The sequence below is a fragment of the Carex rostrata genome, chromosome 26, assembly GCF_964058835.1.
Source record: "Carex rostrata chromosome 26, lpCarRost1.2, whole genome shotgun sequence".
Lineage (NCBI taxonomy): Eukaryota > Viridiplantae > Streptophyta > Magnoliopsida > Poales > Cyperaceae > Carex > Carex rostrata.
In genome coordinates, this window is record NC_135943.1 from 2,704,750 (window position 1) to 2,775,564 (window position 70,815).

The window sequence follows — 70,815 nt, forward strand, 5'->3', positions numbered from 1 at the left end:
TATAGGTCGGTGAATAGATTGTATAACAATTAATGATCAAATTTTATTTTACGTTAAACTTCCTCACTTTGGAATTATGGTGGGTATTCCTCCAATAGTAAGTTTCAAAGATTTTTTATATGATTTGTGATAAAGAATTATGAAGGTTGCAATGTGTTTTATGTGAATTAGCCATGGAAATTCTCTGAATGTTTCAAATCTAGGAAACTTTCCTTTTAGTAATCTAAGGAAAAATCTCCTTGGTTTGAATGAAATGAATCATTAATTTTACATAATTTCATGGGTTTTCTGACCAAATTTTGTGTACAGTCTATCACAAATCAAAACTAAGAACAACTTAACTTTTCAGAAGTTGTAATTTACATGACACTTTCATGCAAATCATCTGTTTCCTAGAAAATTGGTCTCAGAAAATTTCCTAGCAAATCATCTGTTGCATCATTGCCTGATAAATTTTATTGGAGATCAGCTTGTATTTTTTTTTTTTATTGTATCGTAACTTGTACTTTTGTTTTTTTTTTTCATAAAATATTAAACTCAATTTTTATTTTCTATTAAAAGGATAATTTCAACAAGGTAGATATATAGGTGTTGTCAAATTTATAAATAATACGAGCCCTAATCCCAATGAAGAATAATTATCGTGCATACAAGCTCATTCTGTTTTGGTAATATGGGTGAGAGCAAAGCATGGTGTATACTAGTGTTGTAAAAAAACATCCGTTTAGGCTGATTAATCGGCCGATTAGTCGTTGGCGGTGACAAAACCGTTATAGATTTTTCTGACTAATCGGCTGATGACCACATACCGTTATTTACAACACTGGTGTATACTACTATATCATATTAGTTTTTTGTGCAAAGAGTTAACTTGGACGTTTTTTTTTTCGGCATCTTTAATTAAATCAGTAAAATTCACTGGTCTCTATGTGTGCTAGATTTTTTTTGTTCAACAACTTTTTTTTTTATATATGTTGTCTGATAAAAGTATCACTAGGTAAATCAATTAATCAAAAGTACGGATTTGGAATATATAGCCAAACATTACAGGGAATTTCCTTACAGACGGTATACTTCATATAATGAAATTGAAAATTCACAGGCAATGAAGCCAGAATTGTTTTCCATGAAGAGAGTGATACTAAAACAAGAGTATGGCTCAATTGCTACCGGTGGCACTTCGATCTAAGTGCTTACGGGATCATATCTTCACATTTGATGTTCAAACAACAAATCCAAACTGTTAGATGTTCAATCTATATTAAAATGTGCTTGGAGACCAAATTTTACATTTTTTGGAATTTGTTTACTATTAATTAAGATGGTTTGAAAATCGTTGTTTTTATTAAAATTATGCGCCATTAAAAAACAGTGATTTCAAACCATCTTAATAAATAGTAAAAAAAATCCAAAAAATATAAATTTTGGTCTCCAAGCACATTTAATATAGATTGTTTAACGGTTTGGATTTATTGTTTGAACATCACTTCTTAATGGATCATGAAGTTTGATTAATGCATAGTGAAGTTGAACTATTCAAATAAAAATAAAAAAACCTTGGAATATGGTATCATAAAATATATATATATATATATATATATATATATATATATATTTCACTCTATCTAATTAATGACATCTATGAGAGTTTCTCTGGTCAAACATACAGAAATCAAACTTCTTGTTACTTTATCTTTTGTATCTTCTTTGATTAAAAATATTTACTAAACCTGGACTTAAATTCTATTAAACATGAAATCAAGTGGATGTCCGGACTATCAATCATAACAAAACTAACTTGAAATTGAGATATTAATTGCTGAGGGACTCCATTTGGATAATAAACTCTGTTGGTTTAACCTTTCCGTTTTCATCTATCACTTATTTTTGAATATCTCTTCGTAATTATTTCTATACTTGGATCAAATTATAATGAGATATAGTATGATGTTTTTTACCCTTAATTTCAAGTTACCATGTTGACAGCCTGTTATTTTGTGCAAAAATATATAACAATACCTTTTTACCTTCCTTTTTTTTTTTTGAATTTTTTTGTGATGTATAACCTGCATGCTATGCATCACAAATAAACTTCAAAATCAAAAGTTGAACAATTTCTCATTTTATATAGCTTAAAATATGTATAGAGAGTTAGAGACTAATGATACCTCATTTCACAAAAAAACAGAGTAATTTAAAACATTCTTATAAGTTCCAATTAAATGGAATTTTACAATGGAAGTTCATAAATAGAAGAAACATATTTACAGAGATAAAATCAAATATACAGATTCCATCAATCAATATAATACAGACTTTGCACAGACTAGACATAGAAACCAATACAAATGATGGAATATACAATGGACGGCCAAACCCTTAATTGTACAACAACGACATATATAAATGCAAACATTGTGAATGAAATAAGCAATAAAATCAGCGATATATTTGTATCTTGCGTTAATTTTGAATCTAATTATGTAGCAGTTTCAAACTTTTGGGATGGGGGTGGCTATTGTTGTTGTTTCTGACATGTTGGACACTTCTTCGAAGCAGGACAATACTTACGAGGATATTTACACGACGGGGGCCTCTGCAGGAAATAAAAAAAAAAACAACAAATTATGGTTTAATATAAGATCACACTTATTTCGATGAATGAAATGTATTAGAGGAGAATGCATAAAATAATATAGATAGGAACTACTAATGATATTAAGAAAGAAATATTTGTTAAGTTCTTCTAATGTAAGGAGAAAATGAAACCGAACAAACCTCTTTAGGAGGAGGCGGCGGCTTAGTAGGGGAACTCATATCTTCTATATTTTTTTCTTCTTGAGGTTGAGCAATGTGGTTAATTTGAGTATATGATGAGATATTAGGGGTTGTCTACTGATTTATAGGAATCAATTATAGAGGAAATTTACTAAGAAAATGGGCGGCTTTTACATGCGATATTCCTCAAATTTAACCAGGAAAATCAAACCAAGGGACTGTTTCAAACGCCCTTCATTACCTCGTTAAATTGCATGCAAATATACAATTAATTAATTAATTGATCTGAACCATTTAACACAGTTTTTATATGAATATGTACTTATAATAAATTATTTTTTTTATAATTTTTTTACTATTTTTTGAATGAGTAGAAAATCAATGTTTTTGGATGGTCTAGAATTTTGAGATAAAGCAATTTTCTACTTATTTAAAAATATAGTAAAAAATTCTAAACATTTTAAAATTTAGTTTACAATATAATATGTAAGTACATATGCACATGAAAATCATATTGAATAGTTCGGACCGATCGTTAGAACTTTTAAACCGAAAATTTAAGTTCATTGCGCGGGCCAATATGCACTATACATATTACCGTAGCCTCACTCATAAATATCTGAACTTTGGTTATCTTTAGATTATTTGAACATTATATCAAGAGTTGACACGTAAAGTTATGAATAACATAAAAAGTAAAATAAAAATATTAACTTCGTTATGAATAAGACTGAGAAGTATGGTCAAAATTAAATTTGAATGCTTGATAAAAAAAAAAAAAAGTATGGTCATATACATATTAAATACTTTCCACTTAATAATGGTACATTTTGTGTGACAAACAATCACAACTCATAATATTCTGAGATATAATCATTATTTATATTTTAACCATTGCTTTGTATATTTAATGCACATAAAATAAAGACTATTATTTAATAATTTCAACAAATAAAAACATGTTTAAACAACATATTGGAGAAAACTAATATGAAAATATTAATAAATAATATTATTTACGTGCATTAATTCTGGAAAAACTATCGATATAAATTTGAATACTTAGCTGTAGTGCAATAGGAAACTTGAATTCGATCTATTTGTGAATTTTGATCTAATCAGGTTCCATTAAGTTTCGATTTTTTTTTTCTAAATTAGGACCAATTTAAATGAGGAGCTTAATCTATGTTTTTTTTTTTCGTCTTAACTTTGTTTTAGTTTTTGTTTACAGGGAATTTCCTAGGAGACTGTGTACTTCAGCAAATGAAAATGAAAATTCACATGCAATAGATACAGAAGTTTACCGTTAAGAGAGTGTTATTAAAACAATATAAAAAGAGTGAGTCTATGGTACTATGCATATTACGATTTGTTACCGTGCTACGGCTCTATATTCGAGTTTTCAAATTTTACAATCCGAACCGTTCATCTTGTTCTCCATATTAATATGTGTTTGGAGACCAAATTTTACATTTTTTTTCAAATTTTTTTACTATTTTTTTAGATTTATTGAAAATCACTGTTTTTGAATGGTCCAGAATTTCACTGTTTTTTGTAATGGCTGCTTTGTGGGCTAAAACAGGGAGAGGTAGAAGGTAGGCAACTGGCCACCCCTGGAATGAACTAGCTCCACCTCTGTCTGGTGCCAGCGAAATAAAGTCATCTTTGCAAATAAAAGTTGTACACCACCAAAGATTCTTGCTGACAGGATTTGTGCACAATATGGCTGGTGGATGAAATGCTGCTGATGAAGGGAAGATAGAACTGAGTACACAGTGACTGGCAATTTGATAATTAGAGAAGAAAGAGGAAGAAAAGTAGAGAAAAGTACTACGTACTACTTTATTAGACTTGTTTTTTGGTAACTCTGTTTAGTAATTTGATAATTGTGTAATGTTTTGTTAGACATCATAATATTTGATAATTTGATGAACTATGTACTATTTCTTTTGTTTTGTTAATTAATTAGACTCTATTCTCTATATTGTTTTGTTAGACTTTATCGGTTTGGTAATTTTTAATTATGTACTATTTTGGTATTTTTGTAATTTTTAATTATGTGTTGGTCATTATTTCATTATGTATTGCCTTTAATTGTGTATTATTTTGATAAATTATGCAATATTTTTTTGTTAGAATTAAATTAGACTGTCTCACTATGTACTACATTATGAGTCACGAGTCGACTTGCTTCAACTCGAGTTGCTCGCGAGTTGATTCCAATTCGGAGTTTTTTAATACACAGTGGCTGGCATGATGCTGTGTGCTGAGTCTAAGTGTAATAGCTTACATGAAATGTAGAAAAAACTGGGGCTCTTGCCGCCTGGAGAAAGGCTTGAGGCCTTGATGTAAAAACATTTAATTTTCTGTACCAGTTGGTAGCTTCTACCAACCTTTCAAAAAAAAAAGGAACTTGTAATAAGAACCATGACTGTAACTAAGTAATCTTATTTGTGTTGATCTACAATTAATCTCATATTGTTTCCGATAATACTGTGTTCTCATATTGACCAACGAATGAAGTTCATCAAAGACAACTTCAAGCCTAGCTAATATTAACACAAGTTGTGCTATTTTCAGCAAAATAATTATTTTTATTGATCAACAGAAAGAATATTACATGATATTTTTACACGAGCTAATTATTAAAGTTCACTATTTAATCCACCAAAACACCAAGAAAAAATAATAAAAATTAACATATATCCTACACATGAATGGACAAGTTTACAACCTACCCTGGCATTTCAGAATTCTAGCAAGACCTGATCCTGTCTGTTATAATGCCAAACACCTTCCTAACCTTTGTTTGCATTTAGTTCATCATCAAACTCCATCCCTAACATTGGTTTCTAATTCAGAAAAAGCACCGAGTTGCTGAGAAGCATCAAGCATGCCATTAACTTCGTATAAATTGCCGGAAGTTTCATCATGAACAGTCGAGAACCTTGAATTTTGTGCATTGTGACTACAGCCGCAGCCTTTAAATTGGCATTGGTGCTTTCGATGAGCTTGAACAATGTGGTTAATTTGATTATATGATGAGATATTGGGGGTTGTCTACTGATTTATAGGAAAATTATAATCCATTATAGAGGAAATTTACTAAGAAAATGGGCGGATTTTACATGTGATATTCCTCAAATTTAACCAGGAAAATGGGAGGAATACCCACCATAATGATATATAGGTCGGTGAATAGATTGTACTATAATTAATGATCAAATTTTATTTTACGTTACACTTCCACACTTTGGAATTATGGTGGGTATTCCTCCAATAGTAAGTTTCAAAGATTTTTCAGATGATTTGTAATAAAGAATTATGAAGGATGCAATGTGTTTTATGTGAATTAGCCATGGAAATTCTCTGAATGTTTCAAATCTAGGAAACTTTCCTTTTAGTAATCTAAGGAAAAATCTTCTTGTTTGAATGAAATGAATCATTAATTTCACATAATTTCATGGATTTCCTGACCAAATTTTGTGTAGAGCCTTTCACAAATCAAAACTAAGAACAACTTAACCTTTCGGAAGTTCTAATTTACATGACACTTTCATACCAATTATTTGTTTCATAGAAAATTGGTCTCAGAAAATTTCATTGGCGATCATCTGTTGCATCATTGCCTGATAAATTTCATTGGAGATCAACTAGTATTAATTTTTTTTTATTATATCCTAACTTGTACTTTTTTGTTTCTAAAATATTAAACTTAATTTTTAATTTATAATAACAGGATAATTTCAATAAGGTAGATATATAGGTGTTGTCAAATTTATAAATAATACGACCCCTAATCCCTATGAAGAATAATTATCGTGCATATAAGCTCATTTTGTTTTGGTAATATGGGTAAAAGCAAAGCATGGTGTATACTAGTGTTGTAAAAAATGTCCGTTTAGGTCGATTAATCGGCCAATTAGTCGTTGGCGGTGACCAAACTGTTACAGATTTTTTCGACTAATCGGCCGATTATTCCCGACTATTCCCGATTAATCGTTTGGCGATATTATGTCCGTCCGACGACCGCATACCGTTATTTACAACACTAGTGTATACTACTATATAATATTAGTTTTTTGTGCAGAGTTAACTTGGACTTTTTTTTTTCGGCATCGTTAATAAATCAGTAAAATTCACCGGTCTCTGTGTGTGCTAGGTGTTTTTTGTCCAACAACTTTTCTGTTATATATGTTGTCTGATAAAAGTATCACTAGGTAAATCAATTAATCAAAAGTAGAGATTTGGAATATATATATTGCCAAATTGTAATTTGTAAAACAGAGGAGCTATTCCAACATCTGGCTCAAATATTGGGGCTCCCCTAACATAGTGAATATATAACCAAACTGTAATTTGTAAAATAGAGGAGCTACCCAACGATTGGCTCAGATCGTTTGGCATTAATTAAAAGTTTTCGAACTTATCTTTTTGTTAATTTTGAATTATTTCAACTACAAAAATCGTTTGGCATTAATTGAGAATTTTAAAATAAAAAGTAAGGTGCTAACTTTTATAATTTTTCGTTATGTTTAATAAAGTAGGCCAGTTAAAACCACATTTCCTATCCAGAATTCAAACTATTGAGTTGCTGTTGAAGGTGCAGGTAATTTAATTACTATATATTTTGTTGGAAATTTACATAAATATATGTGATTAATTAGAATCGTTCATTTCTATTCAAAGTAACAAATAATGTTCAACATTACAGGGAATTTCCTTACAGACAATATACTTCATATAATGAAATTGAAAATTCACTGGCAATGAATCCAGAATTGTTTTCCATGAAGAGAGTGATACTAAAACAAGAGTATGGCTCAATTGCTACCGGTGGCACTTTGATCTAAGTGCTTACGGGATCATATCTTCATATTTGATGTTCAAACAACAAATCCAAACCGTTAGATGTTCAGTCTATATTAAAATGTGTTTGGAGACCAAATTTTACATTTTATGGAATTTGTTTACTATTCATTAAGATGGTTTCAAAATCATTGTTTTTATTAAAATTATGCGCCATTAAAAAATAGTGATTTCAAACCATCTTAATAAATAGTAACAAAATTCCAAAAAATGTAAAATTTGGTCTCCAAGCACATTTAATATAGATTGTTTAACGGTTTGAATTTGTTGTTTGAACATCACTTCTTAATGGATCATGAAGTTTGATTAATGCATAGCGAAGTTGAACTATTCAAATAAAAATAAAAAACCTTGGAATATGGTATCATAAAATATATATATATTTCACTCTATCTAATTAATGACATCTCTGAGAATTTCTCTGGTCAAACATACAGAAATCAAACTTCTTGTTACTTTATCTTTTTTATCTTCTTTGATTAAAAATATTTACTAAACCTGGACTTAAATTCTATTAAACACGAAATCAAGTGGATGTCTAGACTATCAATCATAACAAAACTAACTTGAAATTGAGATATTAATTGCTGAGGGACTCCATTTGGATAATAAACTCTGTTGGTTTGACCTTTCCGTTTTCATCTATCGCTTATTTTCGAATATCTCTTCGTAATTATTTCTATACTTGGATCAAATTATAATGAGATATAGTATGATGTTTTTTACCCTTAATTTCAAGTTACCAGGTTGACAGCCTGTTATTTTGTGCAAAAATATATAACAATACCTTTTTACCTTCCTTTTTTTTTGTTTTTGAAGTTTTTTTTGTGATGTATAACATGCATGCTATGCATCACAAATAAACTTCAAAATCAAAAGTTGAACAATTTCTCATTTTATATAGCCTAAAATATGTATAGAGAGTTAGAGACTAATGATACCTCATTTCACAAAAAACAGAGTAATTTAAAACATTCTTATAAGTTCCAATTAAATGGAATTTTACAATGGAAGTTCATAAATAGAAGAAACATATTTACAGAGATAAAATCAAATATACAGATTCCATCAATCAATCTAATACAGACTTTGCACAAACTAGACATAGAAACCAATACAAATGATGGAATTAACAATGGACGGCCAAACCCTTAATTGTACAACAACGACATATATAAATGCAAACATTGTGAATGAAATAAGCAATAAAATCAGCGATATATTTGTATCTTGCGTTAATTTTGAATCTAATTATGTAGCAGTTTCAAACTTTTGGGATGGGCGTGGCTGTTGTTGTTGTTGTTTCTGACATGTTGGACACTTCTTCGAAGCAGGACAATACTTACGAGGATATTTACACGACGGGGGCCTCTGCAGGAAATAAAAAATAAATAAAACAAACAACAAATTAGGGTTTAATATAAGATCACACTTATTTCAATGAATGAAATGTATCAGAGGAGAATGCATAAAAATAATATAAATTGGAACTATTGATAATATTAAGATAGAAATTTTTGTTAAGTTCTTCTAATGTAAGGAGAAAATGAAACCGAACAAACCTCTGTAGGTAGCGGCGGCGGCTTAGTAGAGGAACTCATATCTTGTATTTTTTTTTTCTTCTTGAGCTTGAGCAATGTGGTTAATTTGAGTATATGATGAGATATTAGGCGTTGTATGCTTATTTATAGGAAAATTATAATCGATTATAGAGGAAGTTTACTAAGAAAATGGGCAGATTTTACATGCAATATTCCTCAAATTTAATCAGGAAAATCCTACCAAGGGACTGTTTCAAACCCCCTTCGTTACCTCCTTAAATTGCATGCAAATATACAATTAATTAATTAATTAATTGAGCGGTTTCCGCGTGGCATTCGCTGTGTAACTATATGATGTGTATCAATTTCAAAAGTTTAATTCTAATTCTGAAGAATTACAATAACCTCAAGTATTTTCTAATGTTAGATTAAGATTTCTTTTGTTTATAAAACTAAACATGCAAGTCCTTAAATTCTAGTCAAATTAACTGGTATTAAGAGTTCTTTTACGGATGTGTTTGGTCCTGCATAATTATTAACAATAAAATCAAATCATTCTGAATTTTTCCTGTAAAATTGTTGTTTTATCTAAGTTGTCAAACTAAATTATTTATATTCAGATTAATTGGTTACAGTATTGTTTAATTTATTTTAACAGTTTCATATAATTAATGTTATTAAAATTATATTCCGTTATGAATATCTTTATTTTAATTATGCACATGCTTTGAAATGATTCACACAAAACAATATATTTTGGGTATGCTTTGTGATTAGTTGGTTAATTTCTAAAAATATTATGTGATTTATTTAAAACATTAGTAAAAAAATTCAAATTGTTATCATAGTAATAAGTTCAAAATTCAATAATTTTGTAAAAATGTCTAAGGTTCATGACTTCGATATAATTTGACAATATTTCGTTGCTCATAATACAAATAATACATCAAGATACTAATATTCTTCCAACAACAAAAAAAATCGTAATATTCATTAATAAAATGGGATAATTAAATAGCTTGTTCTTTGTATAACTCGTCAAAATTAAGAAAACAAAAATTTGTGATCCTTCAAAAAGAAATAGTACATATGTAATAGTACTGGAACTATGGTGTTCTTAAGTTCATCAAATTTTTTTGTGAACTCAATTTTAAAATCTATCGGATTGACTTTAAATGACCAATTCGAATTATTGAAACTCATCTATCTTATGAGTGATGCAATTACATACAAAAAATTAAAATTATTGAATTAATTTTGTATAGAGTCAAGTGGTAAAAAATGGTTCAAACAATGAATGCATTAAAATTAATTTATAAACCTTCTAATTTTGACCGCTTGACTCTATACAAAATTAATTTAAAATTTTAAAACTTTTGTATGTGGACACATCACTCATAAGGTAGATGAGTTTTAACAATTCAGATTCGTTATTTGAAATTAATCCGATAGATTTTAGAGTTTAGTTCACAAAGAGACTTGGTGAACTTAGGAACACTCTAGTTCTACTCCATACGAAATATTATTTATTTGTTATTATGTTTGTTATTGAAGAGGAGCAAGTATTGTGTAATTAACAACATGGATAGCCACACCATGTATAACACAATATATCTCCATGTGAACACTGGGCTTTAATTAAGGAGAAAATTTTAGTTGAGATTCCGTTTAAATTGAAACCAAGAAGTGAAAAAAAAATACACTTAAAATGAGCGTTTGTGTGATCCGCAAGCTATCGAGAATTCGGGTGAAATACGCGAGAAGTTCGTATTAGTCGATTACATTACTTATTTAATCATATATTATTTTGTATTATTTTTTACCTTGAAGAGATGTCCAAACTAAGATCCCGGAACAAACCACCTATGACGGAAAACTAAATTATCTTTACCGATTAATTAGACCAAAAAAAGTATAATATTTTTAATTTGTAATTACCTAAGCAAATTGAGTCAAAAAAAACATATCAGTATGCTTTATTTTATTTCTTCACACCAGACGGTTCGGATATTTAGAGCTAGATTGGGAAAAATGGCACGGCAGAGTCGACTCTGTTATATAATGACACGGTTACGGCATGGAATTGCACGATATAAGTATTGGTTATGTACTGTGACTTGCGCGTTCAATGCATTCGCTTACTGTGATTATCTTTTGAAAACTTGGCACGATACGTTACCCGAAAGATCTAATCACGGCATGGCACGACACGTGGTCACGCGAGTCACGTGTAATTATGACAGTTAGATCTTGACTAAATAGTGAATCTTAAATAAATTAACATAAATTATGATTAAATGACCACGACGCGTTTAGACACGGCGTGACCATCCCTTGACATTTTGGTCACTATACACCACAACACGTAAAAAAATAATTTGATCACAGTACAGTACAGTACAGCACGAAACCAAAGTTACAATGTGTTAATTATAACATGACACGGCACGTTTTTTTCACTCTATTTAGAGCCATGTATTTTTTTTTTTTTTTTTTTTGATAATTCTTGCTTCTTTTAGTTTGGTTCATTTTAGTGTGAAGATAAAAACCTTTTAATTTTGCGGCCCTTTGCATATTTAGAGTAGATAAAAACAGTGTTGGTAAAAATAGCTGATATTATATTGACACTCCGTTTGATGATAATCGGTTGGTTCATATTCAATTTCAAAGGCCGGAAATAAAGGCTACAACTTCCGTTTGTTTGAATAATGGAGAGGGACCAGGCTTGAGAACCGGTTACGGCTTGTTAGATTCTCTCGCCGTTGTGAACCGGGTGTTTGCATTAAATGATCCGGATTTGATCCTTAAACCCTCTGCGCCGCTTAATTCTTCTTCTTTCCTTGAGCACCCAAAACCCTAACAATACAGGAAATAAATACGCTTACATCACACTCTTATGGATTCCCTCCTTGAAATTAAAAACCCTAACCCTAGCAAGAGCACCACCACCCATGATCGATCTTGCTGACCTCTCCAATAGTTCCCCCCAACTGGACGACGAGCTCGACGTCCTGCTATTCGACCCGGTCGACGAGTGGCTTCTTGACCCGATTGACCAATCCCGATCCCAATCCCTGTCGTACCAGATGCTCTCTTCTGATAAAGGAATCAAACTGGAAGCATCCGGTGTTTTGATTGAAGAGGAGATGAAAAGGGTTAAGTTGGAAGAAGAGGTTGTAGTGGAAGAAGGATCCGAGAAGATAACTGATGTTAAAGAATCATCTTCTTCTTCCATGGAAGTCAAGGAGATAGAGATTGTTAAATTGGAAGAAGAGAAAGAGGTAGAAGGAGAATCTGAGACGGTTCTTGGTGCAAAAGATTTGTCTTCTTCAATGGACACTATGGAGACTATAGGGGTTAAAGTGGAGGAAGAAAAGGTAGTACAAGAAGTATCTGAAAAGATGGCTAATGCGAAAGATTCTTGTTCATTGTTGGAAGAGAAAGAATCAGCAGAGGTGAAGTCAGAGGAGTCGAGTTCTTCTGATGATGATGAATCAGGCTCAGATGAAGAAGAGGAAGAGAGCAGTGATGGAGAAACTAGTAGTTCTGCCAGTAGTAGTGAGAGTTCTGAAGAGAGTAGTGATGAAGAAAAAGGAAAAGGGAAAGGGAAAGGGAAAGATAAAGTTATTGAAGAAGGAGAGATAGTAATGGAGAGTGATGATGAAGAGGAAGAAGAAGGTGCATTGAAAGGGTCGACTAAGTTCAGCAACGAGAAAGAGGTAACTTTGTTGTTCACCCTTTTCTTAATAGTACATTTGACATTACAAAATATTTCCATTCTGGAAGTGTTGTATTACTTTCAAAATATCATATGGGGGCCTACTGGCTGGAAAAACAAAACAAAAAAGGAAAGAAATAAAAGATCACATGGTAATTGTTGTCTTGCATTTTACAACTTGATGCTTTGCATTGGTAAGTTCAACTTTTTCATGTTGGGTTTAACTAATTACGTCAACTTCATTATATAGATGACTAACAAGATACATAATTTCACACAGACTCTTCCACCAGTTCCCAAAATCGACGCACAGCTGGAGCCACATCACCAAACAATGCCAATTGGAGAAATTTTATCTGTAAGTTCAATTTTTTATATTAACCAAATGTTTTATTTTGTGAAAATTGGACTGAATATATCGACAGCAATCTTTTCTGACAACCATTACTACCAACCAAATTGTTATCATAATAGGAAAAAAGTAAACTATAGATGTTCTATATAGCTTAATAGATTATGCATGAAATTTGGGTCAATATGAAAATTGATTGACCATCAATTACATGGTTTGAGAATTTTTAGTCTTTGTCAGCACCAAACCATTTCCAAAATATTAATCTACAGAGAAAATATATCTACTATTTGACTTTATTGGTGTTGATAACTGTTTCATTGATTACCCTGTTCATAAAGATAAATGTCAATATCATGGTTCTTAAAATCGGGATTTTAATTGGAATGGGAACTTGTCTGTAGAATCAGAATAGGCGGAGTCAGATTGGAAACTTGGATGCTTGGAAACAATTTTGTCTGTAGAATAATGGAGAAAAAAATATAAATTCGAGAGATAGACATAAAAGAAATATTGGTTATATTCTTATTTCTATATTAAGCTAAAATTTGTGTTGTGAGCCAGGAAAAGTTGTGCAAAAAGCTGTCCAGATCAATTTTTCTTATCTGCAATAAAGAACTCTCAGCTGTTGTAGTAGTACAAGTAATGCCCCATGCAAACTTTTTTATTAATATATAGCTTCGGCTGTTAGTGTAGCAAGTCATACTATGCCCCATCTTTATTCACCCACAACACCTCTGAGAGCAGCATATTTATCAGGCAGGTTTCCACAGCATGGTCAATATCCCTCTTGATTAATAAACTGCACTCTTCTACTATTTTTTTTTCTCTCTGTCTTATGGTGTTCCCTTTTTCAGATACTTGGAGACCGAGTAATAGTAGAAGGATCTGTTAAGCACAACCCATTAAATGAAGGTTCCATCCTTTGGATAACGCAGACCCGAAGCCCACTGGGTTTGGTTGATGAGGTTTTCGGTCCTGTAAAGAGCCCATTCTACCTAATCAGGTACAACTCCGATGCGGATGTGCCACCTGGCATCTCTGTGGGGACCGCTGTCTCCTTTGTTACAGAATTTGCTAGCTACGTGCTTAACAATAGTAATGCTGTGTACCAAAAGGGGTATGATCTGGGTGAAGATGAAGTAGATGATGAGGTGGAATTCTCTGATGATGAGAAAGAGGCAGAGTACAAGCGGGCCCTACGCCAAACCAAGAGAGGATCCAATAACCCCCATGATAAACAACCTGGACCTGCTAAGAGCAGAAGAAATGTGAATTTACCTAAAAAGAATGACAGGAATTTCACTCCCCAGTTTTCAAACCCAAATGTGCAGCCACAGCAAAACCAGCAACACCAATTTCCTCAAAATCAGTTGCCACAAAACCGGTTTTTCCAGAACCAGTTGCCGACGAACCAGTTGCTGCAGAACCAGTTTCCACAGAACCAGTTTCCACAGAACCAGTTGATGCAGACCCAGCTTCCACAGAGCCAGTTGCCACAGTACCAGTTTCCACAGAACCCATCTATGCTTAATCAGTTGCAGCAAAACCAAATGTTGCAGAACCAGTTACTGATGAATATGAGCTTGCTTGCCAGTGGAATGCAGATTCCAGGTTTTAGGTTGCCAATGAACACAAATCCGAATCCATTTTTATTGAGTGGTGTCAATTTCCCTCCTTCAAGTATGCAGTTTAATCCAGCAAATTTGCAATCAAACCCAGTTAACCTGCCAAATAGTGGAGAGATACCATCTTTGCATGAAAATTCATCTATCTCAAATATTCATTTTAACCCTGTTAATGTTCCTTTTAGTGGGGAACAGTCTCCAATGCAATTTCAACCTGGAAATTTATCTCTAGGTGGACAAGGTGGTAATTTGCAATCTAGCCCTGGAGGTTCGTCTTTTGGGGGAGAGCGTCCCACTATGCAATTTAACCCTGGGCACCCTGGTTCTGTGCAATTTAACCCTGATTCCAGGGGAGAACGCTCGAATGTGCACTTTAGCCGTGGTAATTCGTCCAATAGAGGTGGAAGGCCCAATCAAAGGGGAAGAGGAGGCCGTCACTTTGCTGGTAGACGTGGAAATGCTCGACCTTGAAATGGCTGAAGAAATTTTGCTTTCACTCTCTTTATTTTAGTTTACATCTCATCTGTAATGTAACACCTTGTTCTACATTGCTTGTATCTTCACCATTTTTATTACATATATTTGCATTAAATTATTTCTCTGTATCTCGGGTCCTCTTTGCAGCGCTATGTAACTGCTGCCTTTTGGGTTGCCTTGTACATGTTATTTTGAATATGCTGAACTACTCAGGAAAACAGTATAAGCAAAAAAAAATGAAAAATGAAAAATTTAAGATGAACGACGCTAGAGAAAGCAAGAACACAGTAAAATCAAACTAAGCATTCGGTTACATATCAATAGCAAACCACAAACAAACAAAACCATCAAATTTAAAAAGAAGTGGAACTCATTCAGGCTTTGGTCACTTGAATTGGAGAAAACAAACACATTTTACAATCTGAAGATAGGAGAGATGTGGTTTCATACTTATCTGCTCCACCGAAGAAGTGGAACTCATTCAAGCATTGGCCACTTGACTCGGAGAGAACAAACACAGTTTACAATCGGAAGATAGGAGAGATGCGGTTTCATACTTATCTGCTCCACCAACTACGGGCATTTCGACACCTCGTTTTACTGTGCTTACATAGTCTGGCCGGTACGTCCTTCCCAAAACCCCTTCCACTTCCTGTGAAATCGCCAAAAACCGAAACTGCACTTCTAGATGCGCGAAACAATCGTCCTTTGGTATGTTGTACCCATGGATTCTGTCATCCTGCTCTGTAACTGGAACCACAGTTACTGAAATCTCTGCAACTCCATTTACAGTAATCATAACACTATTCACCCGTTCTGTTCTCTCAATCAAAAGCTCATCATCTGTTGAGCTCCACTTTGAGAGGTACCCTTCCCGGAGTTGAAAGGATGTGCCATCCAAAGTGAAGCTAAGGTGGTCGGTCGTTTCAATCCATGTTTTGACCCGTTTCGCCTCGACAGTGAAGGTGTGTGAAGCAAACATGAGCCCTAGTGCTTGGATCCAGGTGAAGTCTCGTGTTCGGCCTTGGGGCCGAAGACCGATGAATCGAGCATTGATTTGGAATGATCTGTCAGAGACTTCCATGAAAATAGAAAACGACTCCGTCACCTCCAATGAATCGTGGGTCGTAGCATCCAGATCCCAATCCGTTACAGCTCGGCTTACGGTCTGCAATGCACTCCCATTGTTATATTATTAGCAAAAAATCCAACTTTAATGTAAAATAAACATATTTTTGGTGAGGGTTACCGACCATATATAAAATGGCTGTAGCATGTAATTGGGAGAAAAAAAATAGAAATTAAAAAAAAGGGGAACATAGCAACAAAAACTGATATTGGTCACAAAAAAATATAAAAAGAATATTGGATCAGAAAGACAATAATTAACAGGGTATAATTGATAGGTTAATAAGAACTAACAAGGTATTATATACATGAGACTATGAGAGAAAGCTATACTACTGAACTGTTCTAATTATCTTCTGGTTGTAAATTCATGTCTTATTTAATGATTATATTTGCTGTTCTTGTGGCGCAACATCTCTCTTCAATACTGCATCTGAAATAAATAAAGAACTTCACAAATTTCAAGTTTACAAAATTACTTCGGCAAATTGCTTCACATTTGACGTCGCAGTCGGCATAGCATGCTTTCTCTGTGGGATTAGTCGGGATTGTGAGTGGGCATTCAGTCGGGCACCGCAGAACTTTCAAAAAGCAGCTACTGTTTTTTCTAAAGCAGGTTACCGCATTTTGAGCTGATGCAACTCCAAATGCAAGCATGACGATGTATGCCGTGAGAAGCAGAGTTCTCATCTCAATAGACTTCATCTTAAATGTAAAGATCACTCTTAACTTGGTTCGGTTCAAGCCTATGTATTACAGTGCAAGTCTTATATAGAGAGTTATTAACTTATTATGGATATGGTGTTTACTAGACTTTTGACTTTCAGGTGGCATGTATTTTTTGGTATTTAAAGCTCTATTACCGAAAATGAATCTAAAGGGGGAAGTCTATATATGATATAGTTTTGGAACTACTTGTGTAAGTTGTCAACTTTTATAATTTTGTTTTATCCTTGTATAATTGATTTCAGCTAAACTCTAGCTGATTAACATGTGAATGCTAATTTTGTCAACCCTTGCTTTGGTAGAACAATGTTTACATTTATTACATGAAGCAGGAGAGTTCAAATTTAAAAACATGACAAGTTGGATAGATTTGTAAAGACATTGGATATATCCTAATCAAACGCCATTAATGTTCTCCTTACAGTACTTGTGTAATTGTGCTATCTAAATTTCCGAGAGGATAACTAGCCTAATTAACCATTTATTAATAGGTTCTTGGAAAGAAAAACTAGATAGTAATTACTAATTAGTAGCAATGAGAGATTGCAATTCAGTAACATCCATTAGTCATCAGACTAATTTCGTTAGGTGCATACTGAATGAAGTTGTTTTTACATAGCTTTTGTCGCTGAAAAAGTGACAAGTGACTATATTGAACAAATATTATGAAATTTATGAGGAGCGAGGATATAGAGACAACTGATGTCGCAATTCACCAATTATGAAGAGATACAATATACTGTACATGACTGATTTGAGGACTTTTATCTCATAATATTTTTTTGACAAAATAATCAAACTACACACAATTTTGGTTTTACAAAATTACCTCAACAAATTGCTTCACATTTGTCGCAGTTGAGATAACACGCTTTCGCTTTCTGTTTAGTCGACCAAAAGATGCAGAAACAATTACTGACAAATAAGAGCTTGCTTGCCATTGGAGTGCAGATTCCGGATTTCGGGTTTCCAAATAAACATATCCAACCCGTTTTGTTGAGTGGTACACTAGTATTGGTTTCGCCGCCTTAGAACATCTACATCCGTGAAACTCTTGGAGTTTCTAAATAACTGTTAACTAATTTTTAGAAATTTTATTTCTGAAAGTTTCTAAACCCCTACATCCCTGAAACTAAAATTAGACTTTCTTAATTGTCACATCAGCAAATAAATTACAGGAGAAAATAATTTCAACGAATTATTTGGCCACGTCAGAGTTTATAAAATGTTTCTTATTAAGACTTTGGAGCAAAGTTGCTAAATAAGAAACTCATCTGCATCCTTAAAACTGATTTAGAAACTGCCACATCAGATTAGAAACTTCAAAAATTTCAGACTATGCAGTTTAATCCAGGAAATATGCACTTAAACCCTGTTAACCTGCCAAATAGTGGAGAGATACCATCTTTGCAAGGAAATTCTTCTATCTCAAATATTCACTTTAAGCCGGTTAATGTTTCAAAATCTAGGGAACAGCCTCCAATGCAATTTCAAGCTAGTAATTTTCGAAGTGTCCCACTATGCAATTTAACCCAGGACACTCTGGTTCTTTTATAATTTAACCCTGGAAATTCTGGTTTTAAACGTCTGATTTAACCCTAGACACTCAAGGTACTTAATGAATCTCAACCGTCTGATTTTAATATTAGTGCAGATCTAGTCTGCATGAATCTTGAAACAGATCGGATGGTCAGGATTCATTAATTCCCTATTGAGTTAATGCAGAGGATATGAATTCCGCGGTCAGGCCACATTTTTCTTCACCAAATTTTCCCGCCTTCGATCAAGTGATTAGTGATGCGGCCCTCCAAAAACCAATAGAAGTGGAAGGTCCAACCAAAGGAATCAAAGTGGTTGGGCTGAGATCTTGAATTTGCATGGGTTTTGTTTTCAAGGGAAAGAGGTGAAGAAATTTTTTTTTTTTTCTGTTGAGATTGTAAGAACTACTTAGAGTAATATAATTTGGGCCTTTGGCCTTTTCTGTACAATAAAAAAGCCCAACCAAAAGGGAAGAGAAGTCCCTCTCCTCGTAGAAATGGAAATGTTAGGCCTCGAAATGGCTCAAGTTTGCTTTCACTTTCGCTTAACTCCTTGTTCTAGATTGCTCGTGTATTTGTCATAAATATTTGGGTAAATTTCTCCAAATATCATTAAAATTTGTACTTTGTTATGATTAGTCACTTAACTTTAATTTATCTCAATCAAGTCACTCAACTTTCTATTTGTTCCAAGTTAGTAACTCTTTAACTTTTTCATCTAAAATGCTAACGAAATAATTTAATTCCGTTAGAATTTTGGATAGAATGAACATATTTTGTTAGCATTTTGGACAGAATGAATATATTCCATTAGCATTTTAGATTAAAAAAAAAAATAGTTATAAAGGGGACCAATTTGAGACAAATGAAAAGTTAAGTGATTTGATTAAAACAAATCAAAGTTGAGTGACCAATTCGTGACAAAGTACAAATTTTAGTGACCTCCGGTAAAATTTATCCTAAATATTTGCTTGAAATTGCTATTCATGTAACTCGAGTCATCTTTGCTGTGCAATGTAAGTTTTTTTTTTTTTTTTTGAAAGCTTGGTAGCGGCTACCAAGATTATATTAATAAATGTGTTTACAACATCCAACACTAAGTATTACAATGAAAGCTATGTAACCCCTTCTATAGCCCCCCTCCATTCACTTGATAAGTCCTTAGATTTAAGTTACCACAGTAACGGGTTCACAAACCCGCATCTTTCCTTGCCCGATTAGCTACTAGCCATGTTGGCAATTTAGAGCCCCAAAAAATTACTTCATTTCTTTGCCTCCATAATGACCATAGAATTGCCATGAATGGTGCAATGTAAGTTGCTACCTTTGAATTCACATCCCCTCAGGTTACCTCACTGAGTACAATTGAATTGGATGATCTGAAATTATAAAATTTAACTTGGCACGAATCTCAAAGCACAAAAAATACTGCCCCCTAATGCCATCCCGAGCACCCACCGGCTGAAATTAAATCTGGGCCGTCCATTTCAATTGTGTTGAGTCAGGTACCTGGGAGGATATACGGATCCGCTACCTTTTGGGGTTGTCTTCTAATATTTTCCTGTTTATTGCGTGTATAAACCTAGATGTTATTTTGAATATGCAAACTAAGTACTCAGGAAAACAGTATGATGAAAAAAAACAAACAATAAAGAAAGCAAGGTTTTAAGATGAATGACCCGAGAGAAACTACTTCAGTGAAAGATTTATCATTATCTCAAACTAACCAAACAAAGACACAGTATAATCAAACTAAGCATTCCATATTTCCATTACATATCAATAGCAAACCACACAAACAAACAAAAAAACATCAAATTTAAAACGAAATGGAACTCATTCAAGCATTGGCCACTTGACTCGGAGAGAACAAACACATCTTACAGTCGGAAGATAGGAGAGATGCAGTTTCATACTTTTCTGCTCCACCCACTAAGGGCATTTCGACACCTCGTTTTACCGTGCTTACATAGTCTGGCCGGTATGTCCTTCCCAAAACCCCTTCCACTTCCTGTGAAATCCCCAAAAACCGAAACTGCACTTCTAGATGCCCAAAACAATCATCCTTTGGTATGTTGTACCCATGGATTCTGTCATCCTGCTCTGTAACTGGAACAACAGTTACTGAAATCTCCGCAACTCTATTTACGGTAATCAGAAGACTATTCACCCGTTCTGTTCTCTCAATCAAAAGTGTGTCATCTGCTGAGCTCCACTTTGAGAGATACACTTCCCAAGTTCAAAAGATGTGCCATCAAAAGTGAAGCTAAGGTGGTCGGTTGTTTCATTCCATGTTTTGACCCGTTTGGCCTCGACAGTGAAGGTGCGTGAATCAAACATGAGCCCTAGTGCTTGGATCCAGGTGAAGTCTCGTGTTCGGCCTTGGGACCGAAGACCAATGAATCGAGCATTAATTTGGAATGATCTGTCAGAGACTAGAGCATAGTGATTGTCTCTCTTTCCATGAAAATAGAAAACGACTCCATCGCCTCCAATAAATCGTGGATCATAGCATCCGGATCCCAAACCGTTACAGCTTGGCTTACGTCCTGCAGTGCACTCACATTATAATATTATTAGCAATATATCCAACTCTAATGTAAGAGATAAAAAAAATAAATAAGAATGTTGGATCAGAAAGACAATAATTGATAGGTTAAAAAAAATAACAAGGTACCATATACAACTAGTGATCTTCTGTTTGTAATTAACTTCATGCATTATTTATTTTAATGATCATTTTTGTTGTTATGGCACATCCTCTCTCTCCAATACTGTATCTGAAATAAATCAAGGACTCCACAAATTTCAAGTTTACAAAATTACTTCGGCAAATTGCTTCACATTTGTCGCAGTCAATAAAGCAGGCTTTCGCTGTCGGATTAGTCGGGATTCTGAGCGGGCATTCAGTTGGGCAAGTCAGGCGTCTCCCAAAACAAAAGATGTTATTCTTGTTGGTACTGATGCAACTTCAATTGCAATTATGATGATGTACACTGTGAGAAGCACAGATCTCATCTCAATAGACTTCATCTTAGATGCAAAGATCACTCTTAGCTAGGTTTGTTCAAGTCTATGTATTTCTGTGTAAGTCTTATATAGAGAGCTATCATGAGGTTTGTACTAGGCTGTTGACTTTAATGTGGTGTTTTATTTGGTACTTAATGCACTATTATCGAAAATGAATCTGAAGTGGAAGTCTATGATATTGTTTTGGAACTGCTTGGTAATTATGTTCTTATTTATTTTAGTTTGTTTTAGAACTACTTGGTAAGTTGTTAATTTTTATAGGTTGTTTGTTGCCTTCTATAATTAATTTTAGCTAAAATCTTGGTGTTTAACATGTGAATGCTAATTTTGTCAACCCTTGCTTTGGTAGACTAATGATTACATTAATTACCGAAGCAGGGAGTTCAAATGTAGAAACATGACAAGTTGGGTAGATTTGGAAATGTAAATAAATATATCCTAAAAGATAAGAAATTATAAATTTTCAAAGAAAAGACATTGGATATGTCCTAATCAAACGCCATTAATGTTCTCCTTACAGTACTTCTGTATTGTGCTTTCTAAAATTCCGAGAGGATAACTAGCCTTTAACCATTTATTAATAGATTCTTGGAAATAAATACTTGATAGTAATTAGTAGCAATGAGAGATTGCAATTCAGTAACATCCATTAGTCATCAGACTAATTTCGTTAGGTGCATACTGAATGAAGTTGTTTTTACATAGCTTTTGTCGCAGAAAAAGTGACAAGTAACTATATTGAACAAATATTATGAAATTTATGAGGAGCGAGGATATAGAGACAACTGATGTCGCAATTCACCAATTATGAAGAGATACAATATACCGTACATGACTGATTTGAGGACTTTTATCTCATAATAATTTTTTTGACAAAATAATCAAACTACACACAATTTTGGTTTTACAAAATTACCTCAACAAATTGCTTCACATTTGTCGCAGTTGAGCTAGCAGGCTTTCGCTTTCTGTTTAGTCGACCTTATCAGCAGGCATTCAGATGGCAATGCAGATCATGTCTCAGAAGGCACTGCTATTTCGGCAAAACAAGTTATCACATTTTGTTGAAAGGTACCAAATGGAGCTGCATCCACTCCTCCATTTGGTACCCTTCTACACAGTAAAAAGCACAGACACAATAGACAATCTTAGAAGTGGGATCACTATTAGCTTGGTTTGGTCATCTCAGTATATCAGGAAATGAAGCTAACGCACCAGTTCTAAACAGAATCGTACTACCAGTAGTCCCTTGTTTCTCAATTGGTCAGGCCACATCTGCCTACACCGAATTTCCTCTTCTTCAAACCAATCTGACTAAATTTTCTTCCAAATTAAGAGAACAAAATCAATTAATCAGCCTGAATATGCACCTCCTTGAGTGTTCTCATTCACCTCGTGTTTGACCCGGTCGTAATTTTGGTCAAACAACCGAATTTCAATCGAAAAATCACATGGCCGAGTAAATCGCGTGAAACTCGGCTTGTGGCCGGTCGATTTCGGTCCGACTCAACGGATCCAACTCCGACTCCGCTGGGTTTCCAAAACACTGCGACCTTCTATTTTTTTTTTCCTTTTTGTCTTATTATAGTGTGCAAACCGAAAACGGGTTTCTTTTGCATTTTTTTTTTCAGATACCAGGAGACCGAGAAATAGTGGAAGGATCCATCAATACAACCCGTTAAACGAAGGTTCAAATCCTCTGGATAACGCAGACCCGAAGCCCAGTGGGCCTGGTTAACAAAGTTTTCGGCCCTGTATAGAGCCCCCACTACCTCATCAGATACAATTCCAATGAGGATGTGCCACCTGGCATCTCTGGGTAACCGCTACAGTTTACTCAGGAAATATACAATTAAACCCAGTTAACCTGCCAAATAGTGGAGATGCCATTTTTGCAAGGAATTTCTTCAGTCTCAAATTTTCACTTTAACCCTGTTAATCCTCCATTTAATGGGGAGCAGCCTCCAATAACCCAGAACTTTCTGGTTCTTTGCAATTTAACCCTGGAAATTCTGGGGAAGAACGCTTGAATAGTCAAATTACGATTTCAGCCTCGGTAATTTGTCCAATACAGGTGTAAGGCCCCACCAAAGGGTAAGAGGAGACCAGCACTGTGCTGGTAGAAATGGAAATGCTTGGCCTCGAAATGGTTGATGAAGTTCTGCTTTCACAGTTGTTCATTTTAGTTTACATTTGATCTGTGATGTAACACCTTATTCTTGATTGATTGTACCTTTACTGTACATGTTAGAAATATTTGCATAAAATTGCTATGCATGGAACACGAATCATCTTTTCTGCCCAGTTGTTTATGTCATGTATAAACCTAAATGTTATTTTGAATATGCTGAACTACTCAGGAAAACAGTAGAACTACAAGGTTTTAAGATAAATGACGCTAGAGAAACAACTTCAGTGAAAAATTTATTTGTATCTCAAACAAACCAAACAAAGACAGTATAATCAAACTAAGCATTGCATTACATATCAATAGCAAACCACACAAACAAACAAAAAAACATCAAATTTAAAACGAAATGGAAGTATGGAACTCATTCAAGCATTGGCCACTTGACTCGGAGAGAACAAACACAGTTTACAATCGGAAGATAGGAGAGATGTGGTTTCATACTTATCTGCTCCACCAACTACGGGCATTTCGACACCTCGTTTTACCGTGCTTACATAGTCTGGCCGGTACGTCCTTCCCAAAACCCCTTCCACTTCCTGTGAAATCCCCAAAAACCGAAACTGCACTTCCAGATGCGCGAAACAATCGTCCTTTGGTATGTTGTACCCATGGATTTTGTCATCCTGTTCTGTAACTGGAACGACAGTTACTGAAATCTCCGCAACTCCATTTACAGTAATCATAAGACTATTCACCCGTTCCGTTCTCTCAATCAAAAGTGTGTCATCTTCCGAGTTCCACTTTGAGAGATAACCTTCCCGGAGTTGAAAGGATGTGCCATCCAAAGTGAAGCTAAGGTGGTCGGTTGTTTCGTTCCATGTTTTGACCCGTTTGGCCTCGACTGTGAAGGTACGTGAATCAAACATGAGCCCTAGTGCTTGGATCCAGGTGAAATCTCGTGTTCGGTTTTGGGGCCGAAGACCGATGAATCGAGCATTGATTTGCATTGATCTGTCAGAGACAAGAGCATAGTGATTGTCTCTCTTTCCATTAAAATAGAAAACAACTCCGTCACCTCCAATGAATCGCGGGTCGTAGCATCCGGATCCCAAACCGTTACAGCTTGGCTTACGTCCTGCAATGCACTCCCATTATGATATTAGTAGCAAAAAATAACAAGATACCATATATATGAGAGAAATCTATATTAGACTGTTCTAGTGATCTTCTGATTGTAATTTCATGTATTATTTAATTTTAACGATTATTTTTGTTATTGTTACGGCACATCCAGTTGGGCAAGTGAGGCGTTTCAGAAAGCAAAAGCCGTTATTCTTGTTAAAACAAGCTCCTACATCTTGAGCTGAAGCAACTCCAATTGCATGTATGATATGATGTACACAGTGAGAAGCACAGATCTCATCTCAATAAACTTCATCTTAGATGTAAAGATCACTCTTAGCTAGGTTTAGTTCAATCCTATATATGTATTACTGGAGTAAAACTAGGGTACTGTTCTTAAGCTCACCAAGGTGTTTGATGAGCTTAACTCCAAAATATAGTATAGCAGTTTCAAATGACAAATTCAAGCAGTTAAAATCTATCTACTTCACAAGTGATTAATTTACATGCAAAGATTTTAAGTTTTCAAAATTTTTTAGTATAAAGTCAAGCGATCAAAATTAGAAGATTTATAAATTAATTTTAGTGCATTCATTTTTTGAGCATTTTTTGACCACTTGATTTTATACAAAATTAATTCAAAATTTTAAAAACTTTACATGTAAATTCATTACTCGTGAAGTAAATTGGTTTCAATGATTTAGATTTATTGTTTAAAACCAATCTAATAGATTTTGGAATTAAGCTCACGAAACACCTAGGTGAACTTAAGAACACCCTAGTTCTACTGTGTAAGTCTTATATAGAGATTTTGTATGGGGTTCAATTAGCTAGCCTTTTGACTTTCATGCAGCATCTATTATTTGGTACTTAGCACTGTTATCGAAAATGAATCCAAAGTGGGGAAGTCTATGATATAGTTTTTGAAGGAAACAAATCTGCTGTGATTCATTTGTTTTGAGATTTGTGCATATAAAACAATAGATTTTGAAATTTGTGCATTTGAACAAATAGAGGGATGGATTTGGAAAAGCAGGGTCCTGTGATTCTTTTGAGAATCACAGCAGATTTATTTCCGTTTTTGAACTACTTGGTAAGTTGTTAATTTAAAATCTTGCTCCTTAACATGTGAATGCCAATTTTGTCAATTCTTGCTTTGGTAGAGTAATGTATACATTGATTACCGAAGCGGGGAGTTCAAATTTAAAACCATGACAAGTTAGATTTTGTAAACATAGAGTGTAATTTGATGTCACCAAAAAAGAGTGTAATTTGATCCCTCCTCATATTTCAAAGACCACATTACGAGTGATTTGAGGACTTTTATCCCATACTGAAAATTATAAAAAATAATCAAACTTCACACAACTCACAATTTTACAAAAATTACCTCGACAAAATGCTTCACATTTGTTGCAGTCGAGATAGCATGCTTTGTTCTTCGATTTACTCGGCTTTGTATGCGGGCATTCAGCCGGGCAATGCAGACGTTTCAAAAAGCACTTACTATATCGGCGAACGCAAGTTACCGAATCTTGAGCTGATGCAACTCCAATTGCAAGTATGATGAAGTACACAGTGATGAGAAGCACAGATCTCATCTCAATAGATTTCATCTTAGATGTAGGCTAGAGATCACTTTTATTTGCTTGGTTTGGTTCAATCATGCACTATATATAAAGAACTATCTTAGTGCTTGTATTAACCTTTTTGACTTTCAAGTGTTTGCTTTGCCTTAATCTTGTTTGGTACTCAAAGCACTACTACAGAAAATACAGAAATTAAGTAACTTGAAAAGAAATGTCTTAGGAGTATATAGATTATAGACTACTTGGTGAGTTTTCAAAGTTTGTTTGTCATATTGTATATATAACTGATTTCAGCATGACAATCTGGCTGCCTAACATGAGACTTTGTTATTTTGTCACTGCCATGCTTGGTTTGGTTAATTTACATGAAGAGGGGAGTTCCAAACAAGACAAGTTAGGCAGATCTGGAAGTGTATGTAAATATGACCGGAGAAGTCAAACTTTTATCTTGGCTGATTGGATCAATTTTAGAGAAAACCTTTTGGATGTGTCATTTTTAATTAAAGATCCAAATTGATGCTTAAATAGTCACAAAAATAAATAATTCATGAATTTTTTATCTCATAGATGAAGGTTCGACCTCCTACATTTTCTCAAAAAAGAAGAAAAAGAAAAAAAAATAGTAAATATTACTGCGGAATGAAATCCGCTGCTATTTTCTTTCCGTGAACAGTAATCCTGCTATCTCTGTTTTTCCGAATCCAACTGTTCAATTTTTTTCGAGAACGAATCTCAAAGCAACTCTTTTCAAAACTTTTTTGTGCACGCATCTCAAAATAATTCAATGACTAAATTTGAAGCAGGTATAGCAAGAACACTGTTCATGAACGAGAATAACAACGGATTTTGATCCAGTGTGGTTGAGACATGAGAGTGCTACGAGAGTATAGACAGTATTATAAAATATGTAAAATATATAAAAATATATATGCTATGCGCTGCGATTCAAATTATTTTTTAGGCATGTTGGGTCATCTATATATTATGGATTTTTTTTTTGTTTTTAAATGTAGTTTGTAATATCTACAACATATAAGGGATAGAATAATAAGTTGTAAGCTTTCTCTCAAATTTGTCTCTCTTGTCATCTCTCTACTCTCTTTCCTACCTCGTCAAAATCCTAACAGCATAGATAATGCAATGCGAGTTTGAAGCAGTTAGTCATAATGAGCTTCATATGTAGAGTGGGAAAAATGGTAAGGCGAAACCGGCTCTGTCACGGAACGGCATGATTAGAGTACATAACGGCATGTCAGATGTGTCAATTACGTGTCATGATTCGCGTATCCCGTGTCGTGACCATTCGCGTACCGTGACCATCATTTAAAACTCTGGAACGGCACGTGAAAAATCTAGTCACAGCATGACACGACACGTAGTCACGTGAGTCACATGTAATTAGGACCATTAGAAAACTAATTTAAATTATGATTAAATGGTCACGCGAGTCACGCGAGGCACGTTTGGGCACAGCGTGACTCACGTGACATGACCATTCGCGTGTCGTGATCACCCCTTGATATTTTAGTCATGGTACCGTCACGTGAAAAATTAACTTGATCATAGCACGACACGTCACAAGACCAAAGTCACAGCATATTAGTCACAGTACATCACGATTTTTCCACTCTATTCATATGTCTAGAGAAAAACTAACATATTATATTATATCATTAGGTTCTTGGAAAGAGGAAACTAGATAGTACGTACTCACTACTCAGACACAACGAGAGAATTGAACTAATTTAGTTATACATCTACTGGTCATGAGCGGATCTAAATGAAGTGAATGGAAGTCAATATTTTTCCTGTTTTATAGATTATACATGCATACAGTGTATATATATTTTACCATATATATGTAATATTCTTAAGAATATTTGTATGTTTGAACCCATATATAAGTTAATTTGTGAGGATCATGCTATAATTGATCCTCATATATAGTCACAATTTACATAAGTTCTTTATTTGATTATTATATTGATACTAATACTTAATACGGTATTTGATTTCTTTTTAGTAGGGGTGTCAATGGGTACGGTACGGGTCGGGTGGAGACATTTTCATACCCATACCCTACCCATACCCATTAAAAATTGATCTTACCCTACCCTACCCTTACCCGTTAATATTATCGGGTAACGAAACGGTAGCGGGTGAATAATGGATAATACTAGTATAATAATTAGTTTTATTATATTTTACAAATTAAACATCAAAAACTCATTCATTTTAACACATATATAATTGCATTTCTAATAAAAAATAAAATAAATGTGCAATCAATTCCAACTAAATTATTTTTTATAAAGAATAAAAATTCAAAAACACTAATATACATTTAAGTGGGTTGAAAATTGAATTAAATATACATTTAAGTGGGTTGAAAATTGAATTGAATATATATTTGGATTTTATAATTACCCTATAGGGTAACGGGTACGAAATAGTCATTACCCATACCCTTACCCATTTATTTAACGAAAAAAATTTCTTACCCATACCCGTCTTATCGAATACGATACGGGTCGGGTAAACGGCTAAAAAGGTACCATTGACACCCCTACTTTTTAGGCTACTAGTTATATATGATACTAATTTCATTAGATCGATGCATATATATATATATATATATATATATATGCTGAATATGCTATTCTACCACAACCTATATATGAAGGAAAAAGTGATGAGTGAAATATAATGACACAAAACTATATATAAATGGATGATTCGAGATCAGGATATTTAGACAACTGATGTTACAATTAATTAATTCATCAAATTAGAAGATAAATTTATGCACAAGACCACACCTCAAGATAAAAGTATTGTCATTTGTATATAAAGATTGCAGGTTCAAAACACAATATCCGTACTAGAGTCATTATAAACTAAATAAGTAAATAACTTGTTTTATTATATTTAAAGTAGACTATCATGTTTTTTGTGTGAGAGATTGCAGACTCAAAATTCAGAGGAGAATCTCTTGTAAATATTAAAACAGTTAGGTGGCTTGACGTATTTCTAAATTTACTAAAAAAAAGTAGACCATTCATCAAACTTTGTTGAACGTAAAATTATTTATTTCTCTCAAAAATTTATACACAATTAAACAATTAAAATTCAAACCGTTTGTCGAAACAAAATAATTTTTAAATTACATCATAGTTAATAATTAAATAGTATGCAATTTTAATTACCGGTAAGAACATTCGTATAAGTTCATTATTTACACTTGTAACTTTATTTGCATTCTCATAAACATTTAATTAACTCACTAAACACATATTGGTTGATTTGAAAAAATATATTGGTTAAAATCCGACCCGTATAGTTTAATTGAATTTGAGTTTCATATAATTTATGAAAGAGCTAAAAATAATATTTGAATAGACAAAATATTAAATAAATTATGGTTATAAATTGTAAATTTAGTTATCTGCTTCAGAATTTTATTTAATTATTATTTATATATAGTGCTATTTATAAATGATGTTCTTATTATAAGTTTAAATTGTAGTGATAGATATAGAAAAAATATTGCATGAATATTGTTATCTTTAAGCTCTCATTGAAAACTTCACTTGCATGATTATTTGTTGGGTAATTAGATTTTTGTTTAATTTGCATTTTCTACTTATAATAATAAATAATTAGTCGTGCTTTTATATAAATCAATATCTGTTAATTTTTGGCACTGAATTGCACCAAATCCACAAAAGTCGCCTAAAAAAAGTATGAATTTAACGAATTTATATTATAATGGATGATTATAAATTAATTAAACATATTATAACCCTACTACAAAATAAATTGTAAACATAGCCAAATCCTTGTACATTCTTAGGTATAATCATTGAGTAACTCTTGTATTATATCCTGTTATATTTCATCAATAAATTGATGTTAACAAAATTTGACCGTCTCCTTCACAAAAATAAAGGAACCGATCATAATAGTAGGATATCAAAAATTCTCAAGGAATCAGTATCTAATGTCAAAAAGAGCTTAGTGAGTACAATATCACAAATCTCTAGTTAATGGAGTTGTTATGCGTGAAATCGACGCATGTTTGGCAACTGCAATCAGAGAAACGGCAAGTCTTGCAACCGAAACAGACGCATTTGGTGCAACCTTTGCATGATGGAGATCTTAAACAGCCCCTTAACACCTTGCGACTCGCTCTCTCCTCGTCATCTTCACATGTAATCCTACATAAATACAAAATACAAAGTACAGGGTTGAATACATGGTACAAGTTCCAAATGTATAATATACAATAACTGCACAACAAAGATTAAGGAAATGTCAAACTTGAAAAGGTACTATACTATACAAAAATGCTAAAAGACAAAAGTCTACATCAAAAGATAAGGTGGGAAATTTTGATCTTCCCACCTGACCAGGATTCTTTGAAAAACCAATGACCTTAAACCTTACCTGGCAGAAACAGTTCAACAGGAGCCAAACTTTACACTGACTAGATCTGAAACCAAGTTGCTGATCCCTTACCAGGCATGACGCTCTTACCTGACCAACTGGACCCAACTTACAACCCTATCCCTATCAGATACACACACACACACAAAAAACAGTAAATGGTTTATTTCAGGACAATAAACCTCACATGATAGGTAAATACTGCAGGATACAATCACCTAAATCCAACGGTCACGAGGTAGTCATGGTTGTGGTCCGGGTTGTTGGAGCATGGGCATCATGGCGTGAGCAAAACATGACAACATTTGCTATAGAGTTCAAAAATGCGACACAACTGCTACATGAAACTACACTGGAGGAGATTTTACTAGTGCATTTTGTAGTCTTATTGCAATTTTATTTTCACTATAGCAATGTTGTATTAGATTTTTGATGGAAGTGTTGTACAGAATTTTACTTCTTAATACAATTGTCAGTGAGCAACCAACTCCCTGACCCTAAAAAAAAATAACCCTCACATGACCTTTAATCCCAACACAACTGACACAGAACCAAACTTGTCATGTAGAAACTTGAAACAACCAGGACCTGAAATAACACCATACATGAGATGACCTGAACCCAAAAGAGACCTGGACCCAAGACATCCCAAAACCTGATGCGAAATAACCCGAAATGAATCCAAACCAGACTTAAACCATTCTGTTTACCACATCTTGTAAAAGGCACATTAAAAATAATCCTAAGATCGTTTGGTGATCATACTTTTGACCAACATCATTTCCCTAAGATTAAAATGTATAACGCTTACTTGTCAAAGGTTAAGTCAGAGCACTGCCAATTACGATTGGCAACTGCATCATGGTACACACGGCATTCTTCCTTTGTCCTCAGACGAAACCTTCTCTCTTTGTTGCAGCTGGAGCAACGAACAAACTCATCACGGTGATATTGCCGCCCATAGTGGGACCCATTTGGAGACCTCCTTTGTGATTTGTTGTAGTACTTGAGAAGTGAAGTTTTGGCAAGTGGTGTTTTCTCTCCTTGAACAATGACCCAAATTGTATTCTTCCATTTGCCGGCCGTCTCTCGGCCCGAGTGTTTCTCGAATGCTGCTGGAGTGAGATTATCTGCTTGAACATATTTTTCTTTGAAAATTAGAACTCATTTCTCAGACTAGCTTAGTAACCAAGTTTACATGAAAGAAAAAAAATATATAAATAAAGACAATAAATAAGACTGTTCAAAACACACAAAATATCAGACAACACAGTAAGAAGATATTGTTTTAATACATTCAAGAATCAACAGCACTATTGGTACTACCTATGAACAGTAAAGCATTGGTAAAAGCAGCAACTTGCTTGAATATCTAGCAACTAGTTTGAAGTGGCAAATCTGAAAGATGTTTATTTTGGTGGAAAACTAATTAAAGCTGCCAATTATTTAGCAACACTATACCTAAAGAATATGTGCAAAAAGAAAAGAAAAATTAAGATAGGATTACAAACTATAATAGAGATAAGTACATTTATGATTTTAGGGATCAATGATTAACATAAATGTTACAAGGCATCCAGGAACAGAATAGCCAAGTACTTTTACCTTATATTTTATGGGGTTGCTATGCAATTTCAATCAAGTACAGCAGAAATTTAATTGGAACTGACAACTTCAATATTTTTTTACAAAATTGGTGGGAAACTGGGAACACTAATTTGTAGAGGATCCATATTAATTCTACTTTACTAGCACCAACTTATATACTTTTTGAAAAGTGACTTTGAAGTGCCCCAAATCCCAAAGAACAAGTGTTAACATCATGCCATGAACAGAGGTTTGTTGGGAGAAAGATCACATAACATAAATGCAAATAAAATAAAAAATGCACCAAATTGGGAAATTTTCAACTATCTAGTAATTTTTTTTTTTTGAGGTGACTATCTAGTAATTGCTAGATGCTAACGTGTCAAGCAACTAACCAAGCAACCTTAAAAAAACAAAAAATGTTCATAAAATATTTCCTAATGCATGCAAGTTAGCTTTTCATTACGCAAACAAAAAGTAAATAACAATCACCTTTAAATCTTCATTGCATGACACAAAATAAACAAACGGTATGTATATATAAACCTTAAAACCCATGATCAAATCTAATTTGAATTCTGAATATAAATCCAGTCAACAGGTAGATATATGAACCCAACCAAAAGATTTCATCATGAAATTATGAAAACCTAAGGAGCAAACAAAAGCACTTAATTATATATTATACGCACACCCAAGAGAAAAAAAAATGAAATAAATAAGAGAACATAAAATAAAGAATCTAGAGCAGAGACTACAAAATGATTATTGACCCAAATCCAAACTAATAGGTCAAATCAAATAAATAATTTATTCTATAGAAGAAAACAAAAAATTGTAACCTTCATTGCAACCAGGTATGCACTGACAAGAAACCCTGAGATCACCAGAAGGGAAAACCCTAAGCGTCCCCACTGCGTCCCCATAGCGGTGACTCGTACAACCACATGTTACCTCCACGTTTTCTCCTTCTTGCTTCAACCCACTCATCCCATTCACCTCCTCTTCGCTAAACATCTCCATGCGTCACCCAAAAAGAAACCCAAACCTCTGTGTGAAACGAAGAGAGAAATTGTGTGTACTTTTTGTTCTATTTTTAAGAGATGGGAACGAAAGGCGCCAACTTTTTTTTTTTCTGGGATGTTAGGTGAGAGAGAGATCGGAACGGAAACGCAACCGCTTAACTAGAAACCAAACTCACCATGAAAACGAAATGCGAGAGAAGAGAAAAAAAAAAAAAAAAGAATCCATAAAACCTAGAGGTTAAACAAAAGTTCTGAGTGTGCCTTTTGATTAAGCTGCGGCCTTTTGGGTTTTTTGGAGGTGAGAGAGAGAGAGAGAGAGAGGGGGGGGGAGGAGAGGTGAAAAGGGGTGGGGCATTTTTGGGAATAAACAAAAAGTGAGCTGGCCTCGAGAATTGTACGAGTCCATGACATGATCTCAGACTGTACCTCACTCTTACAACTTTGTACTCGGAAAAAAAGAACTCTCACGGAGTTTCCAGATTTGATTTTCTATGGATATCAAGGTGCATCCAAATGTGTGGTAAAATATGAGGTCTGTTCGGCAATCACTATTCTTGTGAGAAAAAGTGTAAGGGTCTGTTCGGCTCTGTTACTGTTTACGTGAAAAAATAAAATTTCAGTTCAACTTAATTTTTTTTTTTCACAAAAACAGTAAAAAACAGTTCAATTCTTATGCCTAAACTCATTTCCGATAGCAGACCGAACAGACTCTAAAAGTGAATGTTATTGTTTACATGAGAAAAAAAAAATTACTCGGAATTTGTTTTTTCCATGTAAACTGTAATAATTAACGTTTTAAATAACAATTATTGTATTGTTATATAAAGTCTTAAAAAATAATTATAGCTAACTATAATACTAAAAGCGATTAATAGCGTTGTAGTTTTTCAAATCTAAAAATACTATTGTGTGGCTATTGTACAACTATAGTTATTATCTAAAAATTTAATAATAATACTAAAATTATAATAAAAATATCATCTTCAAATTCCATTCTTCCTCCCATCTTTATAATTGAACGCATAGAAATAACATTGATCTATAAATTTGTATTATTTTGATTTTTGAATAATAAAGTCCAAATAAAATTTACACACACAAAATTAATACTCTTTGTATCACTATTTGAGTATTTGAACTATGAGTAGGATTAAAATATTTCATTTGTTTTGTATTTCAATCTTGACCCATATATTTATCTTTGTTTTGGAAGTTCAAACGGTCAATTGAATCTCTTACCATGATCTCTATATTAAAATGTACTTAAAGACCAAATTTCATATTTATTTATCTTTTAATTTTTTAATTTTTTTTAGTACAAAATCAATATTTTTTCAGAAGATTTTGAACTATTAAAAAATAATAATTTTGTATTTATCTAAAAAGTTAGTAAACAAATATAAAAAAATATATAATATTTGGTTTCCGGGTATATTTTCATATGAAGATTATGTTGAACGATTCGAATCAACTGTTTAGAATTTAAAAAAGAAGATAAAAGATGTGAAACATAATTGGAACACGAAACCAATGAAACATTTTAAACCTTGTATTAGTGATCCAATTGCTATATTTTCATACGTTAACATGTATAGCATTGGTTTTAATATTATGACTCATGTTTAGACTTTGCTCCAAAAAAAAAATATAACTGAAGAAAATGTTAGTTTATAATATAAAATAATTTTACTTGACAGCCACTCTCAAGATTTCAAAAAAAAAAATATAAAACATTTTCTACATATAAAAGAAACATCATTTTACATTTTAAAAAATTGGAACAAATAAAGTTATTTTTGAAATATTAAAGATATATACAAGGATAATTAACAACTTGATTAATTAAATACGTAGTAATTAAAAGAAAATGATATTCAAGAATATTGTATTGTTTTGAAGGATATATTAAACTAGACATGTGGAACATATATCTTTTGTATGATGAGAGATAACCACTATGCGGATCTGAATCTGCTTCTTTTTTTAAGGAAAGGAGCAACCTCATTTTCTTTCATCTGAATTATTAAAAATCTATTACCCGGCTTCAATTACATCTGAATCGTTTCAACATATTAAATTGATATAAAAGAAATAAGTAATTAAAGCTGTATGATGGATTTTGAATGATTCAGATGAAAGAAAAAAAAAGATACTCCTTTTCTTAAGAAAAAAAAAAGATTTGAATCCACCAGTGTTTTAAATAGCGCCGCTATAGCGTTTTCCGACCAAAAAAGCTATGGCGCTATGCCCAAATAGCGCCGCTATAGCGCGCTATTCCGCGCTATAGCGCCGCTATTTGAGCATAGCGCGATTTTTTTAACCCGTACGCTATTTCGCGATAAACGCTATTTAAACCATTGGAATCCACCATTATGCATACAAGGAACATCTGATCAAAAAATAAAAAGAGAGAAACTAAATCATCTGAATAAAAAATATAAAAAAAAATATGGCACGACTAAAAGATATAAAGAATTAACAACTAAATAAACTGAATAAAAATATTAAAAAAATATGGCACAACTAAAAGATATAAAGAATTAACGCTCTACTTGGAGCATGAATTTCTTAAACGATTCAAATGTTGATCAGCGGTCGGTCAGGCGAGTTTTAAATATTAGACATGCTATCTCGAACCCCTAATTTTATTAAATAATAACGTTTAATTTTCTATATTTAAAGCAAAATTCTGAATTATTAGTAAAAAAATTACGCCGAAATCACAAAATCATAATTAATACATGAATCAAATCCATTACAATCAACCTACATCTGGGGGGGTATTGGTGTCATTTAGTAGGTTTTGAACCAAACTGAATTAGTTTGGATCAAATAGTTCGGTTTTTTCGGATTATAACTTCGTTTAATTTGGTTTGGAAATTTTCAAAACCTAAATAACTGAACCGACCGAGTTTATGTATTATGAATTTGGTCTGGACTATTTCAGTTTATTTCTTAATATCCCACTTTATTTCTTAATATCCCAATTTATTTCTTAATATACTTGAATTTATTATAAATCAATTGTTTTAAATAAAAAAAATTAATATATTTCGACTTGAATCAAACAAACCGAAATAAAACTTTAATTCGATTCGATTCTATTGCAATGCTAAATCAGTTCGGTCCGGTTCAATCCGAATTATAACTTTGATTTGCCTATTTCTGATGAAGGCCCTACCTACATCTCCATCTGACAAACTAGACAAGAATCACGAGACTTGATTTCGATCGTCATACGTCAGACCTTATCCAGGGTACCTTCTTAGTCAAAATAGCACATCATCAAATGTTGAGATCAGAATATCAGATCGAGGTGGTGATAAATGGGCAAACCAGAAAAGTAAGAAAAATACTAAATTAGCGTGGTTCGGTTCCTTTCTTGCAAATCCTGTCTCGGGCGATTGCTCGGAGAAGTGCATGCCATGATACAATTCTACTGTTGCAAACGGATCGGATACTGGTAAAATTATATTCGTATTCATTTTTATTTTTTAATACGGATACGGATTGATATATACATAACTTTCTGTATAATGTATTATCTACTCTTTAAATATAGATAATTAAAATTAAAATTTATATTTATATATGTATTCGTACAAATATTTGAATATTTATATTTAATATGAGGAGAGATCCAATTACACTTTTTTTTTATGATGTCGGATTACACTATATTTTCGAAGTCTAAATAGTTGATTCAAACCATTCAACATGATGGATATGTTAAAATGCCCTTGTAGATCCAATTTTACATATATATATTTTTTACTATTTATTAAGATGGGTACAAAAATTCAATGGTCTGAATATAACGATTTTGTTAAATACTTAATAAATAGTAAAAAATTCTAAAAAATGTAAAATTTGATATGCAATCACATTTTAATATATTCATTATGTTGAACGGTTTGGATCAACTATTTTAACTTTGAAAACTTTGAAAATCAAGAGTGTAATTCGGTGTCACAAAAAAAGATATAATTGGATCCCTCTTCATTTAATATTCAGATACGAATTCGAATACAGACGGATAATATATGATCTATTTGTTCCTCTGGAAAGAATTTATATCACCATAAAGTAGCTCAAATTTTGAGGTTATATTCAGACCGTCCGATCTGCTTTAGCGTGAATATTAAAGTGATTATGTGTATTCCATCTCGAGTCGACTTGGTCCGAATTTTGATTAGACGGTTCAAATCTAAACTCAAAATTTAATTAAGTTAATTCCGAAGATCTTTATGTTAGAAATATCCTACAGACAAAATTATTTAAGTCAAGTTAATAGTTTACTATCTGAAATTAAGTATGGATTAAGATATCGGGTCGAATGTTTATGGATCTGAAGATCCACTTTCTTTCTAGTTCAATGCATCTGGATAAGTCTCTCTGAATTGATGCCACTGAAGTAGTGCAACTATAAATGGTGCATCCGAACTAGTGTTTATGTTTTAAAATAGACTGTAATAGTTCATTTTTAAACCGATTTTTATTGTCCATACTTGAGAAAAAAACGAGAGAGTAATAATGAGCAAAAAAGAGTTGTTAATTAGTTGTCAACTTGTTCGTATAAATAATGATAGAAATGTAACCGATTTTTATTGCGTAGATTCAATACTAGAAGTCTAGAACGAAAAGGAATTAAACAAGGTTGCAAGTTTTTTTAACTAGATGAGAATCTTTCACTGCGTGCGTATGTAGTGGGAAACGCTATTCTCTGTGGAGGTTTTATCTGCGAAGCTGTGCAGTGGTTTTGATCTGGTCTGTTCGTTTCGGATCGGACGGGCTGGATTAAGGATTTATCAAATTTTAAGTTTTTTTTTAAATTCGGACAAGATCTGATCTGATGCGTCTGATTCGAAACGAACGGACCAAATCAAAACCACCGCACAGCTCCGCATGTAAAACCTCCGCAGAGGATACGCTTCCTATATAGTGGTAGACTTTATCTTCAATTTAATTCTTAATTATTTGAATTTTATTTCAAATAGTAATTAATTAACTGAATATAATATAAATTGTTGCGTCTGTAATCCATCTGAATTTCTAACACATCTCTCTATTTTTGCGCCCCACCACCATGCATGTTTCATCGCATGTCTTATTGGATGCGATTCACCAATGGGCCCCACCATCATGCATGTTTCATCGCATATCTGATTGGATGCGGTTCACCTATGGTCTATGGAGTTCGCTCTCAAACTTTTTGAGTTCATCTATCAAGGATTGAACATAAGGTACTCATCAATGAAATCTAATTATAAGTTCTAAGACGATCTAAAAATAAAAATAGCCGAAATTTTTATTAATACCCAAAAATAATATGAAATTATCGAATCTACTCATTTTTCGGTGGAATTCAAAAATTGCCCCTTCCGGTGATTAAATAACCGGATTAAAACCAACTTTCCGGTGATTTAGTCACCGGATCCAAGAAACAATGTCCGGTTATAAAATAACCGGAAAGTGGAATGTTTGTTTTGCTTGCTTTTTTTTACAAAACATAAATTTTTAAATTTCTTGTATTGAAATATTAGAAATGTTGAATATATTTATTTGAAAATAGATGGAATACAATATAATTTGATTTATTAGAAATGCTGCAACAAATAATCTAGATCAACATTTTTCAGGTCGGATTTTTCACTATTGTAAGAAAATTTAATATATTTCTTTATGTGTTATTGGAAAAAAATAAATATGCTTTGAATGTGATTTATTGATTGCAGTTCAAAAGTCACTTCTAGATAATACAGAAAATATTGTGACCCTTCTAGTACATTTAATTTCTAAAAAATTGTATCTATTTTGAGAATTCTTTTGTAATATCAATCATTAAATAACTTAAAGTTTTTGTTTTTTTCAAAAATAGATACAACTTTTAGAAATTAAATGTACTAGAAGGATGACAATATTTTTTGTATTTATCTAGAAGTGACTTTTGAACCGGGACTCATAACTTAGAATCTAAGTATTTTTATTTTTTTTCCAATAACACATAAAGAAATATATTAATTTTTCTTACAGCCGCGAAAAATCCGACCTCAAAAATGTTGATTCGGATTGTTTGTTGCAGTATTTCTAATAAATCAAATTATATTGTATTCCATCTATTTTCAAAGAAATATATTCAACATTTCTAATATTTCAATACAAAAAATAAAAATTTAAAAAATTTATGTTTCATAAAAAAAAAACCAAACAAACATGCCACTTTCCGGTTATTTTATAACCGGATATTGTTTCTTGGATCCGGTGACTAAATAACCGGAAAGTTGGTTTTAGTCCGGTTATTTAGTTACCGGAAGGGGCAATTTTTGAATTCCATTGAAAAAGTGAGTAGATTCAGTAATTTCATATTATTTTTGAGTATTAATAAAAATTTCGGTAAAAATAGGGTACAAGGGAGCATTAAAAACATAAAACATAATAAATAGCAACAATAATAAGAATCCGAATTATTGTCTTGAATGCTAATATGAAATAATAAGACAATATAATAACAATAATATTTATATATAGACTATCACATTAAACGGTTCAGATTGACTATAAAGTTTTCTCAAACAAAAATATTGATTTTAGTACACTGGATCAATATGCGCTATGTTATCATAGCCTCACTCTAATAATAATATCTAGTACGTAATTTGTGAATTTTTTGAAATGAAATGTGTTTGTTGTGACGAGCTAATTAGATTGGTATTCTGTCGTTGTTTTTTTTTTTTTTTTTTTTAAATTATGAGTTAGAAGTCAAGCCACCCCAACACATTTTTAAACTTCTATGCTTATTATAGAACATTTTCTCACTTTGTGGATTTCAAACTCATGACCTCTCACATGAAAGTCATGTATTTTTGCTACTAGATTAAAGACAGATTCTTCTGTCGTTGTTTTCTATTTCCTCATTTTACAATTGCTGTAGCATTTTTTTTTCATTTTATAATTTTTTCTTTCGAGAAATTAAGTCAGAAAATACTTCTCAATCAAGAAAGATCAAAGAATTTAGCAGATGATTAAGAGCGATTAGAGTAATTTTGAATAATACAGATAATTTCGTGAGGATAAAATAGTAATATAGAAATTAGAATTACTTAACTCGTTGTAAATATTTTTTTTAATCAATCTATTATTAGTAGGCATAAAAGTCACTAACTTTATAGAAAAGAAAAAGAAATTGGAACTCTACTCTCTTAGATTTTTTTTTTTTTTTTTTTAATATCTGAAAGCCTAATCTTCTAAATTTTAAATTTTAATATTCACAAAGAAACTTTTACACTTTTATTTGAGGTTTAAATCGTGATCTTTCATACGAATAAGGTTACTATTTGCTATCAAATTAAAGACTGATTCTCAACAGTTTAAGATATTATTATGAATTAATAAAATGATAATTCCACCTCTGTTGGTTATGGGAATCTCGTGCTCCTTTCTTTTACTATTAGTTTGTCTTTATTTTGAAAAATAATTGGAACAACCTAGCTTTGTCAAACGAATGAAAACATTGAAAATTTTATGCGGAGAAATTTGTGTAGAACGATCCACTTAAAATATTTTCAAACTACGGAAGAAATGCAATTTTTTTTCTAATTGCATATACCACCATAGAATACATCTATATTTTTTCTAATTGCATATACCACTTAAAATATGTTTGTGCTTGACATTTGACAACGACTTAGGTGTCATGCGGCCATTATGAGGTATGAGTGCCACGTCAATCTAGTGTCAGATAAATATTTTAATTTCTAGTGAAAACAAGAGGTTAAATCGAAGAGTCAAACTGCTTTTATACATGACTTGTCTTTATTTTTAAAATTTTAAAATATAAAACTTAAAGGTTAAAATAAAATTATTAGATATGATCTACGTTATTTTAGATATGTACGTGTAAAAAATTATGGCATTTTAATTTTATTTTGATTGCCATCAAGAGGTTGTAAAAAATGCATTAATGTGGATGATTTTCAGACGTTGATTTTTGAACTTATTGATTCACATAAAAACAAAATTGAAATGTTATAATTTTTTATAAGCACATAGAGAAAATAATATAGATCACATCTAACGGTTTTATTTTGACTTTTAAGTTTTAAATTTTGAGTTATTAAAGTTTTAAAAAATGGAGACATGATGGATGCACAAAAAATGGAGGCATTTGAACCGTCCTCTTTATAGAGAAGAGAGAGAGAGAGAGAGAGAGAGAGAGCAAAGCTAGGGTGTGATGTGCTCATCAAGTGGTTTAGTGAGCATAATTCCAAAAGTATATCGAATCAGTTTCAAACGACGAATCCAAACCGTTAAAATCAATGTACTTCATGAGTGATGCATGTACATGCAAAATTTTAAAAGTTTCGAATTCTTTGACCGCTTAACCTTTTAGGAGTACCTCGATTGCAATAGTTTGGATTCGTCATTTGAAGCCGATTCAATATACTTTTGAAGTTGTGCTCACCAAAACCTCTTGATGAACACATCACACTTTAGCTTTGCGCGCATGCGCTCTCTATACACACACATAAAGGAAGAAAGGCTCAATCGGGCATTGGAGTAGTAAATTTCAAAACAAATGAGCATCAATCTATCGTTGATCTAGTTACAAAGTTTTTCAAGAGGGAGATTATCGGTTCTAAATTCGAAAGAATTTTTTAAGAATGTTAAATAGTTTAATGGACTGGCTTTCATTTTTTATTAAAAAAATATAACAAATAATAGAGAAATAATAATAATAAGTTCATATTTGATAAGTGAAGTAAATATTAAATCACTATATAAAGTGTGTATGTTTGACAGTACTGACTGATTTCAAATAAAAAGATGAAATTAAGGTGCAGATGCATGATTTTCATCGCGTAGATCAAGAAATTATCAAATCGGATTCAAACTCATTAGAATTCTAAGGCCTAAAAATTCAATCTACCTATTGCAAATTCAGTTTAACAATCCTAATTTGCAATTTCATAAAACCAATTTTTTTTTAGAATTCTAACTTATCGCAGAGAGCACAATCACAAAATTAGCGAATTATATCCGAATTATACCTGAATAATTCGTTTTTTGAGTGATACAGAATCGAATTATTCAGTTGACCGAACTTTGACCGAATTAAACTATAATACTTCACAAATTTTTCAAAAAAATTTCAGAATATTTTTTTTGCTCTCTTGCAAAACTAAGATTTCTGATCCGAATAATTCCAAATAATTTCCAAATTATATCTGAATTATTATTATTATTTTTTTGAAAACTTGGTAGTAACTACCAAGGTTCGTGAGAGGAAATCGAACTCTCAACTTTTAGATATAACAACTCAAGAATATTTTCCTAGCCAATTGTGCTACCTTCTCCTTCTCATATCTGAATCATTTTCAAATGAGGAATTTTTAACTTAACCAGATCTAGAGTATTAACAATACCCTTAACGGGTATACCCTACCCTACCCGCCCGTGCCCGTCGCCCGGGGTACCCGTGCCCGAGCCCGGGTATGGGTCGGGTACTCGAGTACGCGGGTAAGGGCAAAAATCGGACCGGACCCGGTTTTTTTGATCAATACCCGACCATACCCTACCCGACTATACCCGTACCCGACTAAACCCGTACCCGACTACCCGAGTATCCGTACCCGTATACCCGACCACTGTTCATGCATTTCAAAATTTGTATTTTTTCCCCCCAAAAAAATCAGAAAAAAACCAGAAAAAATCAGAAAAAACCAGAAAAAACCAGAAAAATCAGAAAAAACCAGAAAAAAACCAACAAAAAAAACAAAAACAAAAAAAACCAGAAAAAAAACAGCAAAAAAAAAAAAAATACCCGTACCCACCTTACCCGTGAAGGGTACACGGGTAAGGGTATAGGACGGGTAGGGTATGATTTTTAAAAATTATACCCGCCATACCCGTACCCGTATACCCTTGTACCCGAGTATACCCGTACCCGAGACGTACCCGTACCCGTCCTGGATATACCCGGGGTACCCGTACCCGCCCGAGTATAAATACACTATCCAGATCCAACCCCAATAATTCATTTATTACTATGCCGGAAAGAGAGACAAGGAGGCGAGCAATTATGTCGCAGAAAGAGTCAAAGAGGTCCTGTCTAAGACTTAAGAGAGCGTGTAGCTTTCTGTGTCGCGGAGAGAGAGCACGGCGTCGCTTTTTTTTTTTTTAATTTTTTCAGTGTCACGAAAAGAGTCAGAAAACTAGAGAGAGTAGCATAGACTAGAGACCTAAAATATTGATTTTATTTTTCAGCTGAGCCGGCCTAATATTATTTTTATTTGAGCTCTAGATTCTCTGTTGTTATAAATTATGGGCTCATAGGGGAATTCACATCCTCTCCAATACCTGATAAGGGAATCTTTTACAATTACTAGATCTGAACCGTACTTTTTAACTTGGCACGAATCTCAAAGCCAAAAATACAGCCCCCTACAGTGACCCGAATCCCAAGCTGATTGAGATTTAATCTCAAACCGTAAAGTAAGTGATCCGCTGCAATATCTGTGCAATACCTGAGAGGATACAGATTCCTCATAGGGTAGGGCAATTTTTTTTTAGAGTAGTGTATGAGCTCAAAAAACAGTATCTAAAAGCTGAATTTGAATTTCCGTAATAAAATAGTTAGAGTAAAGCTCGGGTATGATGTGCTCACCAAGAGAATTTGGTGAGCATAACTTTAAAAGTTCATCGAATTGGCGTCAAACGTCGAATTCAAACTGTTGAAATCCATGTACTTCACGAGTGATGCATATACATGCAACATTTTGAAAGTTTCAAGTTTATTTGCTACAAGATTAAGCGGTCAAAGGAATAGTAAAAATTAAATATATAAAACAACTTATGAATTAACTTATAAACAGTAACAAATTTATACAATTAATTATTTTTTTATATTAAAACTCATTTAAATTTACAAAGTATTCATTTTATCTTTTATTAAAAAAAAATATATATATATATAGTTCGTGTAAGAAAAATATTACATCTTCTAATTGATCGGTTTCCAATGATAGATTGTCTATTTTTCTACTTGTGAGATATACATAGTGACATTTATGCATATGTTTGTGTATTTCATCATAAGTAAGAAAGTGAATCACTTGCTCTTACAACTGACAAATTAAAAAACTAAATATTTCTTGTAAACATGCTTTATTTATTTTTTCTTAATAAAGAGTAAAATATTACTTTATAAATAATTAATTAATAAAAGTATATTTATTTACACAGGTAAAATAGTAAACTCTATTAATTTAAAATTGATATTAATAATTAGGAAGTGTAATTCATTTTTTTTTAAACAAGGATTAATTTATCATGAATATTATGACCATGTCGTACATAAAACTATTAAATATTAAATTAACTGACAAGAGCGGTCATCGTCATCGATTGCTTATGATTGCCAAATTAGCAGTTCGACAGTCAACTTGTGACAAAATAAAAATTTGTCAAAAATTTGAAAACCCCAAATTCTCATTAATCTATGAGTAAGGCTGCGGTACTATGGGTTGCATAGAGGGCTACGGTGCTACGGCTCAATATTTAAATTTTTAAAATTCTAATGATCGATTCGAACCGTTTATCTTATTCTCCATATTAATATGTGTTTGAAGACCAAATTTTACAATTTTTGAAATTTTTTTACTATTTTTTAGATAGGTAGAAAATCAAATATTTGAATGACGCAGAATTTTTTAGATCAAGTGATTTTCTACCTATCTAAAAAAATAGTAAAATTTGGTCTCCAAATACATATTAATATGGAGAACAAAATGGACTGTTCGGATCGACCATTAGAATTTTGAAAACTCGAATATTGAGCCGTAGCACCGTAGTTCTCTATGCAACCCATAGCAACGTAGCCTTATTCTTTATCTATTTATCTATCTATGATATTTGCTCTAGCCTTGGGAATTTTATCAATATTTTACTATAATGGTTTACTAAACTGTAAAAATAGTATATTTTCCTCCTTTACCCTGAGACTGACAGCAATAATTGCTAAAACAAAATATAATTTTGGTTGTTTTTAACTACTATAAGGAAAAAAAAAAAAACAAGATTCCTGTAAAAAATACTAATGTAAGGATAATTTTTTCTTTTTGCGTTTGAACAAAAAAAATAATTGTCAGATACTTAACTAAGCATGTGAAATATTTAATTTCATAATTTAATATTTCTGAAGAAATATTTAATTTCATAATTTAATATTTCTGAAGAAATATTTAATTCTGAAATTTGATGAATAAATATATATTTTAAAAATATTTTATAGATATAAATCAGTTTTGTAAATAAATAATGAAAAACCATTAATTACAAAATATCACACAAACAGAGACCTCACCCAGTTAATCAATTTGAAGATAAAAAAAATAAACAAAACAACATTAATCCGAAATAAACCCAGGTGGCCTGGGAATTCCTGTTACCTGAGATAATTCAAATTTTGAGTTTAGATCTGGACCGTCCGATTTGTTTTAAAACGAATATTAGAGGAACTCCGTGCATTACACCTTAACTTAATTGATCTGGATTCAGATGAACGGTCAGGATCTAAACTCAAATGTTGAGGTACTTCACAGGATCCGCACTCGTGGCCAGGTGTGTACCCAACTAAGAGAAGAAACAGAGAACAAAAAAACAAAACAGAACTTAGAAGAGAGAAAATATCGAATTCGCATCCTCTGAGATATAACATATTTTGCGTTACTTATTGGAAAATCTCAACCGTTGTAATACGTGGTACGCGAATCTCAAAGCTCAAATAATATGCCCCTTACGCCACCTCCGAATAAGCACCGGACACGTCGGTCACGCAAAATATGAGGTATCTCAGAGGATACGCACTCGAAAATATCATGAAATTCTTTGGCTTTCAAACTCCACAAAAAAGAAGAAGAAATCAAATACTCTTTCTTTTACCATGGCTTCTACTGAACTCTCCTCCATCTTCCCTCAATGCATCAACTTACCCAACAGTTTACACTTAAAAAGAGGCTGCCTTTTCCCAATCTCTCTCCTTCCCAGTGCCAGAACCTTCTCAATTCGACTTCGCACCGAGTTTTCCGGAGAGAAGGAGACGAATTTGGCGAGGCAAGCAAGTAAACGGAGGTTGGTTTTAGTTAGATCAAATCGAGGGTTCAATTTCAACAGAAATGGAGGCGGAGGTGGATGGGATAAGGCAAATACTAGGAGGTTAATTGGTAATTTAGCGTTCGCAGCTGGATTAACTTATCTTAGTGTAACGGGTCAACTCGGTTGGGTCCTAGATGCCATTGTTTCAATTTGGGTATGCTTCTATGCTCTCCTACCTTATCTAACCTCTAGCTAATTTCAATCCATTTATGGTATATTATATATTATGTAGCTGATTTACACTCAGTTGTTGCTGTTTGTTATTATTATATTTAATGAAGTGTATGTATATTTGTGTTTATGTGGTTTAACTTATCATGAAAGGGTTCAATTTGGCATTTCAACAAACATGTACTGTGCACTATGTATGTACTGTGTTGGGTATTGATATAATCACTGTTTTGATCTGTTCATCTGTTATGTTGTACAAGTGTTTATTTAGGATATTAAATTGCATTACTATGAAAACAGGTGTTGACAGTGATATTACCAATTGTGGGAATTGCTGCTTTTTTCTACTTTGTTGCACAAGATATTGTGCAGAGCAGTGTGAGTCTCTTTCCTCTCCTATCAATTATGTGAAAGGATCCAGTACTTGAAATTGGGTGAAATTCTTGCAAGGTCGTACCAGTAAGGTTTAGGTTATTTGTTATTTTTTATTTGGTAATATCGGTGCTCAGGTTATTTGTAAAAAAAAAATGTTTTATGTAGATCATTGTACTAGCTTGTACTAGTTTTCTAAATTTTGTTTTGGTCATGTGATCAACTCAGTTTTATACCAAAACCCGTTAAGCCATTGCACTCGGCTTGTACCAGTAAGCTTGGATCTTGGGAACTGATGTTTATATACTAATACAGATTGTTAGGTTAATATCAGTTTCAAAATAAGAATCTTAATAGTTGGTATTAATACAATTGACTTGTTTTTGTGGTTGTAGTGCCCGAATTGTGGAAATGATTTCCGGATATTCAAGTAAGTTTTCAAGAATATTTTCTCAGTATTGTATTTTTTTTATAAGTACCCACTCAGAATATTAAATTGATTTATGTTACTGATGTTTTGTAGATCATCTCTAAATGATGGCCCCCAATTGTGCCCATTTTGCAGCCAGCCATTCTCTGGTAATATAACTGAAGTACTGAACTCTTTGGTTTGCTCCCTGAGTTTGAAAAAAATGGAAGGGAAGGGAAGGGAAAAAAAAGGAAAGAAAGAGGGAGGTTAAATTTCTTACCCTCCAAATTGGGAAGGAACAAATTTTAAAAAATGAATAGAGAAATTCTCCCCATTTACCTCCCTTCACTTCATTTCGTCTTTTATAATTGTAACTCAGAAGCAAAGTGAATGCCCCCCTTTACCTCATTCACTTCTTCTGGTTAAGAGTTGTATATAACTTGCTGACCTGAAATCACAATGCTATTTATACATGCACAGTCTATACATGTTGCACAGTTTTTAATCTTCTTCCATCTTTTTCTCTAATGCAACCATTTAATAACAGTCCAGGGTAACGAATTTGTGAGAGAATCAGCTAGATTTTCATCAGAGAAATCACCCAGGTTCACTCAGGCCTTCAATGAGTTCTCTCGCCGTGTTGGACGAGGTAATATTTGTTCATAAATCAGTCCTGTTTTTGTCTTCTTAGTGTAAATTTATTTTTACTACATGTTGTGCTAAATGTATTCCCCTGTGCTTTCTGTTTGATCAGAGAAAGCAACTAGTACATCGACAACAATTGTTGATGTTGAAGCTGAAGTGAAGGATGCAGATTGAACCTTTAATTATGAGATAATAGGCACTGTAGATATTTCATGGGTGCACAAGAGTCAATAATGTACATTTTTCCTTTGAGAAGATATATCTGATCTAGAGACTAGAGTTGTAAATTCTAATGAAATTTTGGCTAGCTAAGTTTGTGCATAGAAAAAAGCATCTGTTGCGAAAGATGCATCTTTGTAGAGTATGGCTAATATAATATTAGTGTCATTTCAGTTTATATAACATCAATTTCAAAATCTATCAAATTGAGTTCAAATGGTGAATTCAAACCGTTCAAACTATTTACTTTATGAGTGATGCGTTTACATGCAAACTTTTTATATTTTCGAGTTATTTTAGTATCAAATCAAGTGGCAAAAAAATTGAAAAATGAATATATTAAAATTAACTTAAAAACTCAAACATTTGACCGCTTGACTTGATACCAAATAAACTCAAAAACTTATAAATTTTATATGTAAACGCACAACTAATGAAGTAGATCGGTTTGAACGGTTTGAATTCATCATTTGAACTCGATTTGATAGGTTTTAGAGTTGGTGTTATATAAACTGAAATAACACTAATGTTATATTAGGCATAGTACAACATAATAACTGTTGCACATTGAAATTGTAGGTTTCGTACATCCAGCTGATGTGAAATCTTCATATTTTTTGCTAAATAAGGTTGTAAACTATTGCACATTAGATATGGATTTTAATGTTTCTGACAATGGAAGACATCAGAGATTAACATGCGAACCAACGGCTGATAGATAATAGGCTCTGTTTTAGTACACCAATAGTGGCTTTTAGACTGATCAAACATTTTTGTTCCTAGAGAATTAATAGTGCTTATTTCTAAAACAACCAGAAAACATTAGTAATATTTCCCCTCCACGCCTCAATGAACTATAATCTATTATTTAATTAATTGAAAACCATACCAGTATTTTTTTTTCTAAAAACAATATTTAGTGCATGAGACTAAGATGCTAGGATGGCTGGCCACTCAATCTAATCAGCTAACTTACCAAATGCCAAAAAAAAAAAAAATTATATAGGAAAAACTACAACCATTGCTAGCAAAATCTTTTCATTTGGAAGATAGACAATGAAAAAAAATATATTAAGTCACAAACTAGCACCAAATATGTAATATTCTAAAACTCTTCTTGGCACCAAAAAAGGAACAACTGATAACAAAACCAGACAACAATCTAAATAGACAGATTTAACAGCCCTTCAAACTTTAACTAAAATACTCTTTGCTTCACTTTCCCTTGTGAGCTTGACGATTCCTCTTCTTCATGCCAGACTTTGACACCTGGAGGCTGCGGTACACCACACTCAGACGAGCCAATGTTGCCTTTGTCAGATCAGGCCTGTAGGTGCCCCCAACCTGTAATAGTAGTTATCAAGTAGCAAATGTTAAAAACCACAAAAATTCAATAACAGATTAAGATAGTCAAGGAAAACCTAAAGACCTAAAATTTGAACTAACACTAGAATTTACAAAATTTGCTCAGAAGCCAAGCGTAACATAAATATTGCATCGAAGATCCATCCACAAAGAATGGACCCCCCTTATGTGTTAAAGCCTCATCATAGACAATTAAATTGAAAAATGTAAATTTTGATGTATCACTAAAATTAATAAAATTTGCTCAGAAGCCAAGCGTAACATAAATATTGCATCGAAGGTCCACCCACAAAGAATGGAACACCCTTATGTGTTAAAGCCTCATCATAGTCAATTAAATTGAAAAATGTAAAATTTGATGTAACACTAACATTAAAAAAATTTGCTCAGAAGCCAAGCGTAACATAAATATTGCATCGAAGATCCATCCACAAAGAATGGAATCCCCCTTACGTGTTAAAGCCTCATCACAGCAAACAAGTACTCAATTTAGTAAATATCCAATATAAAGTCAACCAAAGATCATAGATATGTGATGCTTGTATAGGATAGCTAATCAACATACTACTACAAACAAATAATGCAAGTAATGGAATGGAACATTAAAAAAAAATTCCAGTGGATAGTGGATAAGTTTCAATTTTGACACCAGGTACTAAACTCATAAATAAGAGTAAACACCATTTTTCTGGAACACAGATTTTTTCACGAGTAATGCATTTTTCTCAAAAATTTGCATCAAGGATCAGAAAAGAGTAACTTGCACATCAAGTTCTACTAAACAAGAAAAATAAGAGTACAATCCTACTAGTAAAACACACAAATTTCAGGAATAACCATTTACATCAACATTTGGTAAAGGGCTTATTAAAAATAAGAATCAACAATAATACCTGGCATTTCACAGACTTGGCCATCTTCACTAGGTTCTTCTTCATGACTGTCTTACGTACAGAACGAGCTGGCTTGTTGACTTTCTTACCCTTGGTCAAACAAGTCACGATTGCCATCTCATCCTTGGAACCTGCTGGTTTGATTGCCACCGTCTTGGGGTTTGCCAATCCTGCACAATTCAATTTGAAAAAAATTCATACATTGAAAATCAAACAAATAAATACTACAATGATATAAACTAAAACACTTGGAACTTCAAAAACCTACAGAAAAAAACCAAATGATATGGGAAACCACAGTTGAAAAACTAAGGCACTTGGGAACCACATTATTTTATTTATATACTAGAATATACTAAGTATTTGCTATCAATCTATAGCACTTTAGTTAAGAAAATCATAATACATTAATAACATTATGTTAAACACGACCAGGGGCAACCTAGAATGAAGCAGAAAACAGATTCTGCTAAATATTTCTGGAAAAAGACACTTCCTTTTCCAAAGCATACATAAAATGTCAATGGGAAACTGGATCAATCTTACATAGCAGGCAATTTTTTCAGAAAGTTAATGACGCCATTGTTGTATCAATTTAATGCAAAAGGGATGGCTACCACCCTTTTACTAAACAAACAAGTACTATTCAGGGGAGTTTACAAGAACAATGTATACCAATTATCCGTCCATAAATGAAATAAACGAAATACATTTGATGATTAGAACATACCAGAGTACTTGTAGGAGTGGATATTGTACAGGTTGTTTGGCTCCTTGCTGAACTGAACCTTAGAATTACCTCTCCCGAACTGCTTAATCAAGAAACAATTGTTGTTTCTCACGATCTCCCATACCAGCTGTCCTGGAACCGCCATTTCTCGATCTACAAACAAAACATCAAATCGTAAGATTCAGATCGCAAATAGATAGCAAAAATCTAGAGAACTGTAGAAAATGAAATGAACATGGACATCCGATCGACACGATAATACTGTAGGCAAAACAAGGATCACACTAACATAATTTGTTTGTGAAAAGTAATCGGAATGGTGAAAATTGATCTACCTCGAATTATAGATTCTCCTTCTCTAGTCTGGGTGCGGACGGCTGAGAGAGCGGCCGGAAACCCTAGCTGCGCTTTTATATAGAGCAACGATAAAACCCTAGAAGAACGAATTACGAAAGTAGCCCTGAGAGAAGCCCAGTAGGCCTTGTTTCAATTTGGGCTGGTTTGGAATTGAGGCTTGAAAAAGCGGAACTGAGATTTACGGTCATAGGCACTTATTAGCTTGCAATTTCCCAGGCAAAATAAATTTTGGATTATGGCGATATAAATTCATATCATCCAAGGTAACACAATTTTTTTCACTTTGAATCCGATCCGTTTGTTACAGGCTTAGTCATAATTGATCTGAATTTTGATCGGACGGTCTGGATTGAAACTCATAAATAATGTTAGCTCAAAGAGGTTGCGGACTGAATTCGGATCCTCCAAGGTGCCTGAGGTGCAATTATTAAATCTGAACTGTTATTTTAATCTGACACAAATCTCAGAACAGACCCGCTATAGTTTTGATAGACACCGGATTAATCTAAACCGTTCGTTGCTAATTGTTCTGTACATGGATGATAAGGATTCATGCGGACTCGTAGCATTACGCCCTATGGAGCTCCACATGAGCATTTTTCGACAGCCTAGTATCATTTTAATTAACTATCATTTCTTCGTACATAATCAGTATTATTAAATATTTTGTAATTGAAAACTGAGAAACAAAGATACGAATAAATAGGAATTACGCATTGCCAAGGAACTAACTTATAATAAATTTACAAGGGTACCACTGGGAGTTTTATATTACTTATCTTTTATTCTTTACAACAAATTACATTCGATCAACAAAATTTAAGTCTCATTTGGGTTGATATACTTGCTCTTCAATAAACTCGCTTCCAGAAAATGCTGTCAAATAAGGTTACAGATTATGGAAAAAAATAAAAAGAAAAAGAAAAAGAAAAAGAGGTTAGTTCAAATGCAAAACTCATTTGACTTCTAGACTTGCAAACAAGCCTGGAAAAGATAACCTATATAGTAAAAACAAAAAAAGAAGGTATTAACTGAAACGACTCCAAAAGAAAGAACATACTTCTCGAGTTCTGGTTAACTAGATTATTTACATATTGCACCTCCATAAACCATGTATAGCTTTCATTAGCATTTCTCTGGACAAACAAAGATTAATAATACACATATTGCTGAATATTACAGCTCTATATGACATAAAGAAAAGAAGCAGCATTAAGTAGCAAGCAATTTATATCAGTTGGGTAGCTACATCCACAAACACCTGTAATAAGGAAAAAAGAAACGAACATTTAACAAGGAATTCAGTTAATTTTTCAGATCTTGGTGCAGTACCTGTCAGGGACGGTAGCTTACATATTTACATTGCATACTGCTTAGGATTTCCAGACAAGACCCAGAGAGCACTGGTACAAGTACTGATACCAAGTTATCTACCAATTAGTACCAATAATTTTCACACATGTACCCAATAAGGTAACGAAAATAAAGACCTTAACCATACACGTTCTATCGAATACGGTACGGGTCGGTAAACGGATAATTGGGTGTCATTGAATAGATGTATATTTACCACGAATAAAACTATATCACATCATGCATCATCTCCATATAAAACTATACATAATTTATCTTTAACAATAGCCCTATAGAGAAACGGGTAGGAAATAGTCTTTACCCGTACCCTTACCTGATAAGTCAATGAAAAAAATACATCACCCATACCCGTTTTATCGAATACAGTACGGGTCGGCTAAATGGATAAAAAGGTGCTGTTGACACCCCTAACCAAGAAGTATCGGCTGGTACATGTACCATACCAGTAATAATCATGACATACGTAGGAAACTTCATCAAATCAGTACCTAATTCTTAGCCTAGCTGTCATTTGCACATTTTCAAAGAGAGAGGGTAGCAAACAGGAGCTCCAACTCCTCTTCTTGGGAAACGCTTCTCTGTTAATCACAAAATTCAGCACAATCAGTAACAAGCATTTCTTAAATCACAAAAAAAGAATTACAATGTCAGAAAAATTAGAGGTTACCTGAATAGACAGGAGATGAAGCACCTTGTTTAGAACTCTAACACGGTGAATTGCATAGCTACTGTTGGAAGGAAGCTTGTTAGCTCTGGCTAATTCCGCTTGAACCACGGTTCGTTTCTCCTCCAGCTGAGTCTTCGTTGGGTTGCTCTCCAGTTTTTTATTCGCTTCTATGGAAGCATCAAAAGTTCCATCGCACTCCATAACCTGATCCATCTGTTAATGTAAGACAGTATTAGAGCCGTTATTAAGTACTGATCCAAATAGTTAGTTCGCACTGATTCTTCAACCGAAAACCTAAGTACATCTCGAACTGTCAATTCTTTAATTAATATGAGAAAGAGAGAGAGAGAGAGAGAGAGAGAGAGAGAGAGATGACCTGGTGGTGTCGCAGCCGAGCGTGATCTTCTCCGTCCGCTGTAATTTGGTTTCAGCGTCTGGCCAAATTAGGGTTCGTCTTGGCTTGATCTGCGAAGGGATCACTTTTTTGCATGAACCTGGTGTACTCCGTATATGAATGTATTAAGCAGGAGCTACATTTCAGTAACTTCTTTGGTTTTTCAATCGGGGGATTATATTTTCAAGAGTTAATTTCCTATTTATTGTAATTTTTTAATTTATTCTTGAAGACTTTATTATATCTATTAAATCTTTTAACACTGTTTATCTAGAGTTAATAATTTATTGCCAGTATTTACCTTTTTCGATTGTACCTTTGTTCATTCTCAACTCTTTGCATCAAATTAAGCATATTTCAAGCATATTTCACGCTTCGAATCAAATCAAGCAACATGCCTAAATCAAAAACCAAACTCTAAGTTTACTTACAAGCCAATTTCACATGTCACTCTCTCAAAAAGAAAGATTGGAATTTTCTGATTACCAAAGTAGAAAATAAATTACAAAATTGAAAAAGTAATATGCTCTTTATAAGTGGTAGATTGACCCTCATTAATTTAGTATTATCTTCTATCCCTTTATACACTATTTTCATTTATCATATTCCCCTCTATGTTCTGAAACAACTAGATAAAATTAGGTGCAGATTTTTGTGGCAAGAAACTAAAAAAAAATAGGAGATAGTATTGTTTAATTAGTTAATTGACAACTTGCATGTTTAGCTTAAAAAATTGAAAGATCAGAGCTTCTAGACTTAAAAATTGAAGGACCCCTCATCTCAGGGGTTGTGGAAAACTATCATCATCTACAAATATTTTTCTACTTATAAATTGCTCCCTTCTGCATTTTAGAAGGAGGTCATCAAATTAGAACATTTAGATAATTGTAGTATTACTTACCAACCAGGTAGGGATAGTAAACTCAAAATTTGGACTGACACAGAGACACAGAACTGCCATTTATCAATCTCTTTTCCTCAACTATTTCTTATATGAAGAAATCAACAAATAACCTTAAGGGAAGTGATCAACTCCCAAGCATAGTGACAAGGTATCCGAATTATACCCGTTTAATTCTTTTTTGAGGTGATGCCGAACCGAACACCGAATTATTCGGTTGACCGAACTTTGACCGAATTAAACCCGAATAATTCCCGAATTTTACGAACTTTTTCCGAATTTTACGAATTATTCACGAATTTTTCCTGAATTTTTCCAAGAACAATTATTTTTTTGGTTTTTTATTTTTTTTGCTCCCTTGCAGGACTGAGATTTCTGGTCCGGATAATTCCGAATCATTCCCGAATTATACCCGAATTATACCCGAATCACGAATTTTTGATCTCGCCGAACCGAACCCGAATAATTCATTTGTCACTATGCTCCCAAGGACATGCTATTATATTCACTAGACAATTAGATCACGTACAAATGGTAGAATGGCACACTATCTTATACTTAATTAGTACCATATCTTTTACTCATGATTTTGATAGAATTGCTTGGAAATGGAAAACCTCAGTTTTTTTTTTTTTTTTTTCCAGTAAGATCCTTGTATAAATTTCTCAATTTTAGATGGATTACGCCTACTAAACCTATGATGTGGTGACATCTCCCTATCCCTTACAAAATAATGGTTTTCATGTGGTTACTGACTAAAAATATAATCCTAATTAAAATTAAATTGCAATCTAAAGGATGGACAGGATGGACAGGATGTACTCAATGCCATTTTATGTAATGAAGAAGAAGATGTGGATCATATGTTCCTACTATGCCTTATGGTCCAGAAAATTTGGTTCTGGATGGGCTATAGTACACAGTTCTTTTGCCAATTGAATTATATTCAAGATATTATTGATTTTTCTTGTCAATTATCTAAAGCTCATCAAATTGCATTTCTGATTGTCTTTAGTGCTCTTTGCTGGACACTTTGAAAAATTAGAAATGAAAGATGTTTTCAATCAGTCACAAATCAACATTTCACCTATTATTTTGCTAATTATCTTTTTGGTTCACTATTGGACAATGGTGATCAAAAGACAGACTGGGGAGATCATTCCATTTTGGCTGCCTAATGATGTTGATAATTTTTTTCTCCAAGTTTGAAATCCTAAAAAATAATAGATGGTATCATATTAGGAGCATGCTCTTGTTCCTTACCAAGCACCAGTAGAAGAAGAAGAGTCTAGTGAGTAGACTTCTTAAGTTGATCTATCTAATGTTTAATTAACTAGATTACAAACCTTATATTTTGGCTTTTATCTGCATGGACAGTCCTCAGTTTAGTGTAGTGGTTTAGTGTTTTGCTTAGGAAGCGTCTAATTGTCCACAGCTTGTTGTCTACAGTTTGTCCATAACAAATCTTATAAAAAACGCACTTTAAATTTCTAACATTTAGCATGACCACTTTGTGCACTTGCAACTTACACAACTTGCCAAACTAACTGTACTTGATGCGGGACCATTTGATGTACTTCTCTAACTTACAGTTAATGACAGTTTTAAAACTTTCTAGAACATTTTAAAATTGAACCACTTCTCAAACTTGCAGTTTTTTCAAAATAATCCTGAAAATTATACAAAATTATTTTTTTTGAATCAAAATTTCTTTTTCAAAATTAAAATTAATTTTAATTTTTTTCTTCAATTATTAATATTTATATATGCATCCATATCCTATAAATTAAAACTACACATACTGTAAAACATAAAGATGCAAACTATAAAACTTCAATACTGTAAAATTTCCACATGTAAACTATAAAACTAACAGATGCAAACTATAAATCTTCAATACTGTAAAATTTTCACATGTAAACTATAAAACTAACAGATGCAAACTATAAAACTGTAAATCTGAAACCTAAAACACTATAAAACTGAGATAAACACACTGTAAATTAAATACTATAAATTTAAAATATGTAAACAGTAAAACTAACAGATGCAAACTATAAATCATCAATACATCAAATATTCACAACCACATTGTTAAACATTAGTAACTGTTCACAAGATGAATACTAATTAACATGGCGAATATTATAAAATTAACAGGGTGAATACTGTAAAATTATAAGATCAATACTCCATATCGTCTTTCTATCATCTATTTCCTCCAGATTTTCACAAGATGAATACTGTAAAATTAACATGGTGAATATTGTAAAATGACAAGATCAATACTCCATATCGCCTCTCCATCTGACTCTCATCTTTTTCCTACAGATTTTTACAAGATGAATACTGTAAAATTACAAGATGAATACTGTAAAATTAACAAGGTGAATACTGTAAAATGACAAAATAAATACTCCATATCGCCTCCTTTTTATCTCTTTCATACAGATTTTCACAAGATAAATACTATAAAATTACAAGATGAATACTATAAAATTAACAGGGTGAGTAAAATGACAATATCAATACTCCATACCGCCTCTCTATCATCTCTTTCTTCCAGATTTTCACAAGATGAATATTGTAAAATTACAAGATGAATATTGTAAAATTAACAGGTAAATACTGTAAAATGACAAAATCAATACTCCATATCGCCTCGCTTTCATCTCTCATCCATATCGCCTCTCTCCTCGATATTTAAACTAATTTGCTTTTTACCTTATGTAAAACTGACACATCTTGTGTCCCAATTAATGAAATATAGAGATTAGATCTCCAGGTTTTTTTTGTCAAAAACGATCTATGTAATTTTGAATTCAAAATAAAAAAAATTCAAATTAGACATTGAAATAATGTGAGATCTGATATTACTCATACGGCAGAGTCGAGCACGATGCCTCGTGTGGAGAGATGGCGTCAACAGTTATCGCTGCCAATCCCGAGAACTCAGTGGAGAGAGAGATCGGAACTGGAGAGACGGCAACGACAGCAATGGAGTTGAGAGAAGAGGGAGCAATGAGATCGGGAGGGGTGGGTGGGGAGATGGGAGAGCCATTTTGTTTTTTTTAGAAAGAGAGATCAGAAATTTATTTTGAAAAAAAAAGAGACAGATCGGGCAATGAGTATAAAAGAAAGGTCGTTAAAATTGGACAGCTTTAGAAATGCATTAATTACTGGGGACCGGCAGTTAATGACAGTTAAAATCAGATCAGATTAGTATTGTAGACAAAGTGTGGACAAAGTGTTGTGAATAAAAACATTTTCTCTTTTGCTTATGATGGTTATTTTAATTTGATGTATCAAAGTAACTGCTTTTGGTTTCAGACTTTCAGTAAATGAAACCAACAGTTATGCCTTTTATATATATAAAAAAAAGTATCACATGTCACGTCGCACTATGCACAACAAAAGAACATGACACCTACAAAAGAGGGAATTGATTTAGACGAAAATATATCCTCTCCAATACCTGATAAGGGAATCTTTTACAATTACTAGATCTGAACCGTACTTTTTAACTTGGCACGAATCTCAAAGCCCAAAAATGGGGCCCCTACAGTGACCCGAATCCCAAGCCGGTTGAGATTTAATCTCAAACCGTTAAGTAAGTCATCCTCTGCAATAATTGTGCAATACCTGAGAGGATACGGGTTCGATTTAGACGATATCCAATTAATACAGCTTTCGAGTAATAGAGGGAAGAGTAAGGCTTGAGTGCTATGGATAGCATAGAGGCCTACAGTGCTACGGCTCAATATTTGAGTTTTTAAAATTCTAACGGTCGATCCGAACTGTTCATCTTGTTCTCCATATTAATATGTGTTTGGAGACCAAATTTTACATTTTTTGAAAATTTTTTACTATTTTTTTAGCTAGGTAGAAAATCACTCGATCTAAAAAATTCTGCACCATTCAGATATTTGATTTTCTACATATCTAAAAAAATAGTAAAAAATTCCAAAAAATGTAAAATTTGGTCTCCAAACACTTATTAATATGGAGAACAAGATGAACGGTTCGGATCGACTGTTAGAATTTTAAAAATTCAAATATTAAGCCGTAGCACCGTAAGCCGCTATGCTATCCATAGCACCCCAGCCTTACTCAAGAGGGAAACAAATCTAAGTTCACTTCTATTCAAACCACTTTGTTCATTTTACTAATAAAGTTGTGTTAGGAGTTAGGACATCATCATAGAGAAAAGTTTTGCAAAAGGAAAATAGATTCCCACCCACACTATTATTTTAAAGTCACTTAATGCGTTAAAATCAAATCAAAGAGGCAGATAGATAAAAATTAGGGTTTCCATTTGGTCATTCGAAGAAATCAACGAGGACATGAAAGGGGAGAGATTGCTGAAGAGGGCAAACTAGGGGTGCAAACGGATCGGGTACAGATCGGATAGTGGTAAAATCATATCCGTATCTGTTTTTATTTTTTGGATACGGATATGGATCGGATATTAGATGGATACGTATGGATACGGATTGGATATCCGTATACATAAATATTTTCATAATATATATTAAATTATATAGTATATATCTATTATTCGGATGCGGATAATTAAAAATCAAAATCATATCCATATCTGTATCCCCATGGATATTCAAATATCGGATATCCGTATTAAATTTTCGGATACCAATCCGGATATGATCAGATATTATTCAATCCATTTTCACCCCAGGGAAAACACAGACGAGCACCGGTGGATAAAAATAAGGGACAGAAAAAATAAAGGAGAGTGCAAGAAAACGAGGATATTTTTCTCTTTTATTATTTTAATCAGAGATTTAATTATAATTAACTTCATACTTACTGTATAATGAATAAAAAGAAAATAGTTTTAAGAATTAAAGAGATAAATTTCATATATTTAAGTGTTTGTGACAAATTAACCTTTAAAAAAAAAAAAGTTCCTCTGTTGCTGGCTCGTTGCTCTGCTCTGCTAATGGATCCCAAAATTGGCAAATCCGATCTGTTTCGCTTGCAAATTAAATTCCACATCTTATTGGTAAACCGAATATTTACCTACTTAATGGTTACTAATATTATATATTTTTTTATTTTTGATAGATTGTATATCAAATTTAATAGAGTAGAACTAGCTAGTTATTATCATGTTAATTTCAAAATTTATTGAATTGATTTTAAATGATAAATTTAAACTGTTAAAACCAATATGCTTTACAAATGATGAGTCTACATATAAAATTTATAAATTAATAAACTAATTTAGTATAAAATCAAGGGTCAATAAAAGAAGTTTTATAAGTTAATTTTAGTGCATCATTTTTTTACCCTTTGATTTTGTATCAAATTAATTCAAAAATCTATAAGTTCTACATATGAACACATCAATCGATAAGTAAATCAGTTTAAACAATTTGAGTTCGTAATTTGAAATCAATACGATAAATTTTGAAGTTTAAACTCATCAAAAATCTTGATGGTCATGTTCGGCAACGAAGATTAGAGTGTTGCAGCTTAAGAGTTTAAGCTGTGCTAAGGAGGAGATGTTCGGCTAACAAAGGCTTAGAGTAATGAAGCTTAAGTGTATAAAGATGCTAAAGAAAGGCTCTAAGGAGGCACTTTTTCCTAAGCCTATGTTTTTTTTGGCTTAAGAATTTGCTCTAAGGAAGCTTAAGAAAGGTGCTCTAAACTTGTCTAAGGAATTGTTGTTCGGCTAGCTTAAGCAACTAAGAAAGCTAAAGCCACTCTAAGGAGGCTAAAGCCTTGTTGCCGAACATGACCGATAAGATTAAGAACACTCTATTTCTACTCAATTAATGTATAACTTCAAAACCAAGCAATTTAAAACGGAGTTAATTTTTATATGTCCTCTAAATTGTTTTATATGACTCAGGAGTTAGATAAAAATTGGAAATTTTTAGCAGTGAAGGGGCCTTGAAGTGATTTTAACCGAAGCAAATAACATATTCGCACAAAACATGTAGAGATCGACTACCATTTTGTTCGCGAACTAGTGGCTTCCAAAGAATTGCATGTTCGCTTCCTTTGCTCCAATAATCAATTGACCGACATCATGACAAAACCCTTGGCTACTTCTCGATGTCGCTTCGGCTTGAGGGGTCCGTAATATCAAATAACATACTCGCACAAAACATGTAGAGATCGACTACCATTTTGTTCGCGAACTAGTGGCTTCCAAAGAATTGCATGTTCGCTTCCTTTGCTCCAATGATCAATTGACCGACATCATGACAAAACCCTTGGCTACTTCTTGATGTCGCCTCGGCTTGAGGGGGCCGTAATAGCAATAACTGGACTTCTCCATTTTACTCAAAGACTTTAGACAAATATTTCTTCTTAATCAGAGAATAACAGTTTCCGTTTGTATTTGTTTTATTGACAGCTTATTATTCTGTTTAGCATTTAGTGCAGCTCACCATGTAAACAAATCGCCTATTAATAGGCATGCTATCTTCTTCTTCAACACAATACAAAATAGAGCAGTATCAAATGAATATAAAATAGAAAGGAGCGCAATAGAAGACTGTTCAACGGGAAGAGTAAAACGGTGGAATAGTTGCAGGAGCAAGCAAAACAAAATTGATCAAATGGCTTCCATTACTTTTTGTTCTTTTATATCAATATAATATATTAAAATGAATCAGATGTAATTGAAGCCGTTTGATCAATTTTGAACGATGCGGATTGAACAATAGAAGGGTGCTCCTTTTCTCAAAAAAGAAGCAGATTTGAATCCTACCAAGTAGGTAGTTAAGGTGGTGTGGGACATGTAATTAAATAATCAATACTGTAATTATGGGTGATTCTGTAAATAACCTTTTATCAATGGAATTGTCAGCTTGCTGACTTTCAAAAAAAAATCTCATCCTTTCGTTTAAAGAAAAAAAAGTAAATTGAAATTGTCAAATTAGTTGCTTATTGTTCAAGATAAATTGACACTTGCAGTTGACTATAACACTGACACAAAAAGGATTGGATACTGACAGAGTTGGTTTTGATTTTTCTTTGTTGTTGCTTGCTTGCTTGTTTATATAAAGATGACCGTTTGATTGGAACTCTCTTAGGACCATGATAGATCTCAACTGCACGAGCCCGTTATCGCTCTACCGTTGAGAGCGAGAGCTATTCGCTATTCTGTGAATCCAACCTCACGCATTCTCCTCTCCTCTAGGATCCACTCAACTTAGGCTTCTGCCTAAGCTGTTTGGATCAATTGTCCAATTTGGAACGGATTAGTCGACTGAGAGCGGATGAGATCCGATCTACGGAAACAAATCAATCGTTCAAATCACTCAATGCTTCCGCTTAAATTACAATCTCACGCTACTGATTTCATGCAACACAAAATGAAAAAGATATATAATAAAATATATATAATGTGTATGCGTAAAGTCAAAATAGTAAAAAAAAATCAAAAATATAAAATTTTATCTACAAACATATTTTAATATAAATATCATGTTGAATGGTTTTAATCGACTGTTTGAACTATATAAAAATTTAATTAAATTTGCATATATATAATCAATTTTTTTGAAAATTATGGAGGTGACTAAGTACCCCATGTACAGGCTATGTTTGCGGATCTAAGTACCCCAAGCTAGCTTGGCCCCTTGCACAACACATCTATCACATCATAGTGGCTTAATATTTTAACACACTAATTTCTTTTCTTTTCTTTTCTTCTTATTTTTTTAGGTAACCACGAAATACCTTAATTTATCCAAAATAAAGCGCGTCCATTATAACTCCTTTATGAAGTATAAATATGTATAAACAAATTTGCGCAAAATTGAGAACTAGCATTTGATTTAGTGGCAAAGACACATAGTCTTTGTGTGAGAAGTTATGAGTTCAAAATCTGAATGAGAGAAATCTTTTGTTATATTACAAGAATATTAAATATATAGTTGGGTGACTTGACCTTCAATTTTTATTAAAAAACAATTTATGCAAAATTTTGACAACATGTTATATCGTCGTGAAAAGATAACTAATATACGACAATACTTGTCAAATCTTAAACTGTACTAAATTTGACAACTGTTTATCCGAGTGATGAAGAAAAGTATCTTAATAATTGTTTTTTTTATGATAATGGCTTCCTTTGAATATTTTATTGTCGGCTATGCACCTCTTTCTTTCTTTCTCCTCCCTGCTAGGATTCAACAGTCAACTCTTACCTTGCCCAATCTCTAGAAACACTTTCTTTATAGTTCTCTTTAGTCAACACCTCTCTCTCTTTCCCTCTCATGGCCATGGATCACCCATTAGAGAAGCAAAAGATGACCACCACCAACATAAAAACTCAAACAGAGACTGTGACTGTCTCTGTCAATGGCTCTCTATCAAAGGCGAGTCTGAGCTTGTTGACTGAACCCGGCACCCGTGGCGGCGAGCTGAGGTGGCACTTGATCGATCATGGCAGGTCAAGAGGAGAGAAAAGCCTTGACTTTGACAGAGATGTGCTTGGGGTTGAGATAAAAATTAAGAGAATTGTTGTTAAGGCATTTGAGATAGTAGCACAAAAGAAATCCCGGTTGAATTGTTTAGGAGAGAAAAAGAGAATCAGAAGAGATTTCGTCTTTGAGATGGAAACAGAGGAAATGGCGACCTTGTGGGGCCGCTTGATCAGTGACTGCATGAATTCGCTTGGTATGTTTTATGTTTACTTCTATTTAGCGGCAATTTCATGTATATCCTTCACATATCTCGAAATTACTTAGTTTTCTTTTTAAAATTAAGAATATCATATTTATTCTTCTAAATTTCAAAACTTACAATTTTACCCAATTTATTGTCTTTTTTTAATAAATAATATTTTAAATACATATTTTACGTAATTTTGAGATTTTTTCAAAAGGAAAATACGCCATTTCAAAAATCTTGAAGAATATGCATGATATTAACCCAATTCATTGCATTTTCTATTAAATCTTAAAATGCGTAAATATATATGATATTATGAATTTTACTACGAAGAATATATAATTTCGAGATTTTTGAAGGATATTTTGAAATTTTCCCTTTAATTTATGTGTGAGAAATTAATTTCTCATCATATTGGTCAGAACACTTTATTCAATTTTCCTTCATGTTGAAGTCAATTTTTTTGTTTAATCTGGAAATAGGTCGGCCGCAGGAGTTATTTATAATTGTAAATCCATTTGGTGGCAAGAAAAGGGGTCCCAAAATCTTTGAAAATGAGGTTAAACCCCTACTTGAAGCTGCTGGTATCAATTTCAAAATGCAAGGTTTGTTTCAATTTTCCAACTTTAATAAGTTTCATTAATTGTTGAAATCCAAAGTTTATTGTGTGCTTATATTTTTTTTCTTTATTATTTAGAAACCAGGTATCGGTTGCATGCCAGAGAAATTGCATATTCTCTGGATTTTACCAACTACGATGGAATAGTAACTGTTAGTGGAGATGGGGTTTTAGCTGAGGTTTGAATTTATTTCTCATTTTGTGTTTTTACCGTTTCATTTATACATTTGGTTACTATAATGAATATAGCATATTAAGTATATATACGAACACATATATTAGGATTAATAATTGAAAATTATTCAATTGATCATTATAGTTTGTTGCATAAAGTGTCACTATTATGAGTGCATTTCTTTAGGAGTAGAACTAGGGTGGTCTTAAGTTCACTAAACTCTTTAGTGAACTCAAATCTAAAACCCGTCAAATCGGCTTCAAATGATGAATCTAAATCGTTGAAATCTGCCTACCTTATGAGTGATGCGTCTACATGTGAAAATTTTAAACATTCAAATTAATTTAGTATAAAGTCAAGCTGTCAAAAAACTTTCAAAAATGAATGCATTAAAATTAATTTATTAACCTTCTAATTTTGACCGATTGACTTTATACTAAATTAATTCGAATGTTTAAAATTTTCACATATAGATGCATCACTCATAAGGTATGCGGGTTTCAATGATTCGGATTTGTCATTTAAAGCTGATTTGATAGGTTTTAGACTTGAGTTCACTTTTAGACTTGGTGCACTTAAGAACACCCTAGTTCTACTCTTTCTTTAGAGATTTAGAGCCATAGTTTGTTTTATTTCTTTGTTTAATATATGTCATAAGCATGGTACTATAAATAAATGTGATATTATAATACAAATATATAATTTTGTGGTAATTGAAGCAGTAATACCAAGTCAACTTATCTATAATGAAGTTTAAATTTTAAATTTTAGGTTGTGAATGGACTGTTGAAAAGAGAAGATTGGGAGAGAGCTATCAAAATGCCACTTGGCATTATACCTGGAGGTTGTTACTTAAATTACCCTTAAAATTCCCAAATATTACTCATCTAATAAAACCTTCAGAATAATATTGTCATTTAAATATTAAATTGATATTAATTACAGGTACAGGAAATGGTATGGTCAAATCTCTCTTGCATCCTGTTGGAGATCACTACTCTGCTTCAAATGCCACATTTGCAATTATTAGAGGTAAAGTTTCTCTTACATTACATCCAAACAAAAAAAAAAATCATTTTAATTTTCAAAAGGTATATTAATTCATGATTTGTAATTATCAATATAGGTCATAAATGCTCTCTGGACGTTGCATCAATTGTGCAAGGAGAGAAAATGCTTTTTAGTGTGTTATTACTTACTTGGGGTATATACACTTAAACTTGCATACAAAAATTCTCAATTTATAAAATTGATGATAGCATTGGCTGGTAAAATTGCTGATACATAATCAATTAATAAGTTGCTGGTATGATCGGCAACACGACTGAATTGATAAATTTGTAGGTTTGGTGGCTGATATCGACATCGAATCCGAGAAGCTCAGATGGATGGGAAATACTCGGATCGAGATCTATGTATATAATTTATGTGTTTATTAGTAATTATTTGTTTTGATCAATTTATCCCTGTTTCTGTTCTGTTATGTTGTGCTACCTTTCACCTGATTCCTCCATTTGAAATAAATCAAAAGAGCAATACTAGAAGCATACATGAGGAAGGAAATATATAAAATGTACCAAATAAAAGGTACTTGAGATATACTTCTTATAATTCTTACATTGTCCAGTCTCTTCTGCGCATATTTGGTTTGAGAAGATACAATGGCAAGATCAGATTTGTACCAGCACCGGGATATGAAGAGTATGGAGATCCCGTACGAGAACCTGACGGATCGAAAGGTGAAACCGTCATTTCGCAAGCAGCCTCTGTAAATGGTGATGGGTCAAAATTGCGTTGTTATCGAGGCGCTTCAACGGAGTTTGAAGCATCAAAGTGGCGGTTCATCGACGGACCCTTTGTTACGGTTTGGATACATAATGTTCCTTGGGCAAGTAAAGATGTCATGGCTGCACCAAAAGCTCAGGTTTGATTTTTATATATAATATATCCTTCATCTTTTAACTGCAAGTTTAATTTTGGATGTTGTTAGACTTTTAATCATATGATTATTTAGACAATAATATAGTACTTCTAGAACGGGAGAGGTATTCGCGACCGATACTGTCGGTATACCGTCGCGAATACTACCGTCACTAATAGAAAAAACACTTTTATAATGGTATATCATCGCAGATAGTCACTTTTATCGTCGCGAATACTTTCTCATTCTTGTTGCGCGCGCGATCTTGTCTTAATCCTTTTTTAATGTCTCCAATACATATGTCTTTGTGTGTACATTTATATAGCTATCATTATTTTGGCACTTTCTTAAATTTAGAAAATTGAAATAAATTGTTGACATTGATTTATCTGCTTTATTTATATGTTATATTTTTTATCAGTATGTTCAATTTATGTGATGCAAGAGTCAACTATAGTTAGGTGTGCACTGCAATGTGAAATCACAATCACTAGTCAACAGCATTAATTAACAATTTAACATTGCACTTCTTGTACATCTTTTCTTTCATGTTACTTAGTTACTCATTTTTTGTTTTAAAAAAAAAACATTTTCTTTATAATCAATTCAATATTTCTTTATAACAATTTTATAATTATATGACAGTTCTCAGATGGTTGTCTAGACTTGGTCATTGTCAAAGACTGTCCCAAGAAGGTGCTTCTCTCTCTTTTTCTCAGCATAAAAGATGGCAGTCATGTAAATTCTCCCTTTGTCACTTACCTTAAGGTATGAATCTCAAATAAAAAATAAATAAAAATTATTATGTAGCATGTATCTTCTTAAGCTCTGTTTAAAATTGTTTTTCTTTTGAAAATTAGGTAAAAGCACTCCAGTTGGAGCCGGGCCGACGGGTCGGGGACTCAATAGTGAGAGGGATAATAGACATGGATGGAGAGGTGATTGCAAGAGGAGACGAGGCAACTAATCTGGATCCAAATTTAATGGATTATGGATCTCCATTTCTAATGAAACTGGATCAGGGTTTGGCTACCCTTTTCTGCCCTATTTAAAATTTTTTCTCTTTCTTTCTAATTTTTGCCTCCATTGTTTTACATGTATATTTTGTGTATTGAAAGACCAAATGGGTGCTTTCTCTAAAGTGATTGTTTTACATGCATCATCTTTGTTATTTTCACTGTGTTCAGTTCTAGTGCGTTTCTAGTTTGACAAAGTATCAAAATTCATTTTCTTTAGATAGAACATATACATAGAGAGAATTATCTTTTTTTTTTTTTTTTTTTTTTTTGAAAGCTTACATAGACAATTATCAAAATTCATTTCTTCGAATTATGCTCTAGAATTTTCTACGGCTCCATCTAAGCAATCAAGCATGTAGCGGGTTAATATCAGGGAGTATCTGAATTCCGTAAGAAGAACAGTTTCTTTTTACATGGAGAATGGAGAAGAAAACACAGAGGAACTGAACAACTCACCGCTGATGGGAACAGCTTTGCAGAATATACTCGACGGATCTGTTATGACACGGTATATACTGAATATGTGTTGAATCTTGAAAAATAAGGGAACGAGTGAAGTAATAACTAATAAGGAAAATGATAAAATAACTAAGCAACACCTTTGTGTACAGATTTAATGCTGCAGGGGATCCTGAGAAAAAAAATGCGTAGGACTAAACCGAATGGGAATTTTTTTTGGTAGTAATTAGTAGAAAAGAAGAGAGAGAAACAGAAAGAGTACTGTTTTTTTTATATGTATAGTAAGATCGGTATGAACAGTACTGATCCTAACTTTTTTTTTTTTTACAGAGTTTGAATCAATATTTTAAAATAAATCAAAGTTTAAAAAAAAAAAGTTAGGATCGGTATGAACAGTACCGATCCTAACTTTGCAAAAAAAAAAAAAAAAAAAAGTTAGCATCGGTACTATTCATACCGATCTTACTACTCATATAAAAAAACAGTACTCTTTCTGTTTCTCTCTCTTATTTTCTGCTAATTACTATCAAAAAAAAAATTTCCTAACCGAATTCTCTGGCCACAGGGGCAGAAAAATCCTGCCCATAATTGAGTATAGCCAATCTATAATTGACACGTGGCATTCAACTTTTAACTCATTAATGAGGATTTTTTAATTTACTTAATTGATCATAGAAGATATTCTTTCCTCTTTTTTCTGTCTTCTCACCTTATATTTCAGATTTAGTTAAAAAAAGAAGCTCCGTTCCCTTGTCTAATCTCTCGACTGTGAGAAAATAAAATTTCAAAACTTAAACAATTTCTTGCCACAAGGATTTCTTGATTCATGAGAATTTGTTTGAATTGAATCAAGTTGCAAAATGTTTTAACATTTCTATGATACTATACTTTATATAATAGTTGAATATGAAATTGACATAGTCACATTGGAAATGAAATAACTTGTTGTTTGCACAGTGCACACACCTCCAAACCTCTGGAGAAGTAAACAAGTCTATTACAAAACATATAACAACTAAATGTGTCTTTTCTGACTACAAAAACCTCACACAGCTTAAGTATTATGAAGTCAGACCATATGTCTAATCAATTACAAACTATGAAGACTTTTGTATTCTTGTCAATTTTAGTATCATTAAATATATAAATTATAACAATTCGTTGGGTAGGTATAGAGAAGGAAAAATAGAAATGATTTTATTTAAGAAGAATAAGGATCAAAAGATACTGATGACTCAATACATTTGTGGCCTTATTAAATTTCAAAATGAAATAGTAAGAGAAGAAAAAAAAAAGTTATAAAAAGAAGAAAAAAAAAGTGAAAAAAAAATCAGAAAGATGAAATTATAATCGAACTCAAGGGAGAGGCCTGATTTGCACATGAGGCCATTGCATGGCTTGATATTTTTATTCTACTTATTAAAGCATTTTCATATCAATGTTTCGTATTTGTGTATTTTTTTGTATGATTTCTGCTTTTGGCCAGTCCACGCATACAATGATACCGAACAGAGGAAGTTTATATATGCTCATTTCACCTACATAATATCAATGGGATTTCATCTAGACCTGTATGCATCATTATGGACCAGTCAAACAAAATCTCACGAATCAAGAAATCCTTGTGGCAAGAAATTGTTTAAGCTTTGAAATTTTCTTTTCTCACAATTGAGATATTAGAGAAGGGAACGGAGCTTATTTGTTTTTTAAATCTGAAATAGAAGATGAGAGGAAAGAATGTCATCGATAATCAATTAAGTAAATTAAAAGATCCTTATCAATGAGTTGAAAGGTGAATGCCATGTGTCAATTAGAGATTGGCATTATGACTTGTGGGCAGAGGCTGCTCTTCCGCCGTTTGATCTGACGACTGGAGGAGACAAAGACGATCTGTCCCGTTCATTCTGATCAGCGATTGCTTACAGTTTTAAACATTTTTGTCCCGTATCGAACTTGCTACTAAAAAGCGTGCAGCGATTATTTTTCTGAGTTTAAACAAAATAATTTAAGTAGCTGGCAGGGGTTTTTAAATGGTCAGTTTGGTTGAAGCCAAAGTAAATTAGTTAAATCATTTTTTTGTTTTAAAAAATATAACTGAATCGAACCGATTAAATTTATCAATTGAGTAAGAAACAATTCAAATAAATCAAAGTAAATTTCAGTTTGTTTGATTTAAACCGAAATAAATCTATTAGTACATTATTAACGAAAAATATACATTTTAATACAAAATATTTAATTTCATACAAAATATGTAGATGCTCTTAATAATTAAATCAAAATGAAAGAAAGAAAGCTATGATTGAATCAAACAAAATATAAAACACACTTGAACCATTATAATTCGGTAAATTCAGTTTAATCGATTTTGAAAAGTCTAAACTGAACCGATCCATTTAAATCGAAATTGGGTTAATGTTTTCCAACTTCAATTGAATTAATGTTTTCATGTAAATTCTATTTTATGCTTAAAGTTTATGGAAAAAAAAAACATTAGCTTGGAATAGATTTTTTTTCAAAACCGAATCACTTGTTTCTTTGTGGGCATAAATTTTTGGCTCTAAAGTTACTGACACATCGGTCCGGAGTGGATTTTAATATTTTAATATTTAATATTATTTTGTCTCAAAATCCAC

At 32.8% G+C, this 70,815-nt stretch overlaps 8 protein-coding genes, 3 non-coding genes and 1 pseudogene across 14 annotated transcripts; 3 read left to right on the forward strand and 9 right to left on the reverse strand.

Moving 5' to 3' along the window:
* Window positions 1-11,758: 11,758 nt before the first annotated feature.
* LOC144544333 (uncharacterized) lies at window positions 11,759-15,463 on the forward strand. Its single transcript, XM_078292817.1, has 3 exons — window positions 11,759-12,907; window positions 13,187-13,264; window positions 14,116-15,463. Exons 1-3 carry the CDS (start codon window positions 12,140-12,142, stop codon window positions 15,355-15,357), a joined length of 2,088 nt encoding a protein of 695 aa, XP_078148943.1. The 5' UTR covers window positions 11,759-12,139; the 3' UTR covers window positions 15,358-15,463.
* Window positions 15,464-15,844: 381 nt separating this feature from the next.
* Window positions 15,845-17,196, reverse strand: LOC144544073 (uncharacterized). The gene is made up of 2 exons (XM_078292487.1): window positions 16,963-17,196; window positions 15,845-16,531 (listed from the first exon to the last, which is right to left on the reverse strand). Exons 1-2 carry the CDS (start codon window positions 17,194-17,196, stop codon window positions 15,845-15,847), a joined length of 921 nt encoding a protein of 306 aa, XP_078148613.1.
* A 3,252-nt stretch (window positions 17,197-20,448) lies between these two features.
* On the reverse strand, window positions 20,449-23,966 carry LOC144544074 (uncharacterized; annotated as a pseudogene).
* Window positions 23,967-24,196: 230 nt separating this feature from the next.
* LOC144544334 (uncharacterized) lies at window positions 24,197-26,679 on the reverse strand. The gene is made up of 2 exons (XM_078292818.1): window positions 26,429-26,679; window positions 24,197-25,051 (listed from the first exon to the last, which is right to left on the reverse strand). The coding sequence occupies exons 1-2, from the start codon at window positions 26,652-26,654 to the stop codon at window positions 24,342-24,344; spliced, it is 936 nt and encodes a 311-aa protein (XP_078148944.1). The 5' UTR covers window positions 26,655-26,679; the 3' UTR covers window positions 24,197-24,341.
* Window positions 26,680-30,473: 3,794 nt separating this feature from the next.
* LOC144544558 (protein ULTRAPETALA 1-like) lies at window positions 30,474-34,153 on the reverse strand. Its single transcript, XM_078293090.1, has 3 exons — window positions 33,503-34,153; window positions 31,885-32,203; window positions 30,474-30,844 (listed from the first exon to the last, which is right to left on the reverse strand). The coding sequence occupies exons 1-3, from the start codon at window positions 33,681-33,683 to the stop codon at window positions 30,667-30,669; spliced, it is 678 nt and encodes a 225-aa protein (XP_078149216.1). The 5' UTR covers window positions 33,684-34,153; the 3' UTR covers window positions 30,474-30,666.
* A 12,403-nt stretch (window positions 34,154-46,556) lies between these two features.
* LOC144544190 (uncharacterized) lies at window positions 46,557-48,836 on the forward strand. The gene is made up of 6 exons (XM_078292610.1): window positions 46,557-46,991; window positions 47,309-47,386; window positions 47,776-47,810; window positions 47,904-47,959; window positions 48,337-48,438; window positions 48,544-48,836. Exons 1-6 carry the CDS (start codon window positions 46,626-46,628, stop codon window positions 48,606-48,608), a joined length of 702 nt encoding a protein of 233 aa, XP_078148736.1. The 5' UTR covers window positions 46,557-46,625; the 3' UTR covers window positions 48,609-48,836.
* Window positions 48,837-49,674: 838 nt separating this feature from the next.
* LOC144544192 (large ribosomal subunit protein eL28z-like) lies at window positions 49,675-52,116 on the reverse strand. Its single transcript, XM_078292611.1, has 4 exons — window positions 51,977-52,116; window positions 51,642-51,794; window positions 50,912-51,081; window positions 49,675-49,997 (listed from the first exon to the last, which is right to left on the reverse strand). The coding sequence occupies exons 2-4, from the start codon at window positions 51,784-51,786 to the stop codon at window positions 49,869-49,871; spliced, it is 444 nt and encodes a 147-aa protein (XP_078148737.1). The 5' UTR covers window positions 51,787-51,794; window positions 51,977-52,116; the 3' UTR covers window positions 49,675-49,868.
* Window positions 50,116-50,211, reverse strand: LOC144544705 (small nucleolar RNA R24). Its single transcript, XR_013508309.1, has one exon. It is a non-coding gene; the product is annotated as a small nucleolar RNA R24 (small nucleolar RNA).
* LOC144544706 (small nucleolar RNA R24) lies at window positions 50,258-50,352 on the reverse strand. The gene has a single exon (XR_013508310.1). It is a non-coding gene; the product is annotated as a small nucleolar RNA R24 (small nucleolar RNA).
* On the reverse strand, window positions 50,400-50,495 carry LOC144544704 (small nucleolar RNA R24). Its single transcript, XR_013508308.1, has one exon. It is a non-coding gene; the product is annotated as a small nucleolar RNA R24 (small nucleolar RNA).
* Window positions 52,117-52,699: 583 nt separating the features above from the next.
* Window positions 52,700-54,572, reverse strand: LOC144544335 (uncharacterized). 3 transcript variants are annotated; one of them, XM_078292820.1, is made up of 4 exons: window positions 54,416-54,572; window positions 54,040-54,252; window positions 53,861-53,950; window positions 52,700-52,874 (listed from the first exon to the last, which is right to left on the reverse strand). In XM_078292820.1, the coding sequence occupies exons 2-3, from the start codon at window positions 54,250-54,252 to the stop codon at window positions 53,894-53,896; spliced, it is 270 nt and encodes an 89-aa protein (XP_078148946.1). In that variant the 5' UTR covers window positions 54,416-54,572; the 3' UTR covers window positions 52,700-52,874; window positions 53,861-53,893. The 3 variants fall into 3 exon arrangements, with proteins under 3 accessions (XP_078148946.1, XP_078148945.1, XP_078148948.1); XM_078292819.1 differs by lacking the exon at window positions 52,700-52,874 and adding an exon at window positions 53,044-53,259; XM_078292822.1 differs by lacking the exons at window positions 52,700-52,874; window positions 54,416-54,572 and adding an exon at window positions 53,044-53,259 and having other exon boundaries at window positions 54,040-54,290.
* An 8,929-nt stretch (window positions 54,573-63,501) lies between these two features.
* LOC144544328 (sphingosine kinase 1-like) lies at window positions 63,502-67,870 on the forward strand. Of its 2 annotated transcripts, XM_078292805.1 has the most exons (10): window positions 63,502-63,992; window positions 64,469-64,591; window positions 64,684-64,784; window positions 65,552-65,624; window positions 65,726-65,812; window positions 65,907-65,984; window positions 66,125-66,195; window positions 66,408-66,704; window positions 67,347-67,469; window positions 67,562-67,869. In XM_078292805.1, exons 1-10 carry the CDS (start codon window positions 63,590-63,592, stop codon window positions 67,751-67,753), a joined length of 1,548 nt encoding a protein of 515 aa, XP_078148931.1. In that variant the 5' UTR covers window positions 63,502-63,589; the 3' UTR covers window positions 67,754-67,869. The 2 variants fall into 2 exon arrangements, with proteins under 2 accessions (XP_078148931.1, XP_078148932.1); XM_078292806.1 differs by lacking the exon at window positions 67,347-67,469 and having other exon boundaries at window positions 67,562-67,870.
* The last annotated feature ends 2,945 nt before the right edge of the window (window positions 67,871-70,815 follow it).

Bases quoted from the DNA above. Each gene is read 5' to 3' on its own strand.
- LOC144544333 (XM_078292817.1), top strand. From the start codon at position 12,140: ATGATCGATCTTGCTGACCTCTCCAATAGTTCCCCCCAACTGGACGAC. The intron at 12,908-13,186 runs GTAACTTTGTTG...AATTTCACACAG, and splicing joins AGTTCAGCAACGAGAAAGAG to ACTCTTCCACCAGTTCCCAA. The intron at 13,265-14,115 runs GTAAGTTCAATT...TCCCTTTTTCAG, and splicing joins CAATTGGAGAAATTTTATCT to ATACTTGGAGACCGAGTAAT.
- LOC144544073 (XM_078292487.1), bottom strand. From the start codon at position 17,196: ATGAAGTCTATTGAGATGAGAACTCTGCTTCTCACGGCATACATCGTC. The intron at 16,532-16,962 runs GTAAACTTGAAA...AGTGCATTGCAG, and splicing joins CAATTTGCCGAAGTAATTTT to ACCGTAAGCCGAGCTGTAAC.
- LOC144544334 (XM_078292818.1), bottom strand. From the start codon at position 26,654: ATGAAATCTATTGAGATGAGATCTGTGCTTCTCATCACTGTGTACTTC. The intron at 25,052-26,428 runs GTAATTTTTGTA...AGTGCATTGCAG, and splicing joins ATGTGAAGCATTTTGTCGAG to GACGTAAGCCAAGCTGTAAC.
- LOC144544558 (XM_078293090.1), bottom strand. From the start codon at position 33,683: ATGGAGATGTTTAGCGAAGAGGAGGTGAATGGGATGAGTGGGTTGAAG. The intron at 32,204-33,502 runs GTTACAATTTTT...ATGTTCAAGCAG, and splicing joins CATACCTGGTTGCAATGAAG to ATAATCTCACTCCAGCAGCA. The intron at 30,845-31,884 runs GTAAGCGTTATA...GTATTTATGTAG, and splicing joins TCTGACTTAACCTTTGACAA to GATTACATGTGAAGATGACG.
- LOC144544190 (XM_078292610.1), top strand. From the start codon at position 46,626: ATGGCTTCTACTGAACTCTCCTCCATCTTCCCTCAATGCATCAACTTA. The intron at 47,811-47,903 runs GTAAGTTTTCAA...GATGTTTTGTAG, and splicing joins AATGATTTCCGGATATTCAA to ATCATCTCTAAATGATGGCC. The intron at 47,960-48,336 runs GTAATATAACTG...ATTTAATAACAG, and splicing joins TTGCAGCCAGCCATTCTCTG to TCCAGGGTAACGAATTTGTG.
- LOC144544192 (XM_078292611.1), bottom strand. From the start codon at position 51,786: ATGGCGGTTCCAGGACAGCTGGTATGGGAGATCGTGAGAAACAACAAT. The intron at 51,082-51,641 runs GTATGTTCTAAT...TGAATTGTGCAG, and splicing joins CCACTCCTACAAGTACTCTG to GATTGGCAAACCCCAAGACG. The intron at 49,998-50,911 runs GTATTATTGTTG...CTACTATTACAG, and splicing joins CCAAGTCTGTGAAATGCCAG to GTTGGGGGCACCTACAGGCC.
- LOC144544335 (XM_078292820.1), bottom strand. From the start codon at position 54,252: ATGGATCAGGTTATGGAGTGCGATGGAACTTTTGATGCTTCCATAGAA. The intron at 53,951-54,039 runs GTAACCTCTAAT...TGTGATTAACAG, and splicing joins TTCATCTCCTGTCTATTCAG to AGAAGCGTTTCCCAAGAAGA.
- LOC144544328 (XM_078292805.1), top strand. From the start codon at position 63,590: ATGGCCATGGATCACCCATTAGAGAAGCAAAAGATGACCACCACCAAC. The intron at 64,592-64,683 runs GTTTGTTTCAAT...TTTATTATTTAG, and splicing joins TATCAATTTCAAAATGCAAG to AAACCAGGTATCGGTTGCAT. The intron at 65,985-66,124 runs GTATATACACTT...ATAAATTTGTAG, and splicing joins TGTGTTATTACTTACTTGGG to GTTTGGTGGCTGATATCGAC.